The following is a 70861-nucleotide window of genomic DNA, read 5'->3' as shown; positions in this document are numbered from 1 at the left end:
ACTGTATAGTTGTATCAGCTATTCTTTTTGCCATAATTTTTTTGTTGGGGTTACTAGGATTGTTATTACTTGCCTTTGGTTCTAAACCGTTCATCATAATTCAAGAGAGGATGTTATAGTATTTTAGTTTGAGGATTTTGTAGTTTCTATTACTTAAAGTTTAAGGGAGGGATTTGTTTACATAGACGTGTGCATGCACTGCCTTAAAGTTTTGTTGCTAAAGGTGGAATTAGTATAAAGAAATTTCATGGTAGATGTGCTTAACTTCAATGATGTTTGTCCGAGATTCCTTGGGATTCTGCCAGTATCCTATCTGATTGTTATATACCTTTTTTTTTCCTGTTCAATGTCAATATGTCCATCTTCTCATGCTTAATGTTTGACTGATGAAGTCTATGTGTGAATGCCTACACGAAGGTAAGAGTTTTTCTCTTTCGGTTATTCGGCTATTTATCAAGCCGAAGGGTATAAGTGGAAGTTTCATGGCAATGCATCCAAGAAAATACTCCAACAAAGTAAGCTTTTGTTCATTGGGTAGTTGGGTATTTGGCAGTACCAAGATGAATAACTCAAGTGGAATTTTTTTCAACCTAGAGTACATTGGCAAATGATATTTGTCCAAGTTTTTAACACTGGAGATGCATGTATCACATCCCTTAAATGAGGCTTGCATACTCTAAGTCTGCTCTGTATCTACTTGTACATGATGTTCAGTAATATGTTTTTGTGTTGTGATTTTTTCCTGTGACAAGTGTTGCGATTCTTAAGTGGGTGTTTGGATGACACCCTCATCTAATCCACTTCTGTACAAACTTGCTCTTTTAGAAACCAAGTTTTTAATAGTTTCAGAACCTTAGGGAGGGGAGCATGTTTTGTCAAAACCGGGTCTCAAACCCAATTTTCATGGAACCCAAACACTCAAAAAACTTATTGCCTCCAATAAGTGGTTTTGGCATGTTATTAAACACCTTGTGGAAGTTTTTAATGTCATTTTCAAGCTGCGTACCTATTTTCATTTTTTTTTTCTTGTCAATTGTAGCTGCCAGGGCATTGGAAGTGTTGAACTTCACTCCTTTGAATGGAAAATCTATCCGTATTATGTATTCGCACAGGGATCCCAGTATCCGTAAGAGTGGGGCTGCAAACATATTTATTAAGGTATTTACTCGTACCTTTCCCTTATTTTTCTTGGATAATAAACTGGCATGAGGCTTTTTGTTTTGGTTTAGATGCCTGTTAAAGCTAATTGAACTTGATCTTCACATTTGCGCAGAACTTGGATAAGGCGATTGATCACAAAGCACTGTATGATACATTCTCTGTATTTGGGAATATTCTGTCTTGCAAGGTTGCAACAGATGCATCTGGTCAATCAAAAGGATATGGATTTGTCCAGTTTGATTCTGAAGAGGCAGCTCAAGCCGCGATAGATAAGCTGAATGGGATGTTGTTAAATGATAAGCAAGTATTTGTTGGTCCCTTTGTTCGTAAGCAGGAGAGGGAAAATTCTAGTAGCAAGACTAAATTTAATAATGTATATGTGAAAAATCTCTCGGATAAAACTAGTGAAGATGACTTGAAGAATACTTTTGGTGAATATGGGGTCATCACAAGTGTTGTTGTAATGAGGGATGCAGATGGAAAATCCAAATGCTTTGGATTTGTAAATTTTGAAAATGCTGAGGATGCTGCCAAAGCCGTTGAGGCTCTTAATGGCAAGAAATTTGATGAGAAGGAGTGGTATGTTGGAAAAGCTCAAAAAAAGGCTGAACGAGAACTAGAGTTGAAAAGTAGGTTTGAACAGAATATGAAGGACGCAACTGATAAATATCAGGGTGTAAATTTATACCTGAAAAATCTTGATGATAGTATAGGCGATGAGAAACTTCGGGAATTGTTCTCTGAGTTTGGTACAATCACTTCATGCAAGGTATTTGCACTCTGATAAATCTTTCTGAATAATGTTTGTTCTATATTTGTTTTCTTCTAGATCAACCTCTCTCATCCTCTGGGGGGTACCATTGAGGCACTGTTTTAAGTTCTGCATCTGCAACTTCCTTCACAGGTTATGAGGGATCCAAATGGAATCAGCCGTGGGTCTGGATTTGTAGCATTCTCAACTGCTGAGGAAGCATCTCGAGCCGTAAGCTTGTTTTGTTAACTTGCCTTGTATAATATTTTTTACGCTGGTGACATGTATTATTTTATCCTTTAGCTGATGGAGATGAATGGCAAGATTGTTGTCAGCAAACCTCTTTATGTTGCTCTTGCACAGCGTAAGGAAGATAGGAGGGCAAGGCTGCAGGTAAACGTTCAGGTTGCCAATAACCTTATTTCTGTTTTGTCTTGTATTTATGAGTTCTGATTTTTCAAAAAGTGAATGATCAGCAAAGATCTGTGAAATGAATTATAAGGAGCTGACAGCTGACACCTATTTGGACTTGCTTTAGAAATACTTGTGCCTGGTACAGTTGGCTGTTCATTATGCATGTAAGCAACCAACAGCCACATGAACATTTTCTCAATTTCTAATCGATTGTATAATTTCTCAATTTCTAATCGATTGTTCAATCAAACTTATAAGGTTGGCCACACGAATGTTCATTGTTCTTTTGGTGTTTCCTATACCATTCTGGTAAAGTTGTATGTCTTGGTTGCCTTCACGCCCCTCTGTTATTTGATGGAGATGCAAACAGAATTGTTGGCTTTTTTTTCATAATGTATTATTCCTCGGTGGTCATGCTATTTTGTTCGTTGCTGTCATGTTCTACTGCTATTGTTTGGCATTATTTAAGTATCTTGGGCTATAAATCTTTTTTCATGATTTTTTTGGCACTCTTCTTTGTTTATGACTTAGGTTTTCCATGTCCGATGAAACTTGTCAATTTCTCAAATTCACTGTATTGTTGCCAAAAAAAATATGTGTTTTCTGGCTCTTCTCCAATTAAATTTCATGGGAAGAGAAACTTGAATTTTTGATAGATCTTATTGTGGGCTATTTTTGTAATAATTTCCCATTTTATGTTCATTATATTATATTGAATGTTGACTGCATGCTTGGGGTTATAGACTGGTTATGAATGAATGATTTTGTTTAGGCGCAGTTTGCACAAATGAGGCCTGTTGCCTTGACGCCATCAGTGAACCCACGTGTGCCAATCTATCCTCCTGGCGGTCCGGGTCTAGGGCAACAAATATTCTATGGACAGGGGCCTCCTGCCATTATTCCGCCACAGGTAATTCGAGTACTTTTGGTAAATAATGATTGGGATTTTTTTCTTGATTTGCATGGGATGGGACATACTATGACCACTTTTGGTGTGCTTTGGATTTTCTCTTGAAGTTTGCATTTATGTGCTTTGTTTTTCATGCATTCTGGAGTATCCTGTGTGTGCGCACATGTTTCTTGAGGGAGGATTATAGGTACTTGTACGGTTGAAATGCTTGAAATATTTATACTACTAAAATTTTTGTTCTATTGGTCTTGGAAAGAGACAGGCAGCAAATGGGTGTTGCTGCCAAAGTAGTCTGCCTTCTCAATTGTATTAATTTTGGTATCCAGTGTTACGGAGGTAGTTGCGTGCTATGTTCTTAGAGGTATAACTCAGGTGAGGCGTTGGTATTATGGTTTGTGGCGCATCAAAGTGTTAGCTTCATTGGCTAGAAAGTTAGAATGTATAATATAAAATTATAAATACAATAACGTAGAGATCTTTATTTAATACTGGGAGTGCATAAATCTGATAACCAGAAAACTGTAATAACAACTGTGTGTGCCTTTTAATACAGTCAAAGACAACACAACATGTGATTTGATAACCAGAATACTGTAAGAACTACTGACAACTAGGCTTTTAAGTTTTATCCTTTAATACAATCAAAGACAATACAACACCTGACTTGTATGACACTTTTAACAGTCAGAGTATACAACACAGAATAGCGTTCCTTGAAAACTAGAAATGTGTAATGAAATAAAAAGGTTATGGCATGATAGGTCGTTCATTTTCTTCAAACAAGTGAAGAAATTAGAAAATTTTTAAGATAAAGAGAGGCACAAGAAAGAATGCACGCTGAAAAAAGTTTTTGCTCAAATTTTCATAAATTAAAAATAATTGTTTTCATAATTTCCGGAGTTACTTGTAACTGAGGTGAAGTATTTTTGAAGTGGTTAAGATTAAAAAAGTCGAACCAAGAAATGCCAGGACGTCACTAGAAACTTGAAAGTATGCCTGAACTCTTTCCAGGTGATGTTTATTTGCATGGGGAGTTTCTTATGGAAAAGTCTGTAACATAAACATTTAACTGGATGTGGTTGCGTTTTTTTGCATGTTTTCTTTCTTTCGTAAAAGTTTCTGTAACATAAACATTTAGCTGGATCTGGTTGCATTGTTGTTCATCAGGAGTTTAGTAGGGTCTTTGCTTTGGGGGGTGGGGTTGGTGGTGGAGAGAGAGAGAGAGATGTTGCTTGCTAAAGAGTATCGTGTGGTATATGTTTTGGGTTTTAATGAGTCTGGACTTGATGTTAAGTTGGGCAGCTGCTGAGCTATTTGCATGTTTGGTTATTAATCATAGTTGTGACCTCTTTTTATGGCTTTGGCAGCCTGGGTTTGGCTACCAGCAACAACTGGTTCCTGGTATGAGGCCTGGTGGAGCACCAATGCCGAACTTTTTTGTTCCATTGGTACAACAAGGGCAGCCAGGACAGCGGCCAGGTGGTAGACGTGGTGGCGGAGCACCTATGCAGCAAACACAGCAGCCAATGCCATTGATTCAGCAGCAGGTATGATGGTCCATGACAATTGTGCATGAACTTCTTGGCGTTTTCAGTACAGTAGGAATAAAGAATTTCCTCCGTGTATGTGCACACACACGCACATACCTTGTTGTGCAAGTCTGGAAAGTCTAGGTGTAGATGATTTTCAAACTTGTTTTATTTTCTCATGTAGTGAATGAAATAGATCTTCCTTGTCTCAAGGAATTCCTTTGAAATCAACATAAGACTTTCTATTTGTTTTTGTTGACTATCGTTCTCACAGATGCTGCCGAGAGGAAGAGTGTACCGTTATCCTCCTGGGCGGAACATGCAGGAGGTTCCCATGCCTGGCATGCTCTCTGTTCCATATGACATGGGTGGTATGCCGTTGCGGGAGTCTGGCATCCCACAGCCTATCCCTATTTCTGCGTTGGCTTCTGCACTTGCAAACGCTTCACCTGAGCAGCAACGGACGGTATGATTGATTGCTCATTCTCTTTCCGTATGGCTGTTGAGTTGTGTCTAGTTTGAGTTTTGAACAAAAAGTTGGTTTATGCGGCTGTGCGCTTCCAGAGCACCTGCTTTGGTAGGGGTTCCATTTTTGGTTCAAGTGTCTGGATGATTTGCAGATGCTGGGCGAAAGCCTCTACCCGCTTGTGGAGCAGCTGGAACGTGATCATGCTGCCAAAGTGACGGGTATGCTCCTTGAGATGGACCAGACTGAGGTGTTACACTTGCTGGAATCTCCTGATGCACTGAGATCCAAAGTTGCTGAGGCAATGGAAGTCCTGAGGAGTGTTGCTCAGCAGCAGCAACAGCAACAGCAGGGAAATCCTCCATCTGATCAGTTGGCTGGGTTGTCCTTGAACGACTCCCTTGTTTCCTGATCCTCTCTGGTGGCCGGGGCTTGTCTCTTTAATGGCGGTGTTGCTCTCTTGCTGTGATGAACATTTGATAGTTTTCGGACTTGGGATGCTGCTTTAAGCAGACATTTGTTAGCGAGTTAGGACGTTTTTGAATTTGGTTTTTTTCTTTTTGTGATTTGGATTACTTAATTGTTATTGTGCTGTGGACGTTTCTTGAGCTTGAGATTTCAGGGTTTTTGTGTTTGCCCTTCTATTTTTGCCTTATTGCTTGTCGTTGATTCTCTCCAGCTCGAATCTGAAACGTTCTCAAAGGACGAGCCGACGGAGTTGGTAAAAAGGCTTGGAAGTCTTTCTCATTCTGCCGAATAAACCTAAACATGTGGAACGCTTAAATTGAGTGTTGCCTGACACTGAAGGCGTGTTTAGGACGTTCAAACTGATTGTCTCAGCCGGTTCTAAGTACTGTCAATGATACGGCGCGTGTCTATTCCAACCTTTTCAAGTTCGTTGACGTTGAAAATCACGTTGTGTGTAATGATGGTTTATAATTTTTATTATTTGCGTTGGATGGTATAAAGGGCTAGTGAGCCAGCAGCGTCTGTAGAATCATGGCCCTGGGATTGTCCAGTCCACACGAACCGCTGTGTTATTGTAGTTGCTGGAGATTTCAGATATTTCCCTGCGCTTTTGATGATGCCACGGAAAGCTGGTGTCCATTCACCATTGGGTGTCTCAAGGTAGCGGCACCTTTTTCAGGTAAGAGGTCACCCATCAATTTATTAAAAAAACAAAATAGTACGTACAAGACAAAAAGGGCATCCCAATAATAAGACTAGGGATCTAATCAACAGTGGCTACGACTATTGAATGGATCCCAAATTCCATTCCTTCCTTGTACGGCAGGTAGTATGTGTAACTTGCTGATCCGAAACTACGATTCTGTCCAATGTCTTCGTCAGATTACTTGTTGCTGATGGTAATCTGCACTATCGCTTTCGTCACAGACCCTTTGAAAAAGCTCTGGTTAGAGGCCTGCTCCAATGCATCTTTGATTTTCCCCCTCTATTTGGCATGATTGGAGACAAGAATAGTTCGCTTAAACATGCTGGCCTCTAGTAGCACCTGTTTGACTGCTGAAGGACGGCCCTGGAGCATTCTGTTCCCAATGTTTTGCTCTCCCACATCCACCCATCTAACATTCGCAAAGATGATTTGGCCTTCCGCCATCTTCACCATCCCTGCCACTCCTATCCTGTGCTGCTTTTTGAAGACGACAACTTGGAAGCGGCATGAGTGGCTTAGATTCCTCCCTCCCTCTTCCCAAGGAATCCCTGTCACTGCCCACAGACGGATCCCTCTCCTGCTCTCTAATTTCCACAATCTGGCCTGGCCTGGATGGTGGTCCAAGCAGCAACTCCAAGCATAGTCTGTGGCGGTACCTCCTTCATTCGATGCAAATGTGCCTCAATGATCAACTGATTAATGTTCACCGCTTCCACTGCTTTTGGTTTGAGCCCGTCTCCTGGATACCTTTTTTCCTTATTGAACTTTTGAAATATGGTTCTTTGTGTGGGTTGGAGTTCCTTTATATTGTCTAGACTGCATGGAAAGCAGCATTTGGTCGAACGTGTACTGGGTACAAAGCAACAGAAGGCAGTGACGTTACTTTTTTGTGAACGCATGGTTTAGCTCGGTGTTGACAACTTACTAACACAAGTTATCCGTACTAGATGAGTTTGGATCTTTTTTTATAGGCAACCGCAAATGCTTTTCGAATGATAATAATTATAAAACCAATAAACCATATATGAGTTCTTAAACGATTAAACCTTATGGACGAATCTATGGCAGTAAGGTACGATTAGGGATGGTAGACGCTTCCATGTGGTCTGATCCAGCCTTTGTTGAAGTTGACTTAATCAGATTCTATGTAATTGAGTGTGCATTTTGACTCTACTGTTTAGAAGTAAACTTGGCTACGACAAGCATACGCACAACAACATTTATATGCAATTTGATCAGTTGGCCATTGCGTCTCGAAATCTGGTACTAAGCTTACCCCTTGGCCCGCTAAGGTATATGGCTTCATCGTGACTCTCGGTTGACACTTCTAACACTCGAAAAAAAAAAAAACCGACCGCTTACCAACCCTTACCTCAAACTATTGCGCCAATCCCTTTGAGAGTAGTTGGACCTAAATTGCTTTACTAAACGGATTTAGAATTGAACCGGCATTCAGATATATTCGACCCGTTTAGGTTCTGTTCGACTTGTTGAACCTTTCTATTGATTGACAAGTGATCCGAGCTGTCTACAGTCTTTTGTACGAGAAGTCATAAAAGAAAGAAAGGAAGAAAGTAGTGGTGATCATCAGTACCACATGTTTTTATCAAAAAAATGCTTGAACGAGAAGCAAGCTGCCAAGCACCATAAATATTAGTTGGGAAAAAAAGACAAGCCCAAATTTCCCTTGACAAGAAGCTTTATTTTCTCAATCCTATGGAGACAAAAGTATCAAAAACCTTGGTCGGCGCATATATAAATAACTTAAGCGGCGAAATTTGAAACAACGTCCTTCATGATTCTTTGACAAGTTGAATGAAGAGCCTTTAAAAGAAAAAACTAAACCCAGATGAAAGAACTTGTCTAGAAGCAAACACCTGGCCCCATAAAACTCCAAGGTTTCAACTTTTTCAAGAAAGCGGGCGGATTCTCGGTGTCAAACTTTTTGGAAGTCGAGCAGTTTGAGTTTCCAAGAAACTTCATGGCGGTGGGAACGAAGGGCTCGCCTTTTGCCAGCTCGGGTCTCCCGTGTTCAAACCCTCCAAACAGTGCCGGGTCGAACTCACCAGCCCCCACCTCGCACCAACTTGGTTCGTCTTCTTCCCCAACCCCCCAACTTTGACCGTTGACCTTTCTTCGGCAAGCGAAATTGACGAATCTTGCCCTCGGCAGCGCGGAGACTTTGGCCCCATCGACGTCACGCCGCTCTCGTCATTGAATAATATATTGAGGGGCATAAATGTCTTTTAGGATGCCACCTTTTCCATGCTTTCTCGAAAGAAAGATCAACAGCGGGGAACTATATAAGTCTATGTTGCGCCCCTTCCTGTTCATCGCGGAGACTTTCTGATCTTCCTTCTTTCTAGATTGTGAGAGAGAGTGTGAGAGGGTAGAGATGGCGTCTGTGATTCTGTCGGACTCCCTCGTTAGGGCTCGTTTTTGTGTTCCTTCTTCTTCTGCTTCATCTTCTTCTTCTTCTTCTTCTTCATCATCATCTTCTTCTTCGTTGCTTTCCTCTGCGTCTTCTGCTCTTTCTCTGCCGTCTTCTTTCCCGAGGAGGTTCCTGAGATACCGGGAGCTCACTAGATCGGCGATTTCGGTGCCTCGCGAGTCGTTTGAGCGTGTGCCCGTCACGATCGCTTCCAGGATTCCTTCAGTCGTCGTCCGGAGTAACTCCTTGATGACCAATCCGGCTGCGGTAAGTCGAATTTTTAGCGGTTTGTAGTATCCCTAGTTCTTCGGGGTTCTTTTTTTTCTCTTGATTCCTGCATAATTATGTTATTTAGTTTGATGCGGTGGGCATGCTGTGGGGGTAGGTGTAGCGTGTCTTTTTTCGCTGTATTGGTGCGTTTGGCTGCTTCTCTCTTATCTCTTGGGTAATGATACGTGCTGGGGTTTGGCGTTGATGGGATCCGATGCCAGTAAGTGATTATTGCTGATTATTCAGCATGAGCAAGGAGGATATTCTGTCTCTTCATTGCTTGCTTTAGTTGTGCAACTAAGTGAAGTGCTTAAATTAATATGATTCCTGTCGGAAAGACTTTGGAGGCTGAAGTAAATTGACCATGTCGCGCTGAGTGAATCTTTAGCCGATGGGTGCTACTTTCTGCACCATCGTTGCTTGAAAATGTAATCTATTTCTTTCTCAGGTTTCTCATGAACGGATTCCAATGTACAGTGCGGCAGAAGTTTTTGGGCAGTTGTCCTCATAATGGGCATGGTGTGGAAAGTTACATTGCGAACCTAACGCGCTAGAAAATATATGCTTTCTGAGCAGGTGAATGCACGTAGTTGCTTTCACGGGAACTGAATGATTAAACTATGGGCTTTTAAATTGGTCTTATCGCCTGTGGCACGGTTTCTGAATGAGGCAGAGAAAGGACTTCTAGATCGGTCTTCTGTTCTTGTGTCTTGGTTGTTCTTATGCAAACGGAACAGCTGGCTAAGAGGTGTTAATTGCCTTGTGTCGTTCTGATCATGTTTTCCTGCTCTATTTTGGTGGTTATTCTGATTACTATCATGCTTCATTAATTGCCTTTACGATTTCTTGTCCTCCAGTTTTTTGTTAAGACACTATGAAAACTAAGTTCCTTATGAAGCAAGAACTAATTATCAATTGGCATTTCCAAATGCAAAAAATCACATTTTGCTTTGGAAATTTGTTGAAGAGAAAAAGGATAAACAAGTCACTGTATGTACTCCTGAAAGCCTACAAATTGAATTGGAGAACAAGGAGATGGTTTGATGAAAAAGTCCCAGCGTGACAAACATGTGTGGAAAGACATGGTATTTTTGTTCATCTATAAAAACCACTCTCAAGTCTCAGGCTCTCAAGTATCAAAAGGAACAAATTTGAATCAAGGTATTTTGCTGATGACAGGGAACATTCAACTAACGGATGTTCTATAGGTATCTAATGAATTGGATATGGATCAGATGTAGGATGTATGTAAGCAGAAGTTGGCTAATTGAATTTGGCAATATTGATCCTTATAATCTTCAAGAGATATAATACATAACATTACGTAAAGGTTTTGGTGGCAGTTGAAAAACTGAAAATTTTGATGGGCATGTTAAATAGGTTCAAAAGGTTGATGGACATTTTAAAATGTCCCTTAATTTTTGTCGTGAAAGATTAAAATAGTTGTGCATACTGCATATATGAACTTACGATCAGAATTATGTGGATCTACAAACTTCACTGAGCATTTGAACATTGATCTTGCAAATGCAAGTTCTTGTAATTCAGATGTCATGGTTGTTGCCAGAAATGTGAAAACTATGTATGGTGAGTTTCTTCCTGTCTACTGCCTTTTCGCTTATTCTGGTCACTGTTTTCATTCAACTACAAAAGATTGTGCCATGGCTTGTTCACAAATTACGTTGTGTCTCTGCATCAATTTCATAATGCCTATGAACTACTGTTAGGATTCATTCATTTCAAGTGTGATCTTTAATTAATTCGTTTTGTTATTTGTGGGTGGGTGTTGTCATGTATAAGCCTTAGTCTTGGTGAATCTGTTTATTGAAATAGACTACTTCGAGATGGACTTCACTGTGGCCTTATCTTTTATATTTTGGCATATCAAGTGCCAGACTTTGGTTATTTTAACTTTGTAGAGGGTTCTTTGTTTGAATGAGCTTAGCTTACCATTTAGCATTCTCATTTCTCTGTTTCCTGTGAAATTGGCAGCCAAAGAATGGGGTTTATACTGTTGGCGAGTTTATGACTAAGCGAGACAATCTTCATGTAGTTAAACCTACTACTACTGTTGATGAAGGTAAGGCTCTATACATGAATGTATTCTTGACTTTGGAGTAATTGCTATTCTGTAATTTAATTTATTGTGGTGTCGACAGCCCTGGAAATTATTGTGGAGAACAGGGTTACCGGCTTCCCTGTGATTGATGACGATTGGAAATTGGTGAGGTTCCTTTTTGGCTCTTAATCTGTTTAGTATATGACTAATGGTTTATGGAAGTAACTTACTCTTCCAGATGTTTGAGACATTTCAAGTTGCATGCTATTTAAGATAAGATGACCCAAAATTTTAGTTTGCAAGCATAATTGCATCTGAGAGACCAAAGAACAATTTTCTTGTATATCTAACTCTTTTTAGATAGAAATTTTAACTGGTTGCATGTAATAGAAAATACGTGCAGCGTACTATCCAGAAATATAGGTGCATGATTTGATGCTTGTTTCACAAAAGTTCTTTGAGGTTATGGAAGCTCATGCATATCTTAGGCATGAACTTTGGCAAAGGGTTGTCCTCTTTTCTTATTTCATGCCTTCCCTTTGGTATCATCTCGTTCATATTGTGCTTGATGTATCTATGAACTAGTCTAACTGTGTTATTGAAACTAAATCACATTTAATGATCATGAAGAAGCACTGGCGGTGAAAAGAAACGTGTTTATCTTTTATGTCGTGCATTTGTTTGAGGCATGTTCTAGACCCATGTGGTTATGTGATCCACTTATATATACTTGTCACATTGTTATTCAATTTTCTGAACTTTTGTTCATTAACCAAGTTCGTTTATCAATTTAACAATTGCAATGGAACTAATTGCAGGTTGGAGTGGTGTCAGATTATGACCTGTTGGCTTTGGACTCTATATCAGGTTTCTTTTTGATATTTTAAGTCCTTTAACATATAAGTTTAGTTATATGCTGTTTGTGGGTCTTGGCTTTTGAACGTTGAGTTTGACCAATTGAAATTGCCCCAATTTTTCTTCCTGATGAGCTGTTCCTGTGCCCGGTTGGCATATATAGTGACATGCCCTATCTATTAATTTTAACCTAATATCTTTGTTATTGCTATAACAAAAGATACTGGAAATGCTTTTTGTAACAAAAATATGTCCTTTGTAATGATCTCTAGAACTTTGCTTACTGAACATTGATTTGCTATATGACAATGTAAGTAGGACCAGACAAGTTGAACATACACTTGAATACACAAAATTCATTGTGAACAAGTTAAATGTCATGAGTATCAGGCGACATATTCTATTGGATATCTTCCATCTTTTGGCTTTTTGCTATTGAGCAGTTCATAGCTTGAGCACTTTTTATGATTGAAAATGTCTCATAAAACTTCTTTTTTTATACTTTACATGGGCCAATCTCTCTCTTCCTTTGGATAGCAAATTGCTCGCATGTTGTCTCGTTCATTGTCTATTGTTAATGCCTTTAGCTTAAACTTTAAACAGAACATTATAGGATAAAATGAAAATATCCTTCTATTGTTTAGACAGTGAAAGGAATAAATTTCCATATGCTAACTACTCTTTCTTGTGATAACAGGAGGTTGTGGAAAGTCCGAGAACAATTTATTTCCTGAAGTCGGTAGGAGTTGGAAAGTATGTTCACACATTCAAGTTCTGCCTACTGCTTATTGCCTATTTCTATCTCATACATCTTAAATGTCAAGCACAGTCATTTACTTAAAATATCTAATTTCGGTTGGGGTTCTGGTTGAGCACTCAGTTATCTGTGTTCATATATTTGTTGCTTCTTTCTGTTCACGATCTATTTTGGCATTTGAAGATCTCAACAGGTGGTAGGATTTGTGGAAAGGCCGAAATAATGTGCAAAGAGGCTGAATATGTCCTGTTCAACTCTCAATAAATTATTTGAATGGATTGGTGTGCTGAAGAGGATTGGGCTAGATATGTTGTTCCCAATGAATGACACTAACGAACCTGATGTCAACTTCAGCCGCCATAATGTTTCCATTAAATACAGGCCGTGAAATGCTAAACATATGTGTGTATATTTGGCGCTATGAATCCAAAGTAATCATACATGATGTGGGTCAATATTGATCTCAAATTTTCAGTGAACTTAAGAATTACAGAGAAGTGGGTGGATGAGTGGCACTTTGAATTTGTCTCAATCTCCTCGTGGTTTCCTTCAGTCACTCCATGTTGTACATTGAGTTCTCTTATTTGATCTTGTTGGCTGGTTCAGATGGTGAGAAATAGAAAGTCAAATACGTATGTTCCAAAATTGGCACTTAACCTGACGCTCCTGAACCCCTGTTTCACGGTTATTAGTGAAAGTTTTGCCTGTATGAGTGTCTGCATATACATGTAGTTCATTTCTGGAATCAGGGTCAGAAGGTCGGCCCATAGTTAGAACTTCCTGCTTATTAAATGTGGATATTTCTAGCCATCTTTGTATTGGATACAGAAACTACTTTTGCCCAGTCCTATGCAATTCAAGTTCAACACCACAGACTAGTGTAGTTTGTAATTTTGCTTAGAGTTGTACTCCTAAATTATTTTCGTTTTTTCATGGCAGACATTTCATGAAGTGCAAAAACTATTGTGCAAAACCAATGGCAAGGTCATCGGTGAGCTCATGACTCCTGCACCACTTGTTGTTCGGGAAACAACAAATTTGGAAGATGCTGCAAGGTATTTGCATCTTGCTTTTCCATTTCTTTGGTTTGATCTGCGTGATTTGGCCACGGATTTGTGTTCCTTGTGAGGGTGCTGGGCCTGGTTGGTTTAGATTTGTTAGTCTTCCATGGTTAAGACATGTTCTACTGGATACCAGGTTACTGCTCGAAACAAAGTATCGGCGCTTACCTGTGGTGGATGGTGCTGGCAAACTGGTAAGAACTGCTAGCTGTGTGCTTCCAGACATGCTTCTGATCTTCATGCTATTCATGTTTCATGACAATCTTCGCTTGTCGACCAGGTGGGGATAATTACCAGGGGAAATGTGGTTAGAGCTGCCCTGCAAATAAAGCGTGCGAATGCGAACGTCAACTAAAGGAAAGAGCAGAGGGAGAAGAAGATCATTACAACAACCGGTTCCCATAGCAATTAACCGGCTCCTAGTGTCATCACATTTGATTCTTCAAGACACGTGGCGGGGAGTAGGTCCCCGGTTTTTTCTGGATCCGTTATACCTGATGCTGCTGTGGCGTTCTTTTGTATAATCTCAGATTCTTTTCGTAGTCATGTCTCAAATAGAGGTCCATCCAATCCAACCAGGAAATTATTCTTTCGTGGGAGTTGAGCCTTTTGGGTCTGTAATTTCCCACGGCCAGTTTATGAAAATTTTTATGTGGTAATACATATTTAGAGTGATACATTCGTCCCTCCATGTTTTTCCCTCTTCCTCCTCGCGAACTAATTCTGGTTAAGCTCAGGTCTTCTCTTTCCGAACCATATATTTACATAATCCCGATGAGTTGAGGGACGTTTATCGTTTAGTAGGTTGGTCGATCTCGAGCCAAGCTTAAACAATGTTAATCGACTTGTAAAGAGGAAAAAATAAATAAAATAAGAGAAGGGGGAACCTTAACCCGGATGAGGTTAACCTTTGTTTTATTGACAACCGTTTAGCGGTGAAAACAATGATTTTAGTGAATCTAACATGACATTGACAAATGAGTTTAGAGAGAAATACAGATGCTTTCCTCTTTCATTGTCTATCGTTAATGCACATTGAAGTAGAAGCAGAGTGGCACTTACCACTTTCGGGGGAAAAAAAAAAAAAAAAAAAAACAAACAAACAAACAAACAAACAAAATGTGTGTATATATATATATAACACGAAGGCGCGTGGGTGTAGGTCCGCCCCTAGGCTTGGGCCCCAAGCGGATCGTGTACTGCCTAAAAAAAGCAGATAACGGATCCACCTAAAAAGAGCTGTTCTACACTAAAACGTACAGGAATCTGGATCTGGGCATGCCATGCCAACTGCCAATTGGTTGAGAACCGTGTAGTCATCGAGATTTGCATCCCAACACTGGCTGCTCGAGGTTTTAGTCAGGTCGGGTCAACAAACCGAAAACCCCAACCCATCATAAGTTCTTTTCTTTTCTTTTATGGCGATTAGAGATACTTGTACACACACATACGTAGATTAGATGCACGTATGTTCCAAAAACGCCATGTGTTTTCTTCTCAAGCGTCTTGTACAGGTCTAAATTTCAAAAATTTTAATGTTTAATAAAGATTTTAGATCTTTTATTATTTGGAAGGTGTGTCAGTTACGACATAAATATGTGATCTTCATATCCTTAACAGTAAATTTCAAGCTTCCTCATTAAAGTTCCATGGATTTGAGGCAAATCTTAAATTTATTAGGATCAAGTAAGTTCGAGTTGAAAGAAGCTATCGACGGTAATCAAACGGCTGCCAAGAATATAACAAGTGCTTTCGATCAAATGAGATGTACGCGATTGCTAGGCTGACGCCATTTCAAGAACAACTGGCCATGAACTTACCTACAAGATCCGAGTCGGAGACATGCTAAGGCTATTGTAACTTGGCTCGTTTAAGCTTGTCGAGGTCAGTTTTTTTTTAAGCTAAGCTCGAAAATTGCCTGGCTGAGCTCAAGCGACGCTCAAATAAAATATATTACTTTAATGTACGAAAGCCATGGCGCCGACAGGCAGATTGGAACCCGTGCCTTCTTTACAGCAAAAGGATCCACTGCACCTGTCACAGGAACACCGGCTTTTAAGTAACTGTCACAGGGTTCTGTATCATTCGATTGTAGCTCTATTAGAGGAAATAATTTTTCGTTTTGGGGGGTAATGTAAATAATATTAAAAAAAACAAATTAATAATTTTTCATTTTAGTGGTGCCTTTGTATAAGTTTCTCCGTAAGCTTTTATAGGACCCGAACTCTGTAAGGGAAGGGAACTAGGGAAGGCCCTTTACTTCAACAGCAAAAAGGCTTTTATCACAAAAGGTGACAGTGAAAATGATACGGTGTGCGAAAGACGCAGGGTCGTCGACATGCGGAAGACCTGTCTCTTTATGGAAACCAGATTACATTGCCCCCTCTTTCTATGGGAAGTAATTTCCATGTGAACTTCTCGCTGCTTTTTGGGAAGGTAGCTTTCTGATGAGTTGTCCTGTTGAGATCATCTTTCTGCTCGCATTGCCAGACGTAGCCAAGAGATGAAGCATGGGATTCAGAAGAGTCATTCTCATATAATTTGCCTAATCTAAGAAATAATTGCAGAAATGAAGTTCTAATTTATATTCCGAATTTAACAATAATGATGGGATCTTTGTCTTTGGCAACTTATGAGCTGAGTCACTTTCGCAAGACGAATGTACTAATTTTATGAGATTTCAAAACCTTTTGGTTGCACCAACCTCTTCATTCAAGAACTATGCAGTTATGTACACAGCTCCTTTGACCGAGTCAGTAGTGAAGCTACATATAATGAGCAACAATTTTCTTTTTTTGCCTTTTATATAGATATCTTACAATTATTTACTTATGTGCTCCACAAAAAATGAAAATTTTTACTATAATATATTTTAACTAAAAAATTTCTGACTCCACCGAGCTCTTATCCAGTCCATTTGCTACGTGCTAAAGAGGGTATTTTTTTTTTCCTTAATGCATACTTCAAACAAAATGGTCCGTTGGCAAGAAAATAGCTGTTTGAATTCCGCTTTTCAGGTTTGAATGGCTCCCACAATTCTCGGCCGCTCGCTTATTTTCCAAGCGCGAAAGCACCTAGTTATGCACCGTGTTTGAGCGATCCAAAAGTTAAAGTCAATCATGTACAACGGTTCGGTCGTATTAGACTTTTTTTTTTTTTTTTTTTTTTGGAAAAAGAAGGTATTGAAGCGCCTGCTGCGGTCTATATATTTGCACTCCGAAAATTTAATAAACAATAAAAAGTAAAAATGTCTTTGAAAGTACAGTATCCAAACATTGATTGTTACTCTAAAACTTTCTGTACATGAATATTTGATGCACTTCTTTTGACTCGGGAACGCGTGAAAATTTTAAGCCAAACAAGCTCAGGCCTTGCTGGCTCTTATGATTGATCCTGCTGCTGAAGTTAATCCTTCTTGTTAAGTTGTCTAAGAGAAGTTCTCAGAAGAAACCCGTTCAATTGAAATCGGTGGAAGCAGTAAAACTACCATTCCATTAGATGCTGTGCTTTGGGAATGATAAAAAGATCACTAAAAACTGATATTGCTCGATCGCTTCAACTCCAACCATGGTCGTTGCCACTTGAGTTCCACCCTTTGCTCAGAAAACACCGATCCAATGGCTCCCTACAGGAAAGCAGGCTTAAATCGACTGACGGGAAGATGCGTAACCAATCTCACGTCAAGTTAACCAGGAAGTCAATGATCGGTGTACTTCACGTCAATGGCGTTTGAAGAAACTTGTCCCCACGATCAGTCACACACAGCGTGACCAACTATAAAAGCTTTCGGTGGAAAGGAAAAGGCCCTTAAAAACATGTATTGTTTTAAGGGGCGCATATCATAATCTTGGAGTGAAAGATATCCAAAACATGAAATATATCGATGTGAAAATAAATAATATTCAACAAAGCCAAATCAAGAAAGAGGTCCCGGATCCAGATCAGGTGGCTAGTCCAGTTGTGAGACTGAGTCCAAGAAGGATCTTCGGATCGTACCAATCTGCCGGCAGCCAATGGTAGCTCGCCCAAGTCGTCAAAATTCAGGACCTTTAAATGGTTCGGGTCCTGACTCAAGTGGTCCTGTCAGGAGGGGGCGGTCGGACCATAATTTAACTGGCTTTGGCAGGGTAGTAGGCCCCACCGATCGGAAGAGGTGACGCTCTAGGCGGGCCACGCAGCGTCCACGTTCGCTTGTGTCAGTCGGGTTGGATCTCGCCAAAACTCTTAAGGTCAGTCCAGATCCGGTCCGTCCAAATCAGTCCCAATCACCAATCCCATACGACGTGATTGACAGAACTCAGAAGTGTCTCGAATGCCTGAGAAGTGAGAACCCCCCAGTCAGTCAGCCGACCGCGTCCCGGGTTGGCCACAAAACTTCAGCTACATCATATCGGCTTCTTGAACAACCGATCCGAGTCGATACCGGAATCGAGGATGTAGCGACTGACGATAATGACCGGACCAAACTCGAGAACCGCGACGTTATGTATCGGTTTCCGGTCTAACATGCCATCCCGTCCCGGGTGCCGACAGCGCCATCTTTCTCGAGTCCACACCCGATCGGAACGGAGGGGCTTCCATGCGCAGAAGGAGGTTCAACGGTCAAGGACAAGGCGGGGCTTTCCTTCAAATTTCCGATGGGACCCTCCACCTCGCCGGAGTTCCAGGATCCCCTCGCTCGTCCTTGACCGACTGCACTGCATTCCCCGGGGCGGCACTTCCCGTCCCACTTTCAGAAAGTCAGGCAAAGACGAGAGTGCCCCTGGTTAGCGGTGCATGCCAGGAAAGACCCACCCCGGGCTTTGACGTTTGATCGTCGGGCGCCGGGCCCCCCCTCCGGACGAGCCCATGACGCCAGCCCTAGAGAATGAGAACGTGTCAACGTGGTTAGCTATCACGTCCCGTCGTTTTCCTTTCTGGCTTTCCTTTTTTTTTTTTTCTTTTTTCTTTTGGAGGGTTTATTTATTCCTTGGCTTTGTATTGTATTGAAGTTTCCGTTTTCAAAGGGAAGGAGCGGAAGCCCGAAAGGAAAACGAAAACGAGAACGAGAACGAAAACGGGCGTGGCATCCCACAAGAACCCCCCGACATTCAAAATTTCACGAATATATCCCCGTTCAAGCCAAATGACCTTTTCCCTTCAGTGGTGGACCGGAAATATCCACGAGGACACCACAGGAAACGGAAGGGAAGGGAAAGCAGATCTGACGAGGGTATTATGGTCTTTTCTGTCATGTATCGAACAGTGTGGACCCCAGCGCTCAGTCCAACAACCACCAGACCCATCGGTCGAAAGCTTTATAAGGCTCGAGGAGTTATCACGGGCGCCGCGTATCAGGATGATAAGCCCACGGGCTTATCATCCCCCTGTTCTGTAGCCCTCGCTTTCGTTTGGTATTTAGTTTTTGTTTGTTAGCTTATCCTCTCCCTCCCTCTCTCTCTTCCTCTGATTTCTCACGTTCTGCTCCTTAGCAGAAGCAGAAGGCTCTCTCTCACCCTCTCTCTTTCTCTTTCTCTCTCTCTCTCTCTCCCCCTTTCTCTCTGTCTGTGGATCGATCTGCAGATCACCTTATCAACATCTCAGCCAGAAGGAGGAGGAGGAGGAAGAGGAGCCGGGTATTCTTCTTCTTCTTCTTGTTCATCTGCTTCTTTTTTTTCTTGTTGAGTTCGTTATTTTTCTTTTCAGTTTTCGGAAAAGCTTTATCGGAAGAAACTGTTCTTTCTGCTCTTTCCTGTTCCTTTTTTTCTCGCTTGCGGATGAGATATTTCGTAGTTTTATCTGCTTTCAGGTGAATCCGGCCGATCTGCAAGGGGTTCCCGGCAGGAGGAAGGAATTAGGGTTTCTTCAGATCGCCGGAGATGTCGTCTCTCAGTAGAGAACTCGTGTTCCTTATATTGCAGTTCCTAGACGAGGAGAAATTTAAGGAGACGGTTCACAAGTGAGCTTTTTTTTTTTTTCCTTTTGATTTCGCTTCTTGTTCGTGCCCCGTGTCTATGATTGCGGTTTTTTTTTTGTTTTTTATGGTGAGATTGTGGTTATTTTTACTCAGATTAGAGCAAGAGTCGGGGTTTTTCTTCAATATGAAGTATTTCGAGGATGCCGTTCATAATGGCGAATGGGAAGAGGCAGAGAAGTACCTCTCGGGCTTTACAAAGGTCGACGATAATCGCTACTCGATGAAGATCTTCTTCGAGATAAGGAAGCAGAAGTACCTCGAGGCCTTGGATAGGTAAAATTCTTTCCTTTCACTTTAGAACCAAAACATTTTCCCATATTATTCCGGTTTTGTTCTTTCCCTGTCTCTTTCCCCAGTTTTTCTTCATGAAACGTTTCGTCTCACATTTCTAATGATTTGGTGGTTCTATGTTTTAGGCAAGATCGAGGAAAAGCTGTTGAAATCCTCGTGAAGGATTTGAAAGTTTTCTCCTCGTTCAACGAAGAATTGTTCAAGGAGATAACGCAGCTCTTGACTCTCGACAATTTCAGGTTAGCCGTTTGTTTGGTCATTTTTTTGTTTGTTTAAATTTATTTTGTTGTAAAAAAGTTTTTGTAATTCTTTGCTCTTTTTGGTTCTGACTTTGCTTTTTCTGTTGCTGGGCACAGAGAGAATGAGCAGCTTTCGAAATACGGGGATACAAAATCGGCAAGGAACATAATGCTTTCTGAGCTCAAGAAGTTGATTGAAGCCAATCCCCTGTTCCGAGACAAATTGCAGTTCCCTTCCCTCAAGGCCTCGCGGTTAAGAACCCTTATTAACCAGAGGTCAACTCTTGCTATCGCTAATATTGTTTTACTTGAGTTTGCAACCTTGTATTGGTAAACCGTACCCTTAGCTTGCTAGTGGAGGTTAAATTTCTCCATGTTTCTTATGCAGTCTTAACTGGCAGCATCAGCTCTGCAAAAACCCAAGGCCGAATCCTGACATAAAGACACTTTTTGTGGATCATAGTTGCGGGCAACCAAATGGTGCACGTGCACCATCACCTGCAACTAATTCGCTGATGGGAGCCATTCCTAAACCGGGCGGATTCCCAACATTGGGTGCTCATGTAGTAAGATAACCTGCGTATTGTCTCTTCTTCGACGAGTTATCAATAGTTGTTGAATTGAATGTCAAAACATTGGGATGTGTGCATGTACTGCAGCCTTTCCAAGCAGCACCTGGACATCTTCCACCTTCACTCACAGGCTGGATGTCAAATCCTCCTGTTAACCATGCTGCAGCTTCCAGTGCATCAATTGGCCTGGGCGGTCCTGCTAATGCAGGTATTATATAACTTGAATTCATGTATGGAGCAGGCAGCTTGCTGGACATCTCGTTGTGATTGACATTTTGTCATGTTGTCATAGCCTTTTTTGTTTACTTATTGAACCTTGCAATTGACGTTTCCATTTTAGCTGCTTTGCTAAAGCATCCGAGAACTCCACCAACAAATAATCCTTCAGTAGATTATCCATCAGCTGATTCTGAACATATGCTGAAAAGGGCAAGGACAATGGGACTATCTGATGAGGTATATATACATCCTAGTCTTTCAAGTTCCAGGTCCACTCTGCGATCCTATTTTTGGGTATTGTGTTACTTTCTTTAAATAAAAGCCGTTCTGTTTAGATTTCAACATATGTTGCCCTTCAATCTTTGCAGGTGAATCTGCCAGTAAATATTTTGCCTGTTACATATCCCAGTCAGGCACATACTCAAAACTTTTATTCTTCAGATGATTTACCCAAGACTGTTGCTCGTAGTCTGAGCCAAGGGTCCTGTGTCATGAGCATGGATTTCCACCCCATCCAACAGACAGTTCTACTTGGTTAGTTTTCATCATGTTTGAAATTTTAATTGTAATCTGTATGCGTATATTGTTCATTGTTTAGCTGCCAAGTGGACAGCAGTTATTTCACATTATGGTGCTGAAATGATTGATGATGATGGAGAAAAAACTTGAAGATTTTGGTTGCATATGAACTCATTTTCCTACCAACTTGGCATTACAGTGCCATTTTTTAGAGAATTTGGGCTCCGATAGTTTCCATCTTTGAGGCTCATTCTTCTCTGAATGTGGGGGCAGAGGATTTCCCGAAAGATTCTTGCATTCCAAACCAAATAATAAGGATTCTGCTGTCTTGCAGATCCCTAATCATGCAACTTTGCTATTTTCTGTGTCTATTTGATAAAACTGGATCTTCTCTTGTGATCCTGTAGTTGGAACAAATGGTGGTGACATTGCGGTGTGGGAGGTAGGGTCAAGAGAAAGGCTGGCACATAGGACTTTTAAGATTTGGGAGGTAGGAGCATGCTCCATGCCTCTACAGGTATATTTGTTTCCTACTCTTCATTGTTTTGTAAGTGGAAATTGCTAAGGGCTTGATACTGTGACCATCGTTCGCTGGTTGGATTTCCTTTTCTCTTTCCTTTTACTGCATCTAACACTAGGATACACCTAGTGATTTTACAACCTTCCTTATGAACCTTAGGGTGGATGGCCTCCTCGCGAAAAGGTTTTATTGTTCATGTGATTATCATGTCGTGCAGGCAGCTCTTGTCAAGGATCCAGCTATATCTGTTACCCGTGTGGTGTGGAGTCCAGATGGCTCTTTATTTGGTACATGATGATGACCCTTTCTTCTACTTGTGATTCTTGCTGAAGTTTTGTCCTAAACCCATTTTGTGTTTCCATGCCTGACTTGCTTCCTGTTTTAGGTGTTGCATATTCCAAGTATATCGTTCACATATATTCATATCATGGGGGTGATGATATTCTACGGAATCATTTGGAGGTTTGTAAATTGATTTGTTCCATTTTTCTTGCATGTGAAAGGTGGAAATAATCTTACAAAACCATAGGATTCCCATGGCCATTTCTATAGTGTCTATAGTTTTTTTTTCACATGTAGAGATGAGCATCTAGATAAAGAACATTTTGCTTATAAGTGAGTTGCATAACTATTCTGGATTCTAGAAATGGATTAACATGGTGTAAGGTGCTGTTGACATGTTCCACTTGTGTGCTGCTAACTTTGATGGCATCTCTTTTTTTTCCAATTAATTCTATCAACATCTATGCATGGAAATGGTTCACTGCTGAAACCACTTTACTTTTCCCTTCTCAGATAGATGCTCATGTTGGCAGTGTTAATGACATTGCTTTTGCTCACCCTAACAAGCAGTTGAGTATCATCACCTGTGGAGATGACAAGACTATCAAGGTTGGTTGAATATATGAGTGTTTGATATTACCTAAAGGTGGTTGCTAATCTCTTGTTTGGGTAGGTGTGGGATGCGGTTACTGGTGCTAAACAATATACCTTTGAGGGTCATGAAGCTCCTGTTTATTCAGTCTGTCCCCATCACAAGGACAGTGTCCAGGTCTGTCCATTCCACATAATTGAAGTTATTTGGCATCCTTGGGATCACACTTACCTCCTGAGTCGAATTTCTTTTCTTCTGCATTGTAAACTCAGATATATCCCTTGTCGGCTTATACCTGCAGTTTATATTCTCCACGGCACTCGATGGGAAGATCAAAGCATGGTTGTATGATAACATGGGTTCTAGAATTGACTATGATGCACCTGGTCACTGGTGTACCACAATGGCCTACAGTGCTGATGGGACAAGGTTTTGAATTTTGAATTTAGGCATGGTCACTTTTGCAGGAAATTAGGCCGATTTCATTATAAGACATGTTTGGTGTGGCACATCTAATCTTTGTGGCAATCTTGCAGATTGTTTTCATGTGGGACTAGTAAAGAAGGAGATTCCTACATTGTTGAATGGAATGAAGCTGAAGGAGCAGTAAAGAGGACTTATCAAGGGTTTCGGAAGCGATCTATGGGAGTTGTTCAATTTGATACTACAAAAAATCGATTTTTGGCTGCTGGGGATGAGTTCTTGATTAAATTTTGGGACATGGACAATGTCAACCTCCTAACAACCACTGATGCAGATGGAGGACTGCCGGTATGTGTTGGAATAGGCTGTCCTGGTTTTGTTACTTGCATATTGGTATCTGGCTTCAGATTGTAAGGATGCTGGCATTTATCTTATGCAGGCCAGTCCTCGCATGAGATTTAACAAAGAAGGAATACTTTTAGCTGTGTCAACTGCTGATAATGGTTTCAAGATATTAGCAAATGCTGATGGGCTTCGGCTGCTGCATACTCTTGAGAGTCGTTCCTTTGATGCATCTAGAGTTGTTTCAGAGGCTACAAAGGTTCTTATAAATGTTATTTCCTGTTGTTTCTATCTGTCCAATTTAGAGCAATTTAAACAAGCTCTCATTATTCTGCAGCCAGCCGCAATTACTTCACTGGGGCCTGTTAATGCTACTGGAGGAACTAGTAGTGGAATTGTGGAGCGTTCTGCTCCAGTCGTTGCCACTGCTCCTTTGGTAAATTTCCCACTACCATGTCCTTATATCCTACTTGGATTTGCAAATTCTGCAATTAGTGTTAGAATTCTAAATATCAGCATTTTTTGATTTAATTCTATTAGAGGTAGATTGGGTCACATACACACTAGTTTGTGTACATCTGTGCTTTGAAATGTTAAATTTTGGCGAACCTTGAAAGTTTTAGCACCTTGTATGCTATAAGTTATTTACCTCGAGTTTTATGTACTCCCTTTCATTGGTTTTCTATTTTTCCTAGTTTACAGTGTCAATGTTCCACAAACTAGCAGTTTATGGTTGTATTATGTGTTTCCCCTTTTCATTTGTTTTTCTGTTTGTATCCTCAGAATGGAGAAAATCGAAACACAGGGGATATTAAACCCAGAATAACTGATGAATCGGTGGATAAGTCAAAAGTTTGGAAGCTCACTGAAATCGCTGAACCACTACAATGTTGCTCTCTACGATTACCCGATAATCTGTCAGCTGTGAAGGTAAACATCTCATCATCTTTGAACTGACACAAAAATTAATGGAAGTGCACGTACCTTTATTAATCAATGGACATTTAGGAAGGTGATTTCTGAAGAATTACAATGAAATTCATGCTGGTGGTACCAAATCACTGGAGTGGCATTTCATATGTAATTATAATATTTAGTGGTCCATTTTATTTTTTACATGTTTGCCTTCCTTAAATTACTAGGTGATCATCACTTTGTTAGATATAACTCATGATATCTACTGAAGTATGATCTAAAGGTTTTAGTGATAGTATTTTATAGAATATTTTCATGGCTTCAAAAAATTTTAGAATCTAGTTTTTGTAAGTTGGATTTAATGGTACTGTTTGATTGCTTAGTACAGCTATCTGCAACAAAGGTTTCCAAATTGGCATCTCTTAACTCTTAACTACGTTTTTTTTTTTCTTTGTAAATGATAGGGATTGTACTTGTTTGACAATTACAAATGTAAATTTTTAGAATATCTGTTCTCTGCCAGGTTTCCAGATTGATTTACACCAACTCAGGGGTTGCAATTTTAGCACTGGCATCCAATGCTGTTCACAAGCTTTGGAAATGGCAGCGTGGTGAACGAAATCCATTTGCAAAGGTAAAGGCTGATGATGGTGATGGTGTATATGCCCTTTTCTGCTGCAGTTCACCCACTGTTCTTGTTTTGTAGGCGACTGCTAATGTACCACCTCAGTTATGGCAACCATCAAGTGGAATACTAATGACTAATGACACAAGTGACGCAGACCCTGAGGAAGCTGTTTCCTGTTTTGCGCTATCAAAGAATGATTCCTACGTCATGTCAGCATCAGGTGGAAAAATATCTCTTTTTAATATGATGACATTTAAGGTAAGTTTGCCTTTCGTATAGGAAAAAGCATGTGGACATAATAATACATTATGGTTTTACGCTGTTGATACGTAATGAAGAGCATGTTCATCATTGCAGACAATGGCAACATTTATGCCTCCACCACCAGCGGCAACATTTCTTGCTTTCCATCCACAAGATAACAACATAATTGCAATAGGCATGGATGATTCAACTATTCAGATCTACAATGTCCGTGTGGATGAGGTATTGTTCTTGAACAATCTAATGTTGGACATTTTGAGCATATAATTGCATGTATTCAGGAATTTCATGATCATAGTTGTGATAATTTTTCAGGTGAAAAGCAAGCTTAAAGGTCATCAAAAGAGGATCACTGGCCTTGCCTTCTCAAATTCTCTTAATGTACTTGTATCATCTGGCGCTGATTTTCAGGTATATATCCGATGGTCAATAAATCTGATCCAATTGGAGAACATTATAGGTTTCCTGCTATGCCACATCACTTTTTCCACCTCCTATATGATTGCATTTTTCTGGTGCTTGTTAATTTTTTTCTCCCTTAATTATTATTGATGACAATGCACTATGTTGCAGTTGTGTGTATGGAGCACTGACGGATGGGATAAGCTTGCCAGTAAGTTCTTGCAGATTCCAAGTGGTCGTGTTCCTTCACCCCTTGGTGAGACCCGTGTGCAATTTCATCAAGACCAGAAACACTTCCTTGCTGTGCACGAGACACAAATAGCAATATACGAAGCCTCCAAACTGGAGTGCGTCAAACAGGTGCAGTTTAAACATCTAGCTTCTGTGTCCCCATCATGTTGGAGGTCTACTTCATGACACGTATGAATCAGTTTCAACTTTCACGTTGTCAGGTTCTGAGATATAAAAGCCGCAGATTCTGGCATGTAACTGCTTTTTGATCATCTAGTCCCTAAGAACAAGAACTTAAACTTTTAGTGGAGATGGATTTCTGCTGCCATCACTAGGAGTGGTAGAATGGGGGAACTTGATTTCCATGTGCAGACCCCAATATCATGACTACAATTTTTAGCATACTAAGAGGTCATCATTCCCTTGGCACAGTGTATGTTTCCTTGTGTAATATAGCTCTGGTTCTTGAGATAGAATTTTTTTTCTCACAAGAATTACAATTCTAATGTTTGGGAACATCAATTTCCTCAAGGACAAAGAAGGGAAAGTGACTTGAAAATGCTTATTGCATGTCATATTATGAAAATTAAAATTTTGCATACTGAGTTCATTTTGTTCTTGGTCTTTTTTCTATTTCAACTTTTTTTATTTGATTACTAGGGACATATTTTGATTTGCTATATATTTTCAGACTAGACTTATATTGAATGTTATATATTCCTTCCTATGATGTATTTCCTTGTTCCAGTGCATGTTATATTACTTATATAGTGTTCGATCTTGAACCCCTGAACGTGACCTTGTGTTGTGTGAACTGAGGTTTTTGTTTGCTTGCAGTGGGTACCACGAGAAGGTGCTCCAATCACTCATGCAACATATTCATGTGATAGCCAATTGATATATACTAGCTTTGTGGATGGAAGTGTGGGTGTTTTCTGTGCATCTACGTTGAGATTAAGGTGTCGGATATGTCCAACGGCATACTTGCCTTCTAATATAAGGTGATTTTTTGTGCATTAATTTTGTCTTTAGAGCAGATTGATTATAAAGGTTGTGCATGTTCCTTCTACATGATGTGCATTACCTTGTGCAAGATATGCAAGGGGCACTTGACACGAAGCTGGAGATAAAGCTTGACTTGGAAGATGTCAAGGGCAGGATCCTACTGTTTCATGTGCTTTCGATTTGCAGGGAAGCATTCGTGCATTACTTTGTACAAGTTATGCAAGGGACACTTGAACTTCCGCTTTGTGTCAAGTGCTGCTTACATAACTTGTACAAGGTAATTTTATGTCCATATTGGAGGAACATGCATAAACTTTATAATCAATCTCCCTCAATCTCAGAACCCTTGTTATTAGTATTACCAATTTGTGTTTAATCAATCAATCACTGTAATGCTTATTTCTTAACTGTGTCTCTCATTGTGCAGCTCAAATGTGTACCCATTAGTCATTGCTGCCCATCCCTCTGAACCGAATCAGTTTGCACTAGGACTAACAGATGGCGGTGTTCATGTCCTTGAACCGCTAGAATCTGAAGGAAAATGGGGTACAATGCCACCTCCTGACAGTGGCCCTGGATCGACAATCACGAGCAGCATGGTATCAGGTCCCACAATCTCTGAGCAGCCAGCAAGGTAATAGAAGTTATCCAAGTTTTTCTCGTGGTTGCACCTTGAAGCTGCAGTTGTTTTTCCTATTTATTGAGTGAGCCGCAAGCTATGGCTGTTTCTGGAGATATGGCAACCTGCAGCTGTTTGACAGCACATGACATACATCAACCTGGTTGTTACCAAAGCATGGTTAACATAGGCAAGGGTAGCTTCATGGTCTTAACTTTGTTAGTTTTGGAAGTCTTGTCCAGCGCAGTCTGAGAAGATGAGGCTTGTGCTGGTTAACCATCCATGTTCCATGCAAAGGTGATGAAAAATAAGAGGAGAAAAAGAAAGATTAACGTGTGGATCTGGAGTGTATTCCTTGTAACAATTGTTTTATTTAATATTTAACACATTCATCACAACCTTTTTCTTCTCCATGTTGTCTCGGGTTTCAATTTTTTTTATAGACAATAGGCACCAAGAGTAATCTGATATTTCTTCCTGAACTTGTGTCATTTACTTTAATCTCATTTACTTGGAAGTTCCTCTAAATTCTTGCATGTCTTTCCCGAGCGACTTCTGCAATGGAGAGGAATGCAATCTCTAGTTGTTGAATTCTCAATGTCCTTCAGTTTCAATATCTTCCATGAGCCTAGTTAACTTGGTTTTCTACTTTAAACTTACAAAAACTTGAACCGATAGATGTTGGTACGCATAATTGTCGGGATATTCTAGTTAGTGCAATATTTTGGAATTTTTTGAAGAAGACCAAGTGTTTCAAGTTTTGAGAAAATCTTGGCAAACCAAAAAAATGGAAGCGGAGAGAGTTGAATATCTTTAATAAAAACAATGTTCTCTTTTGTAGCGTGTACTGGGAAGTGTTGACTCAGCTTTGGAGGAACTGAACTGAACTCAAGTTGGGATATCTGTTCCTAGGCACATTTGTGGATTTGTACGTTGGCATGCAAGAACCTGAACCGCTTGGTAGGGGCCAGATCATAAACTCTAGATTCAATTTATGCTTCGACAGGTTTGCGTCCATCATTAATATGGACGTTCTGGGGTTTCATATTCTGGAAAAGCTGACTGATTGATTCTAAAATCCTTTCAGAACGTGATCCACACGTTGGCCATCATGATGCCTTTTGCTTATGCTTTTGCACTGGTGAAAACGGTCGTATGTCTAGATTTGCAAAAGGAGCACATTTTCAAAGTGCTGTTGCACCGGGCTGCGCACGATCTAAGCGATCTCAATTTATATCCTACATTAGGTATCCACAGATTAATTGAGATTTTATCATTTAACTTTAAAACTAATCGGCGCTTCTACTTTCCTTCCAGAAAAATAAATTGTGAATCGATGTATTTCATTACACCTTAATTAAATTAAACGTGGCTTATGTATATAGATTTCAACTGATTTTCGTCGCCTGAGATTTGAAAAAAAAAGAAAACTTTGTGCTATATGTCAAACAAGAGACTACTAATAAGTAGGCCCGCTGTCACCAGAATAATTCAATTGACTAGTTTTTTTGTCCGATTTATTTTCTTAAACGTTTTAAGTTTTTTTTTTAAATTTATATATGTTTTTTTTATTTACATAATTTTTCTAATATTACTGACCGAGTAGGCTGTAGCTGTCATGCACGTTGGCAATCATGATTTGATTTATTCAGCAACTTTGTTCATATTTAAGAAATTATGCCACTTTAAGTGAGCAACTTTCAGATTCTGTCCTTGCACTTTTGTGGGTACCACTAAAAACAAAACAAAAAAAAGAAAAAAAATCTTTTCCAACTTCATATACTTTCCTTGCAAGCAAGCAAGCGGCTCTTAGAATAAAAAGTTCCCATTTCGGAAGGTTCTCAACCCCTGCCTCGGCCACATTGTTTGATATTTCCTCGCAACCAATAGCCGAAAGGTTTGACCCTTGGAGCTTTCATATCATCATCCTGCAACTTGTAAAAGGTTTACTTTCATAAGCCAAGAAATTTTGGTCAATTCGCATTAAAAATTTGATTTTGTGAGGCAACAACTTTTAGTCCATTGGTTTTATATTATTATGGAATCTGACTTGTGCATGAAAAGAAAAAATGGGCAGGTCAACTTTATAAGTTTTGCTGGCAATACCATATCAGAGTAGCCGGTATTTTACCAGAAAATACACTACGAGTTTCAATGACTCTATGCGGGGGAGATCGATAGCTTTTTGAAACTTAATTTCTCTCTAAAAAAGTTTGTCGTTTCTAAAGTAGGACGAAATTTTTCTGTGGGATGCGTCGGTGTGTCAGGCCCTACTATTTTATCACATCACTGGACAAACTTCTTTGACTGCTGATCATGAATTAGTTACTCATGAACATTTAAAAAACAAAAAAAGTCTGACGCGTTTATCTGCGGATAACAACAAAAAGGTTAATCAAAACTAAGATCGCTTGTTTGTAGTAAAGATAAAAAAATAATATATGTTCCCTTGGAGTTTAAAATTTAAATGGTGCATCAAATCATCATCCACCAACCTTTTTCTCTTTTTAAGAACAGTTAAGGTGCTTATTAAATGAAGATTTAGATGCGATGGACTGATGAAGAGTCATGACAAGCCAGACAAATCATTAAAAATTAGTGGGATCAGAAAAAAAGGAGAGGCCTGAGCCAGGAGAGATACAACATTAATGAACATTCGCACCCCCACCCCCAGGCTAGGAAGTTGAACTGAGAAGATCAACAATATTAATATTAACAGTTCAGCACCAGAATCAATAAGGAGGGTGATTATCCCGAGACGTTCTTTCAGAAAATGACTTTTTTGTAAAAACCAGGTTTTGTGATAAACTAATTTTTTTAATCACTTTTTAAAACCTGTTTTGTTTGGAGGGGACATTTTGTAAAAATTACAAACTCAATTTCAACAAATACATGGCATTTAAGGGTGTCACCGCACCTGGGCACTGTAAGGGGTCGCTTATCTATAGGAACTTGCTACTGTTTTATGAATTCACATTAAAATTGGGACAGGTTCATAAAACATTATATTGTAATGTTTCTGGAACCTGCTTAAATTTTTGGATAAATTTATAGAATAGTTACAGACTCTTATTATTACCAAACAACCTCGAAACTTGTTACTATTTAGGCAGATTCGTAGAACATAATATTATAGTGTCTCATGAACGTGAGAAATTTAGTAACACAGTTTGCTTTTGCCGAATAGCCCTTTCAGTTTTTTTCATCTGAAAACTCACCAAGACAAGCGGTAAAACTAAAGACACATACATGTAGTCAAATCGTTTCTGTTATTACTTCAAAAGGTTGAGTGTTTCTGCGTAATTCTCATGGTGAAAAAAGGAAACATTATTCAAGGATTGCAGAAGCTCTCCGTGCAAATCATGCTAATGCTCGCCTGATTTCCACTTTTTAAAAAGAAAAAAATTATCGATTGCCGTTTTTACTGGTGGAAAACTGAAAAGCCAAGAGAAGAGAAGCTCCCTGCCGCACAGAAGGAACAAAGAAAGCGCCATCTGACAGCCTGATGCAAGGCTTCATAAAAAGTACAAAAAGTTGCGGGAGAAGCCATGCTAGGAAGAAGACAAGAGCCAGTAAAGAAGGTTCGACCATTTTCAGTCGTAAATCATACAGGCATCTTGGGGATCAAGATGCAGCCAATGAGATCCAATTCAATCAAGTGTCTAGCTTATCAAGCACTGGCATTTCAGGCAGAAGCGAATTGGTGGCTTTTTTGGCGTTGCTGCTCTTGCTCCCTCGCTAGAACACTCATCTAGTTCCAGTTAACTTGGAAAACATACGCACCAAGATTTCATATTGCCAACACTCATCAGACGCAACAACATTTCATATTGCCAAAAGCCATCAAACACAAAAGCAAAAAAGAGTTTCAAACATAGCATTACAGCTGTTGCTTAGTGGGAAGACATTTATCCCACTTCTCTAAGGGTAACTGGGCAGATGAGCTGACATTCTCCTGCAATATCAACTCTCAAATTACCTAGAACACATTTATGCGGCAGTTGGGTGCCCTCCATATTCACTCTCATTAGCTGAAAAACCTCAAAAACAAACTGCAAAGTATGATGCTAGAAGCATCGCAAACGAGAACAACGAAGACCATGCTGAACAACTCCACCGAATCGCTTGCTGACTTGGGTGTCTTCCCCTGTTCTAGTTGGGGAGATGAGGCTGCCTTAAGAAGGCCAGTCATCTAGATCTAGGAATGTCTCATCAGATGCTGTGATTTCTTCGGGGATCTGAAGTACAAGGTTGGTGCTGCTTCCAAGTGATGGCGCCCTCTCTTGGGTGCTGCCTGCCACCCCCATCATTGAATTAGAGAGTTGTTCTTCCGCAGCGGAAGAGATCAGCAAATGCATCTGCAGACGGAACCATGACCACTCCATTAGGTTATACAGATATATGGATGAAATTAAAAGCAACGGCATATGACAGGGATTTCATAGTTCATGCTCGTAGACGGGATTGGACTTAAAAAGACTTTCAAATTGGTCTTGAATTCAGTAAGTAAACTTTGTTGCGTCTATGGTAGGGGTCTGTTCAATCCCCAGCTTGGACATGAGGGAGAAGAAGAAAAGATAGAGGATGTCTTTACATATGCGGTTCAAATATCTGTAAAAATGATTGAGATATGAAAACTTGTGTGAAAGTATGATATTGGTTCTTAAGTTTTCATCGTTGAAATTACACACACACATACATGTATATAAACCAAAGTTGAACCAATTAATTTAACTCCTTACATATGTATTCGGATGACCATATATGCATAGCATTTTAGTAAAAATTCACAAGATACATCCTGATAATTGGGAAAGACCGAACTAGGTTTTCAAGTTTTCCAGCTTCGTCCTCTTCTCTTAGCAGACTATTTCTGCAAATTGAAATAGAGACCGTTGAATTGATTAGCAGACTCTGTCAAGTTTTGCGACAAGTGTACACATGCTCTTGATCACATATTATTTTGGACATAAATAAAATGGCGGGAATAATTTCTGAAACACAATTACAGAAAAATTGGATGTGATCTTTCCTGCTCACAACTAATTGCACGCACCAATATGATCGTTCCAAGTTGGAGGACCTAAAGGTCAACATTTAGAACAAACTTTTTGCAATGAATTTATTAGATTTTAAGAGAAGGTTTAAGAATCAACAGTTTGAACTTTCTGATTTAGAAAATCCTACAGATTGAAAGATAATAAGTTTTATAGAGACTAATAGGGCTTTGAAATTGAAAGCCTGCATTCAGTGTCATAAAGGTCACCTGTAGATTTTGTTAAAATGTTACCTATCATGTGATTGAGGATAAGAACATCTTTTTTCCATATTAACCAACTTAGGTTAGCTTTCAATATTGCGTTACTACGAAGGTTATGGACACAAGTGCAGACGTGTTCAAACATTCAAGAACAAGACCATCGTGTTGAAAATCTTAAAAACCAATCGACCAATTCAAGAAACCGATGAGGAAGGGATCGTTGTAGAAAAAGAAAAACTTCCACATAACAAGAAAGACACCACACCAGCTCATCAGAAAACAATGAGAACCAAACAGAGGCAAGCAAGAGAGAAAGCAGGAGTACCTCTTCATCTACAAGCAAACTCTTCTCATTTTGAGGAAACGGCGGATTGCTAAAGTTGTCTCCCCTATTTCACAACAAGCAAAGAACCCAGTTGACCGGTTAAGTTCTATACTGTCCTCACTATCTATCAAGTCTATCACATGCTAGGACAAGTACATGGAAGTCTGGAACACATACAGAAGCATTACAGAAACAAAAGAGTGAGAAGATGACAATCAAGCTTTCTTACTGATATGTCGGCATTGGCGTCAAAGTCGAGTTCCAGTTTTGGGTTCCATTGCAGGGAGTGATGGCAGGCTCCACAAATTGCCCTCCCCTGTGGCCACAAACGTTCCGTCATTCTGAATTACTGTGACGGCTAGAAGTAGCAGACACTCATATTTCCACAGGAACTTCAAAGCTGGTAGAAAGAGAAGATGGCAGGTGGATTACTTACAGGCCGGCTGCTGCTTGCACGGGATTTACTGGTTGGGATGTACCCACTTCAGTTTGAATACTCGAGCTCCCATAATCTGAAGATGAAACTCAGACATCACTGCTATGAAATAAGAGTGAACATGTGGTAATTTCATCGCTGTAGGAGATGTAAAATGAGGATGTCATATGATTGCCTTTTGATATTTTTTAAGGGCAGACAGATTGAAGTATGGATATACCGTGTAAGATTCTAGAGATCCGAACAACCTCAAAAGATTGAACATAATAATTTGTGGCATTTGCAAAGAAAGAGTTTATATTTCTAATCCAGGTCACCAAATTTGCCACTAAAACGGGAGGACAGTGGACCAAGCAAATGAATGGATGTGGGATGTTCGAGTAGATGGATTTGAGTGGAGAACTTGACAAACCATGAATAGAGATCTCTTCCTGCCTCTTTGTGGCCGATTGTTTCTGCTGCCGTCGATAATTCTGTTCAAGCCAATGAAAGAAGAAGAAGAAGAAACAAATGTACATATTTTTTAAATCAACGTACTGGGACAAAATAATCTAGCAGCGAAAAAGTTGAGACAAATTAAAATGGCCGAGAAATCATTTGTATACCTGCAAGTGGCTCTTCACGTGACGGATCGTAAGGCCCTGAACGCCCATTTCTGCTACTATGTTTTTCGGTGTTGCATCTTCAATTCAAATCAGCCATGAGAACTCGCTGTAATATGACAGTTGATACACGTCCATGCATGCCGTCGAAATTGTGCACACTCCCCACACACACACAGACTGAAAAATGAGAGAGAGAGAGAGAGATAGAGACTAACAGTTGCATCCTCCGAGCCGGTTGGTAGCCTCTACAAACATTTGATGAACTATTCGTCCACCTTATACGAGGCTTAGGATGAAGGGGCAGTCGTTTGCCATGATTTCTCGGAAAACCTTTTTCTTCGTCGCTTTCTTCACAGTCATCCGAGCTTTCATGGCTGCCCTTGGAACCACTGTTGTCTACATTGCTGAACTCCATCTTGAGGCCACCCCCTTCCTGCTCCCTCCACCTCTCCCTCCCTCCATCAATTTATACTGTTGAGAGGCACCTCGTGGAAAAAATGAACAGCACGTATCAAATCTCCACTAAGTGCTTCGGACTTACTGTAAAAGTTTTGTTTCAGTGCTCCATGAAATCCTTCTCAATATGGGAGATGTCAGACAACCATACCATTAATTGAAAAGAGAATTAATTTTCTACTACTACGTCTATTTCAGTGTTACCATAGTTGGCCCTGGGTTTCACATAAATTAATTTTTTATATTCATATAATAATATATATTACTGAACAAAAAAAATACTAAAATATACCAAAGTACAAAAACTAACACTGCTGATCTCCCATTCCCCGTAACTCATTAGCTGCGTCCATGTTCACATAGTTACTCAGATAATACGGCTTTTTCTGCTTATAAGTGAAAAGTTCTACATCATGCATTGTACAATTTACCCTGAATCTGTCATTTTCGGTTTTTCAAGGAGAGAATTTTGCATTACTTGGGTGTTCGACAGACGTGGAACCTAGGTCTTTCCTATATACGTCAGTCTTTTGAACAACAATAGCAACCCCTATGAAGCATATCATTAAGCTGGAGTGAAAGCAGATCCTTGTGCACATATAATACCCATGATTTGCTACTTTTAATACTTTAGCGTCACAATTACACGTTACGACATATGAAAAGACAGACAGAACTGGCAGAAAAACATGAAGCACATATAATCTATAAACCACCACGACACAAATCTGTACATATCTGCTTCCATTTGCTTCAGTTACAAAAAGGAGTTTGAAACTTGACGTCACTGACTTACTGTAATTGTTTCAGTGCTCCATGAAAGCCTTCTCAATATGGGAGATGGCAGACAACCACATACCATTAATTAAAATTGAAAAGAGAATTAATTTTCAACTGACTGTCTATTTCAGTGTTATCATAGCTGGCCCTGGGTTTCAAGCAACAGATAAGGAGCATGGTGCAATTGGGCGGCAAGGTGACTCACACTCAAGAGATTGAAGGTACAAATTCCATTGTCGCTGTCACACTTTGGTGTCTTACTATATCATAGGAGCTATATCATATGAGTACAAGTACATGTGTGGGTATGGGCACAAAAAACATTCAAAAATTTGGGTATAGGGACACGGCTGTCCATATATATATATATATATATATATATATATATATATATATATATATATATATATGATAAGATCTAAGTAAATAAACACATAAATTAATTTTTTATATTCATATAATAATATATATTACTGAACAAAAAAATTACTAAAATATACCAAAGTACAAAAACTAACACTGCTGATCTCCCATTCCCCGTAACTCATTAGCTGCGTCCATGTTCACATAGTTACTCAGATAATACGGCTTTTTCTGCTTATAAGTGAAATGTTCTACATCATGCATTGTACAATTTACCCTGAATCTGTCATTTTCGGTTTTTCAAGGAGAGAATTTTGCATTAAACAATTTCTCCATTGAGGTTTCCAAAACAGCAATCATGAAAGTTGAAATAATGTGACCAACTTGTCATGAAAAGTCTTCATTGAAACTATCAAATATCAAGCGGAGATACACAGGCACTTTATCTACAAATTAACTCTCACGCAGAGATGGTCCTTGCAAAAGAATTTTGGGAACAAACAGTCTGCAGTGTATAGAAGAAACTTAGAACAGATAACAAAATGATCTAAAGGTGAACTTTTTAAGCAAAGAACCACTCCCTTAGATAAAGGGGGAAGTCTATTAGTTTCTTCAACTTATCTTCAACACAAACACAATTAAAAGGGTAGAAATATCTTCCACAATTAAAAAGGGAGAAATATCTTCCCTACCCTAACTTTTGTGCTATGTCACATAGGTGGGGGGTGCGGGTGCTAAGCGGCACATCCAAAAAAAATTTAGGTGCGGGAGTGTGGTGAGAGTATTTATTATTATTTTATTATTATTATAATATATATATGTATATACAATAAGAATTAAGAAATTAAGAGTATACACTATATTCTATACACTCTACACTACACACTTTATGGGTAAACTATATATGAATATTATATATTATATACTTATAAGTTATAATGTATTGCACAAATGAATGCAACATATAAGCATTAACATGCTTACGAAGTACAAACATTAAACAAGTAAACAAAAAACAACAAAAACAGGACACAACACAGAAATTGAAAAAAAAATGCTAACAAGAAATAGCAGTCGTTGCAGCAAAACACAAAACTTAGAAAGTGAAAAAACTAACAGTCAAATAGGAACATTTACTGATTTAAGCATAAAACATAAAAAATATAAGCACTTGTGCTGTGAGTTGTTAGTTGAATCAGTGACACAACAAAGTGAAATACAAACTCAAGGGTGCAATGAGGATGTGCATATGGCAGAATCAAGCGAGAGACAGATAGAAAAACAACTGTTTTGCCGGAGATAGGGTTGAGAAAGATGCAGACAACAATACTACTGAAATAGGGCAGAGAAGTCTTCAGTTCCACTCGAAGACCCATCGCACGTCGCTGCCGGCCGTCGTTCAACCCCCTCAAGGAAATGACCTTCCATTCCGCTGGATGCTTCAACAAAACCAGCAAAACTCACGCAAGGGAGGAGCACATGGGAGGAGAGGAAGAGGGTATACGATCGTGCCCCAAACCTTCTTTTTAACGTTCAAAACTTTTAAAATAAAAGCTTGACACGGTTTGACCGCATCAAAACTCGAGTCAAACGCAAGTCGGGTGCATGTCAAAATGGATGACCGACTCTTGTTGACTTGTGTTGGGTGCGAATCCGGGCGGCACCCCTGTCCGCACCCGCACCCGAGTACTGTGGACACAGGTGCAGTAGTCATTTTGCAGCGTCCGTGTGACTTAGCTTTTGTGTGCATGCTCAGACATATATGAAGGCAAATGCGTGCACACACATGGTCACTGCCCAAGAGGTCAGTCCAAATTAATCCCTAGTCCCTAACACATTTGCCACCACCAAATCTAATTGTTCTCTTAGTTCTGCATTTTCTTAAAAGATGATAACAACAGATAACCACCAAAGAAAAAAAACCATGTTCTGGTTTATGTTAGATATGGTGTTTGTATAACCACCAAAACAAAGTTTGGTCGAAAGCATCCACCCTTGATCTGTCAACACGACTACACACATGAATCCAGACTCAAGGCCTTACTGATTCAATCAACAAAAAAAGCATAAGGTCATCTTGAATTAGTGAACCCTAAGTCAACTTAAACCATCTCAACTCATTCTGCATCTCCAGTGGCAGTGTGATAGTAATGATTCTGCTGGTTTCATGACAAGATGTTGGTATAAAACCATTTTCAATTTCTTACTACAATAGGAAGACTAAGCCACAAGGTCACCATTACTTTTAAGAAACAATTAAAATAGGCGGATCAAAGGAATTCATTTTGAAATGATTCCATGAGCCTTTAGTGCCAGCAACACAGGATCAAGACTCAACAGATTCTTTTTTTCTTCAAAGTCATCTTCACTTAATTTATAGGGGAAAAAGACGTAGGATAGAAAGAGTATCTACAATCACAAGGCCGTCCACACATAGGTCCACCATTGAAGAGAAAAATATACAAGAGATACATGTTCTGAGGTTACAGCAGCAGAAAGGCTCTATGCTTGTCCCAAGTATTTTTACCATGAAAAACAACAAACAGGAGTACATTAACACAAATTGCTCTAGGACATTCATTCAATACGCTATAATGCTGAGGCAGTAGAGCAGCTGCAGAAGGTGTGTTTCTCCAACAATTTGTTTTTCTAAAGAATACATAAAAATAAAACTTGACAGTTCAACACTGAGCCACAAGCGTATTTATCTGGATAATGTGATATAGGCTCCATATTGTCCAAAAGGCAAGACCTTATAAGCATTGGATTGACTGTAACCTATGTCACATAGGTACGGGTACGGGTGCGGGTACGGGTATGGATCATTTTCAAAAAACTTGAGTATGATGGTACGGCCGTACACACACGGACATATATATATGTATAAATAAATAAATAAATAAATAAATAAATAAATAAATAAATATATATATATATATATATATATATATATATATATATATCAAAAAATTTCAAACAAAATAACATATTCACACATATATATCAAAAAAGCTCATATATATATGCATAAAAAAATTGCAACTGACTTAAAAGAACATGATATAGATCATATCATGTCGAACATCTGCATCAATGCTGCTGAGGCACCTGCAGCTAAGCTGGCTCAGGTTCTTCAGGTTATTTAAGTATCACATTTGTCATTTTTATGAACGTTACTACTTAAAGTTATATGTTTCTTGTCATATCATTTATTTTTTTCAATTGGCATTACTGGTAGTGACATTCACACGGATTCCAAATGCAATAACATAAAAAACATCAAATAGAACAATGCACAATATTTTGGCTTGATATAGAGAAAGCATAGCGTAAGGCACCCAATCTAATTTATGAGCAGTAAACAAGTATGCTCCTTAAAGTTATAGCATGGTAGCTTACAGCAAAAAGATGCTTCAAGTTGACTGAAACATAAGCAAACAGATCTAGTAGCAATAAAAATGCATGATAGTTACATTATTGAAGATCTATTCGTCGGCATACTCCAACCTTTGGCTGGCAATACATTATTGTGGTATTGAAACCTGGTAAAATTTCTTCGTCATTCTTTTGCTGCTGTTTTGTTACATCTTGGAGACTTTGAAGGCTCGTCATTTATTTGATGGTTTGTAACTTTGTGTTTGAGAGTTCAATGATCTTGCAGTAAACTGAGCACATAGTAAGTTATTGGTTTGTCTTTTTATTTCCCATTATGTTTGGTTTTGTCCTTTTTGTACCATAATGTTTTAACTTTCTTTTCTGAAACTAGCAATTTGCTTTGAGTTCCATTTTATTTGCCAAGTTGACTTTCCTACTGGATGTCTGTTTTAATCAACTTGTAGCAATCATTCAAATTGCTCAGCTTTTAGAAAGGGGGCCTGTAATGCTTCCTACACTGCTTGTTCCCGCAACTGAAAGAGAAAAATCCTAGCAAGGAAATGTCATATCAGAATATGCGTGAGGGAGTTACAGGTCTGGAGGGTTCTGAAAAAGCAAGTTTAAACTGTATCTGGTTTGCATAAATGCCCAGATGAGGTTGTAGTTGTGCAATATATGAGTACATTACAACCTGCTACATGAAGTTGCCCTCTTTCAAGGTCCTATATAAACAACGACAACCATAATTTTTTTTTTTTTTGGAGTCTGATTTTACAGTAATATTATGTGGATGATAAAGGACTCTTTTACTTTGACCTTTGTCCAATTTTTAACTAATGGAATCTACATGTTCTTCTTAGCTTGGGTTGTCTGACGTTGGCTTTCTGTATTTTTCCCATATTTTATGGACTTTGTTGATTGTCCATGTATAGTTTCCATGTAACAGCTTTCTCTGGGCCTTCTTTTGGCAGTCATGGAGAGCCTGATTAAATTTAAGAGCCTTCGTTGCAGTTTCTAGGTTGGAAAGATGGAAGATATTTTCCTTGTGGGAGGAACTTTTTTTTTTTTTCTTCTATTCTTTCTGTCATCCATCTAAGGAATTCCTAGAAGAAGGGTTGCAGTGTGATTTCCAACCCTCTTTTTAAAAATCATACTGACATTTTCAAGTTAATATTAGGTTCTTTTACTAGATGATCTGTCTGACTTCTGATTATTGATGTGTTCCTATGAAAATTTCATATCCTTAGGCGTTGCATATCCAAATCTGTACTTCTACAATGGAGGTGTGCGTGAATTTCTTGGGGCTTTAAAGCAGCATGTCTTTCTTGCTAGGTTTGTTCTCGTTTGCTTTGATATCTTCCATGTCTAAGCTTTTTCCTTGATAATGCTTAACTAACACCATATTTTATGTGCCAATGAAGATTATATTTCTAATACTGATGCTTTAAATAATATGATCTCTTGTGCCTTTTATATTTGACATCTGGGTGACAGTAATTTGATGACTTGGTGGCACCATGGACATTCCTAGATTAAAACTCTTAATAATTAAAGTTGTTCATTTCACAAAAGGAATCTATATCGAAAGGAGGTCTTCCTCTTATGACTTTGTGCACCAGAGGGTAGACATTACCATGCTTGAAGATGTATTGGTATATACTCTAGGGAACCTAAAGCCCTGGAGGTGCTTCTAGTCTATTCATCTCCGGGTGGATAAATAGTTGACACCTCTTCCCTCCTGAAAGTTTGATTTGAAAGTCTAGATGAACTGTTTAGAGTCTTAGGCTAGTGTACAAGTCTGTTAAGGGGAAGTTGTTGTCCTAATTCCTAAACCTGAACAAGAAAAAAATCACTTTTTTTCTCTTGATTGTTTCCCTTTTCTGTACTTTGTTCAAGTATATGTGCAGTGAAATTGGAACTGTAGATTGGTGACATAACTTCTGTATGCGAAAAAGCTGAACGTCTAGGTTAGGTGATACCTGGATCATTATTACGTACAATGAAGTAAGAACTACCTTTGAGTCTTGGGTTGCAGATAAGACAGGTGGCTTTTGTGTCTGAACAATGATCTGAGCTGGAAAGCCCACATTTCCAGCCTTCTTCTGGCATATGTAAGAGTGAGGCTATGTGTCACGCCGGGTTTATTTTGTGCAAACATGCAGCGTGGAACTTTAGCCATCTATGTCTACTTTTTTGAGTTTGAAGAAGGCTGTCCTGAAGTTGATGAATTCTTTAAGAGGATCGTGGTTATGTTTGCCTTTTTGACAGATTATTCATTTGGCAAATAATTGCCTGTTTTTTTCAAAATTACAATAATCTTGTATGCCTGTCTTTCAGAGTTTCATTGGATAACTAATATGTGAAACTGGTTTTTGCAGGTCTGCAGATGATGCAAATGTTTTCCTTGTAAATGATTTTCAGGACCCTCTTCAGGTAGGGAACTTTGCATTCTGAAACTTGTAAATTGGAGTACTGTGGTCTTTTCCTTGTAATGTTAGTTTATTTGCATTGAGTAAACTGCTTTTTGGTGTTACAAATGAAACTGAACTATCAGTGACGTGCCGTTTATATTGTTTCTCAAATTTTGGACGGCTTAAACTGTCATTGCAGCGAAGCCTTTCTTCTTTGGAACTCCCAAGGATTGTTACAGTTACAAAGGGAGCATCTGCACTTAACTTGGTTAATTCAGTTGAACATGCAAACGAGACCACCAGTCGGGGCAGCAATGAAGGGAATGTCTTTACCTCAGAAGACACTCGAGTCCTACATCAAAAGGATCGTGATCCTGCTCGTGATCTTTCTATTCAAGTTTTGGAGAAATTTTCTCTCGTCACAAAGTTTGCACGTGACACAACATCTCATCTGTTTCGTGAAAGCCAATTTCTTTGGTGGTGATTATCAAAGGCCACTGTTGAACCAGCCTACTCCTGTTACCACTTCTGTTGCACCCAGTGGCACAGGAAATCTTGCTGAGGATCCTAAGGTTTATGGTGATCTTACATTGAATTCAGAGCCATCTGATGTAAGCATGTGATATCCCATCGCTATGAACTTAATATATTTTTACTTATCCTTGCCTTGTTTATAGGTCCCGTTCATTTGTTGAGAAAAAGTTGTTATGACAAAAGCCAATCTGTGGCCATGAATTTTTAGTGATAATAAATAACAAAGTGGATTCCTGCCATTTTTGTGATAATTAATTTATTCAATGCAACCAAAAGTATTTTGTTGAAAAGAAATGAAACCTAGAAATGAATTCACATTGTAATTTGTAAGCTCCACAGACTAGTTACAGTCTATGTAACAAAGGGGGCGTACCGTCCTGTACCGGTACGACACCGGTACCGATACCGGTATGGGCCTGGGTACGGCCTTGGTACGCGTTGACCGTACTGGGTACGGTCAACGTACCGGAGACCGTATCCGTCCAAAATTGGACACGGTCAACATTGACCGGGTCCAATTTTATCTATTTTTTTAAACGTTTATTTCATTTAATGTTAAAAATCATTTTGACAAAAAAAAAAAACTTAAAACGAAATGTCGAAACCCTTGCCGCCTTGCGAACATAGGCGATGGCAGGGGAGGTGAATGCAGGCGACTTTGTTTTTTTCATTTTTTGTTTTCATTTTCATCGGCTCCACCGACTGTGACTGTGACCGGCGACGGAGACAGTGTGCAAAAAACCCATCGCCTGAAAACGCATCACCTCTCCCTCTGGCTCGCCCTTTCTCTACCCGAGAGGGTTTCAACTTTCAAACACCGACTGTGACTGTGAATCTGTGATATATCGTGATCCCTGTTAACTGCATCTTCCTAGTTATTTTTGTGCCTGTCAATAATGTAACTATCATGCATTTTTATTGCTACTAGATCTGTTTGCTTATGTTTCAGTCACCTTGAAGCATCTTTTTGCTGTAAGCTACCATTTTTGCTGTAAGCTACCATGCTATAACTTTAAGGAGCATACGTGTGCACTGCTCATAAATTAGATTGTGTGCCTTACGCTATGCTTTCTCTATATCAAGCCAAAATATTGTGCATTGTTCTATTTGATGTTTTTTATGTTATTGCATTTGGAATCCGTGTGAATGTCACTACCAGTAATGCCAAATGAAAAAAATAAATGACATGACAAGGAACATATAACTTTAAGTAGTAACGTTCATAAAAATGACAAATGTGATACTTAAATAACCTGAAGAACCTTAGCCAGCTTAGCTGCAGGTGCCTCAGCGGCATTGATACAGATGTTCGACATGATATGATCTATATCATGTTCTTTAAGTCAGTTGCAATTTTTTATGTATATATATATATATATATATATATATATATATATATATGTCCATGTGTACAGCCGTATCCCATACCCAAGTTTTTTGAAAATGATCTGTACTCGTACTCATACCGGTATCCATACCCGTACCTATGTGACATAGAATTCCACATCTAACGAACTAACGAAATCAATGGTTTGGGTGTGGGTAGAAGCTATGTCACATGGGTACATAAAGGCGTACCCATGCCATATGGGTACGGTACCAGTGTGCCTCGGGATACATCCCCAGTATGGTCAATGTACCCAGGACCATATCAGTCCTTTTTTGAACTCAGTCAATGTTGACCAAGTCCATTTCTATCGAAAATTTAAGGTTTTCTTTGTTTTTTTTTTTGAATTTTTAGTATGTTACTTCCATTCTTTGTTCATTAGTTTCTTCTTCATAGTCTATAAATTTTGAACCATGAACGTGTTGTTTTGCTTGTTTGAATTCTTATTTTTTGTTACTTATATACAGTCGTACCCCCATACTCAAATTTTTTAAAAATGGTTCACACCCATATCAATGTGACATAGGGTAAAAGTAATGTTGTAAATGTTGATTCCTGAACCGAACCAGCAGTGCTGCCGATTCAGTCAATCAGCTGTGATTTGGCCAAAAGTATTAACAATCATTTTGTGTGTGTGTGTAATTAGAAATGCAAGAAAACGTAAAATATTTTGAAAGTAGTTAAAAGCTGACACATGCAACCTCGAATCAGCCACCAAATCAAATAGATTGTCACTGATTCGAGACAAATTGGCCAATTATGATAACATTGAGTAAAAGACAAGGCCAAACTTGAAACGTTAGTTGGCCTAAAAGAAATACGGTCAAGCTTACAATCAATTTGCTCAAACTGGACTTTTGTATATTTCTGTACAACGTCTGAATTTGATAAATATTCAAATGCAAATGCACGTAAAGCTATGTCAGATGGACAAGCCTAAAAGGCAGAAGCACCTGTGTGAGCAAAGCAGACATAAGCCCGGATGTGGACACAGCCAAAGCCTTGTTGGAAGAACTTGATGCACCATGCACCCTTTCCAGTTCATTTTGACACGAAGCTCTAATAATTTTTTGGTTTTACTTTTTATTTGGTCATTATATTATGCTTTTGCTTAACAATTTAACAGCTGTACATGGTTTTAGAGAAAGAGAGAGCCCTTCAGACATTTTACTTAATTAGTAAGTCATCTCATTATTTGCCTCTTTGAAAACTTCAATCTCTTTTGCATGCTCATTTACTCCGAATAGTGCAAGTCTCACTCTTTGATAGGTCCTCCAAAAGAGAGAGATACCTTTATGCATTTTTACTTAATAACGATCCCATTAATCTTTTGTTAAACTTAAAACTCTTTCCATTACTTTTTTGTCATTCATAGAAAAAAAAAATGCTACCTTCTCTTTCCAACCAACAATTCAATGGCTCACCCAATGCTATTCACTTTTGTAAAAGCTCATTTAAATTCAATTTAATGGCCCAAAAGAAGAGTACATACACCAAAGGCACCCAATGGCTATCATTAGCCATGTTCCTGCACCCAAGTTTTTTTTAATTGTGTTCCACCTTACCATCATACACCACCTATGTGATATAGATGTGAAGGTTGATCAGATCCAGAAAAATAGCCTTACCCATTACTATCTCAATCAGACTTCCACAAGGAAATGCCCGATTCCTTCACTTAAAGATCATAACTAACCAAGCTGTGGTACATCTTGTGCGAAATGGCACAAGCCCTTGGCCTGCATTCATGACAGAGCTCCTTCACATATAATAAGCTCTGCAAGCTGAACAGAAACAAATGATGTGTTCAGCAGCTCATGAAGTAGTTAAGAATTAACTTATTTGTAGTTTGTACCAAAAAATGCAGTTTTGACAAAAACAGCTAAGGTGCTTGGCTTGCACAGGACATGAAGTCCAAACCCTATAGGCCTCCAGGTTTATTGCAATGTTTTTTGTTCTTCCACCAAAGTGAACCAATTTGAGCATTAGCTCAGTAGTTCATCAAGCTGCTTCCAGTTTGTAATGATCTTTTTTCTTTTTTCCTTATAGACAAGAAAGCTTGTTGAGCTCATTTTTTATATGCCCTCCCACTCAACCCACAAATTGAACACCTAACCTGAGTTCCATTTTTCTCATTCATCTTGGCTAGCCATGCAGAATAGCACTAGTTCTAACTGATGTCAGAAAGTCAGTCCAATTTAATATGGACTATGAAACTGCAGATGGACCTCATAGGACTAGTTTGGACCTATGTCACAGTGGTACGTGGGATATGTATGCCCACGTACAAGTACCAGTATAGCGGTACGCTGGTACTGGTACGGCCGTCGTACATTTGGATCAGTTCTAGGTCAGAACTGATCCAAACCTTTTTTCATTTTTTCTTACATTTTAACCACATTTTTGTTAGTTTATTTATTTTGTGAGATTATATGTAAAAATGATGAAAGAAACTATTAAAAATTGTCTTAATACTGTGTTTTGTGAGTGTGTGTAAACATGCACACTTTTGTTTTCCGTACCCCCGTACCAAGATTTCTAAAATTGCCGTACCCATACCTGTAAGTGTACCTATGTGGCGGCATAGGTTTGGATTAATTAAGACTGGCACCAACGTTCCAGGAAAAATGTGATGCTCAAAGGACAAACAGATTAGATATACCTGTTTTCAAACTGATATTGAGCTCATGTATCTGGAAGAAACCAGATTAGACCAAAATTAAATGTGCATCAGGCCTTTGTCTTAACTTCAATTTAGCATTTCCATGTGTGTGTATTTAGCTGAATCCTACGTCTTCAAGAGGTAAAAGTTGGATTCCTGTAAGGATTAGCAACCAACAAAAACATATAAACCCAAGCAAGTAAACATTGTTTGTGTCTCATGATGACACCATCGTCGCTTTATTTATATTCTGTCATGATCAGCAAACACAAAAGCAGTAGATCATAGAACAACCTTCTATTCTTCAATTGAATTACACTCATCAAAATTGACAGTAGCCAGACCATTAAAAAGATCTCTTCTGACACACAAAGATACAGACATCATTTACGCCTAAAGTATAACAATCACATTGGATGTTACAAAAAATTAATGGAGAACCTAGATCATAAATTAAGTGGGAACAGATAGTCCACAACTTTCTTGAACATGTATACCTAAATAAGGAAGGGGAAAAAAAAACTCAAATTGCAAACCTGCCACTGGCCTTTAATTTTTTCATACTCTGACTTCTTCATGGCAGCAAGATATTCACGCTCAGCATATGTTGAATCATACTTATGGTATCCTAATAAAAGTTTCCAAACCTGCATGCAGTACATATTCTTAGTTTGATCTTAAAAACCATCAAATATGAAGCAAAAAGTTTATTTTGTCAAAAAAAAAAAAAAAAACACATTGATGTGACTTCAATTCCGAGACCTCTTTACGTAAATTCTTCTCCATTCCTCCATAAAAAATCCGTTTCCTTAAAGCTTTTGAATCTACTATCCGCCCTTCAGAGTCCAAGAATGTCATCCACTGTGATAACATTTGAAGAGTAAACATATACATTTATTAAAAAATGAACTAATGATCTCTAGCTTCTTAAACAAGCAAAACCGCAGAATGAACATTAATTATTTTTTAACAATGGAAAGATTAGGAAAGGATACCTAAAGTAGCTATTTTTTTCAACTCTTACTTAAATGAAGCAATATGATGAGAGGAACCAGAAATCCACAACTAAACAACAGAATATAAGGATGAAAAACGAGGCCTCCCATATTTTTTGTTAAAAGTATATCCCAAACAAAATATGAACATTTATAAACATGTCTTAACAGAAAATATGTCATAATTTAAATTGTTTTTATGTTTTTTTTCTTTCTAGTGAAATTTTGACCACGTTATAAGAGCTGTTCATTTTTATTATGATAAATGACTGATTGGCTTGAAAAATATTAAATTAATATGTGTTTTTCATTAAAGAATCTTTAAATTATATTAACATGTTGGACTGTTAAAAAAAAGTATCTAAATAATCAAGTTTGAGGTGTTTGATTTTTATCCCTAATCTAGTCTTCACAGTTCTATCAATTATTATTATTATCTGTATCACTATTCTATGTGCACCCTGACATAATACATGCCTTTCTTGTTGACTCAATAGAAAATTGTATGTTGATGGTCGAAATGTTGGTGATACATACATAGAAGGATGCCCATGTATGTTGCACCTCAACAAAAAAAGTTACTTGTTGCCTTATTCAACATAGCGATCGTCACTCGTGGCTACATGACAACTCCATACCATAATCTTATGACTAGTGCTGTGTTATAACATTCTTAATAAGGCCAACACTTTTTAACTTTCCATGCAGCTAAGAACCTTTTGTGACCAAATCCAAACACCAGTCCTCCTTTGTCTTGCTTTGGAACAATGGAACGCTTAAATTATTTCAAAGGGAATACGTCCACTCCTCAACCAAGAACGTCCTACAAACTATATAACAAACCAGTCTACTTCTGCATCAAGTTCAGCCCCCAGCCTAGTGAATCTCAACCTGCCCCTTATCAACTTTTGTTTTAACATATTTATTTATATATATATATATATATATATATATATATATCAAGACAACCAACCACTTAACGTGTTATTTATAAGTCTTAAAATTCTTTATAGTTTTAAACACATGACTAAACTTTTCAAAATGGGGCATTACAGTCCACCTTGTTTAAGGTACATATGTGTACATGTGTGGAACCCAGGTATGAGTGTTGAAGCGGTTCTGATACCACGATAAAAACTTGATCTACTCTTATATAAAGCTTGGGCCTCTAGTTGATGGATTTCAACATCAAAGGGCTAAAATAACTAACCACTTATTAACCCCTTTACTAAGTCCCCTAATATTGTTCCTATAGATATATATCATGAAACTTTTAAAAGTGAGGTGTTACAATTCACCCCATTTAGTTACATGCATCATCACTTGTAGGGCCTCAAGTCTGAGTGTTGAACTAATTATTCATTATTTTAATTTATAAAAAAGCTTAAGAAGAGAAACCTTTCCCAACTTTGATTTATTTCTGCTTATGTAGGGGGTCCTTCTTAACTAGTGAGCATTTTAGCCTTTTCAAGTCCAAACATATGATTATTGTGTTCGACCCCAAATGCGTAACTTTTTTTTTTTTTTTTTTATCTTGGATGGGTCAATTGACAGTAGAAAGGAGTCAAATCTTCATACAGGGTGACCCAAATAGCAAGTGTGACTTGAATAAGAAATATGTGATTCATGAAACAATAACAATTATGTTCCATCAACTAGAGGCCCAAGCTTTATATAAGAGTAGTTCAAATTTTTATTGTGGTATCAAAACCGCTTCAACACTCATACCTCGGTTCCAGACATATGTACCTTAAACAAGGTGGACTGTAATGCCCCATTTTGAAAAGTTTATTCATGTGTTTAAAATTATAAAGAATTTTAGGACTTATAAATAACACGTTAAGTGGTTGGTTGTATTGGTTATATATATATATATATATACTGTTATATAGTTTGTGGGACGTTCTTGGTTGAGGAGTGGACTTATTCCCTTTGAAATAATTTAAGCGTTCCATTGTTCCAAGGCAAGACAAAGGAGGACTGGTGTTTGGATTTGGTCACAAAAGGTTCTTAGCTGCATGGAAAGTTAAAAGTGTTGGCCTTATTAAGAATGTTATAACACAGCACTAGTCATAAGATTCTGGTATGGAGTTGTCATGTTAGCCACGAGTGACGATCGCTATGTTGAATAAGGCAACAGGTAACTTTTTTTGTTGAGGTGCAACATACTGGGCACCCTTCTATGTATCACCAACATTTCGACCATCAACATACAATTTTCTATTGAGTCAACAAAAAAGGCATGTATTATGTCAGGGTGCACATAGAATAGTGATACAGATAATAATAATAATTGATAGAACTGTGAAGACTAGATTAGGGATAAAAATCAAACACCTCAAACTTGATTATTTAGATACTTTTTTTTAACAGTCCAACATGTTAATATAATTTAAAGATTCTTTAATGAAAAACACATATTAATTTAATATTTTTCAAGCCAATCAGTCATTTATCATAATAAAAATGAACAGCTCTTATAACGTGGTCAAAATTTCACTAGAAAGAAAAAAAACATAAAAACAATTTAAATTATGACATATTTTATGTTAAGTCATGTTTATAAATGTTGATATTTTGTTTGGGATATACTTTTAACAAAAAATATGGGAGGCCTCGTTTTTCATCCCTTACGCAGGTGGTCTCTAACTAAGCAGTTTAGTTCCTTATATGCTGCTGTGGTGGCTCTTGCGTCACTTCGGTGATATGCCGTATATTTCCCTCGACCCGCGAAGCAACCCGCCGAAACCGCGTTATAGCGTATTCGTTCGCTAAACTGTTAGGTTGCTTCCCCGAGAAGAAACGATCACCAACTATCCGCCAATCGGGTCCCATTCCAATAATTCTTCTCGAAATCATCTAGCCGATCGGATTGGCTTCTTCGATTGACATGCAAGAGGCGGAATCGCACGATCTTTCTGACGATTCCGACTACGCAGCCTTGCAAGAACAGGTTAGGGTTCTTGCCGCTTTGGCTGCTTCGATCATCCTTTTTTTTTTTTGCTTTTCTATTTGTTGTTTCGGATTTCCGTCCAGAACTTGCTAGATCATTTCTATCGGAGAATTTGTGTAGTCGTTATGAAATAGTGGATGCGGATGTAGACGAGGAACCAGGAAGGTTCAAGAATTTTTGCGTGGTGAACATCGTTTTAGATAATTGGCTTGCAGTTATTTTAATTTTGGTCGTTGCACTATGTTCCTTGACTTTATTTTTCATTGTTGTCTTTCTTGATTTTAATTTTGTTGTCTTTAGAAAGTCGGAGCCCCAAATCTAACTTACGGACGCATAATCCTATCGAAGTCCAGTGATGTGTCATGTAGGTATTCCTTGTTATGAAGAGTTTCAGAAGTGTTATCCTTAATGTTCTTTTGGGATATGTTTGTCTGTATTCCAACGGAAATAATGCTTTTAGTGATCTAACCGGCGGAGCCTTGTCTGGTAACCTGTCTCCGTAGTTGGATGCTGCTTTCTCTGGAAAGTACCGCATTTCTTGGAACACTGAAAGCTAACATCTGGCCCTTTTTTCATATATTTCCTGGGCCTGGTGCTAAATTATGACTTAGTGCGCATCTAAATGTGGTCTCCTTAGATCAGCTCCTCTCAAAGTTGAAAATGCATGATCTCCAGTGGCAGGATGCCTAAATTGCCAAAACTCTAACATCTTGTTAGACGTCACTAAATTGAATTCTGCAGGTTAATTTGGTTTTGTAGTGTTCTAAGCCTTTGTTCGTTTAACATCCTCTAAAACTTCTTGGACTGAGAAATCCTCCTTCAACTGACATGTATCTTTTTAGTATTCCGAGGTTATTTTACTCATTATTTAGATGATTTATATTGCACATTTATGGAACAAAAATAATTGATATCATAAGCTTCGCTGCTAAGAGCTTGTTCCTTTGCATCTCATTTATTTATAGGTTTTTGACTGTGTTTTTTTCTACTTGGAATGATAGATTATTATTATTATTATTATTTTTGCCTGGGTTGTCCTTCTTTCCTTATTTTACTTCCTATAGCTGTTATACTGATGTCCCTTTCGATTGTTATACAAGATGTCTTTTGTTAACACCCCAATTCTTTAAATGCTGCACAACTGTGTGAAGAATTGATTAAAGTGCCTCCAATTTAAAATGATCTTAGCTGTACATCTTTGCATTTTTGACAACTTGAATTGTTTTAAGTTTGTTAGAACTGGAAAATCTGCATCTGCTTCCATTATTCAATTGTTTGGAGCAAATACACTTGATCCTTTCAATTACCTATTAATTTTCTCTTGCATGCAGCAGTCTTCCATGAATAACCAGCAGACAAATGATGATCTGGGTGACCCAAATGGAGCTGAAGTGGTTTATTTGAAGGATAATGTCACTATCCATCCAACCCAGTATGCATCTGATCGGATAAGTGGGCGATTACGTCTAATCAAGCGAGGTTCTTCCTTGTTCATGGTATTTCTATTTCTCTAGAAAGACAATTTAGCCTTGAAGTACATGTAACTTTATAATTGATTTTCTTTCCATTAGTATTAGCCAGTATCAGAAGGCTTGTTCTGATTTCTGTTAAAAGCTAAGTTGCATGCAACCTTTTTCCAGACATGGATTCCCTACAAGCTGAGCACCAGTGGTCTCCCTTCTATAAAGCAGGGCACCAGCACCAGGAAACTAGAGAAAGGTTATATATTTTGTAGTGTTATGCACATTTTCCTTTTCCTTTTTTTTCTATTTTTAATACTATAAAACTTGCATCTTATCTTATTGATTGCATGCCTGACAGATAGAAATCTTTATACTATCAAGGCAGTCCCACTAACAGATGTTAGATCTATTCGTCGGCATACTCCAACCTTTGGCTGGCAATACATTATTGTGGTATTGAAATCTGGTAAAATTTCTTCGTCATTCTTTCGCTGCTGTTTTGTGATATCTTGGAGACTTTGAAGGCTTGTCATTTATTTGATGATTTGTGTTTGAGAGTTCAATGATCTTGCAGTAAACTGAGCACATAGTAAGTTATTGGTTTGTTTTTCTTTTTTCCCCATTTTGTTTGGTTTTGTCATTTTTGTACCATAATGTTTAGCTTTCATTTGCAAAAAGTAGCAATTTGCTTTGAGTTCCATTTTTATTTGCCAAGTTGACTTTCCTACTGGATGTCTGTTTTAATCAACTTGTAGCAATCATTCAAATTGCTTAGCTTTTAGAAAGGGGGGCTGTAATGCTTCCTACACTGCTTGTTCCGACTTCCCGCAACTGAAAGAGAAAAATCCTAGCAAGGAAATGTCATATCAGAATATGCGTGAGGGAGTTACAGGTCTGGAGGGTTCTGAAAAAGCAAGTTTAAACTGTATCTGGTTTGCATAAATGCCCAGATGAGGTTGTAGTTGTGCAATATATGAGTACATTACAACCTGCTACATGAAGTTGCCCTCTTTCAAGGTCCTATATAAACAATGACAACCATAATTTTTTTTTTTTTTTGGAGTCTGATTTTACAGTAATATTATGTGGATGATAAAGGACTCTTTTACTTTGACCTTTGTCCAATTTTTAACTAATGGAATCTACATGTTCTTCTTAGCTTGGGTTGTCTGACGTTGGCTTTCTGTATTTTTCCCATATTTTATGGACTTTGTTGATTGTCCATGTATAGTTTCCATGTAACAGCTTTCTCTGGGCCTTCTTTTGGCAGTCATGGAGAGCCTGATTAAATTTAAGAGCCTTCGTTGCTGTTTCTAGGTTGGACAGATGGAAGATATTTTCCTTGTGGGAGGAACCTTTTTTTTTTTTCTTCTATTCTTTCTGTCATCCATCTAAGGAATTCCTAGAAGAAGGGTTGCAGTGTGATTTCCAACCCTCTTTTTAAAAATCATACTGACATTTTCAAGTTAATATTAGGTTCTTTTACTAGATGATCTGTCTGACTTCTGATTATTGAAGTGTTCCTATGAAAATTTCATATCCTCAGGCGTTGCATATCCAAATCTGTACTTCTACAATGGAGGTGTGCGTGAATTTCTTGGGGCTTTAAAGCAGCATGTCTTTCTTGCTAGGTTTGTTCTCGTTTGCTTTGATATCTTCCATGTCTAAGCTTTTTCCTTGATAATGCTTAACTAACACCATATTTTATGTGCCTATGAAGATTATATCTCTAATACTGATGCTTTAAATAATATGATCTCTTGTGCCTTTTATATTTGAAATCTGGGTGACAGTAATTTGATGACTTGGTGGCACCATGGACATGCCTGGATTAAAACCCTTAATAAGGAAAGCTTAAAGTTTTTCATTTCACAAACGGAATCTATATCGAAAGGAGGTCTTCCTCTTATTTCTTTGTGCCCCAAAGGGTAGACATTACCATGCTTGAAGATGTATTGGTATATACTCTAGAGAACCTAAAGCCCTGGAGGTGCTTCTAGTCTATTCATCTCTTGGTGGATAAATAGTTGACACCTCTTCCCTCCTGAAAGTTTGATTTGAAAGTCTAGATGACCTGTTTAGAGTCTTAGGCTTGTGTACAATTCTGTTAAGGGGAAGTTGTTGTCTAAATTCCTAAACCTGAACAAGAAAAAAAGTCACTTTTTTTCTCTTGATTGTTTCCCTTTTCTGTACTTAGTTCAAGCATATGTGCAGTGGAACTGTAGATTGGTGACATAACTTCTGTATGCAAAAAAACTGAACGTCTAGGTTAGGTGATACCTGGATCATTGCTTACAATGAAGTAAGAACTAGCTTTGAGTCTTGGGTTGCAAATAAGACAGATGGTTTTTGTGTCTGAACAATGATCTGAGCTGGTAAGCCCATATTTCCAGCCTTCTTCTGGCATATGTAAGAGTGAGGCTATGTGTCACACCGGGTTTATTTTGCGCAAACATGCAGCCTGGAACTTTAGCCATCTGTATCTACTTTTTTGAGTTTGAAGAAGGCTGTCCTGAAGTTGATGAATTCTTTAAGAGGATCATGGTTATGTTTGCCTTTTTGACAGATTATTCATTTGGCAAATAATTGCCTGTTTTTTTCAAAATTATGATAATCTTGTATGCCTGTCTTTCAGAGTTTCATTGGATAACTAATATGTGAAACTGGTTTTTGCAGGTCTGCAGATGATGCAAATGTTTTCCTTGTAAATGATTTTCAGGACCCTTTTCAGGTAGGGAACTTTTGCATTCTGGAACTTGTAAATTGGAGTACTGTGTTCTTTTCCTTGTAATGTTGGTTTATTTGCATTGAGTAAACTGCTTTTTGGTGTTACAAATGAAACTGAACCATCAGTGATGTGCCTTTTATATTGTTTCTCAAATTTTGGATGGCTTAAACTGTCATTGCAGCGAAGCCTTTCTTCTTTGGAACTCCCAAGGATTGTTACAGTTACAAAGGGAGCATCTGCACTTAACTTGGTTAATTCAGTTGAACATGCAAAGGAGACCACCAGTCTGGGCAGCAATGAAGGGAATGTCTTTACCTCAGAAGACACTCGAGTCCTACATCAAAAGAATCGTGATCCTGCTCGTGATCTTTCAATTCAAGTTTTGGAGAAATTTTCTCTCGTCACAAAGTTTGCACGTGACACAACGTCTCATTTGTTTCGTGAAAGTCAATTTCTTGATGGTGGTGATTATCAAAGACCACAGTTAAACCAGCCTACTCCTGTTACCACTTCTGTTGCACCCAGTGGCACAGGAAATCTTGCCGAGGATCCTAAGATTTATGGTGATCTTACATTGAATTCAGAGCCATCTGATGTAAGCATGTGATACTCTTCATTATATATCCCATGGCTACCACTTAATATATTTTTACTTATTCTTGCTTTGTTTATTGCTCCCTTCATTTGTTGAGAAAAAGTTGTTATGACAAAGCCAATTTGTTGGCCATGAATTTTTAGTGATAATAAATAACAAAGTGGATTCATGCCATTTTTGTGATAATTAATGTATTCAATGCAACCAAAAGTATTTTGCTGAAAATAAATGAAACCCAGAAATGAATTCACATTGTAATTTGTAAGCTCCACAGACTAGTTACAGTCAATCCAATGCTTATAAGGTCTTGCCTTTTTGACAATATGGAGCATATATCACATTATCCAGATAAATATGTTTGTGGCTCAGTGTTGAACTGTCAAGTTTTATTTCTATGCATTCTTTAGAAAAATAAATTGTTGGAGAACCACACCTTCTGCAACTGCTCTACTGCCTCAACATTATAGCGGATTGAATGAATGTCCTTGAGCAATTTGTGTTAATGTACTACTGTTTGTTGTTTTTCATGTTAAAAATACTTGGGACAAGCATAGAGCCTTTCTGCTGCTGTAACTTCAAAACATGTATCTCTTTGTATATTTTTAATTTTTCTCTTCAATGGTGGACCTATGTGTGGACGGCCTTGTGATTGTAGATACTCTTTCTATCCTATGTCTTTTTCCCCTATAAATTAAGTGAAGATGACTTTGAAGAAAAAAAGAATCTGTTGAGTCTTGATCCTGTGTTGCTGGCACTAAAGGCTCATGGAGTAATTTCAAAATGAATTCCCTTGATCCACCTATTTTAATTGTTTCTTAAAAGTAATGGTGACCGTGTGGCTTAGTCTTCCTATTGCAGTAAGAAATTGAAAATGGTTTTATACCAACATCTTGTCATGAAACCAGCAGAATCAATACTATCACACTGCCATTGGAGATGTAGAATGAGTTGAACTGGTTTAAATTGACTTAGGGTTGACTAATTTAAGATCATCTTATGCTTTTTTTGATGATTGAATCAGTAAGGCCTTGAGTCTGGATTCCTGTGTGTAGACGTGTTGACAGATCAAGGGTGGATGCTTCGACCAAACTTTGTTTTGGTGGTTATACAAACACCCTATCTAACATAAACCAGAATATGGCCTTTTCTCTTTGGTGGTTATCTGTTGTTATCATCTTTTAAGAAAATGCATAGCTAAGAGGAACAATTAGATTTGGTGGTGGCAAATGTGTCAGGGACTCGGGATCAATTTGGACTGACCTCTTGGGTAGTGACCATGTGTGTGCATGCATCTGCCTTCATTTATGTCTGAGCATGCACACAGAAGCTAAGTCACACGGACTCTGCAAAATGGCTGCTGCACCCGTGTCCACACCACTCGGGTGTGCGTGCGGACACAGGTGTTGCCTGGATTCGCACCCAGCACAAGTCAACAAGAGTCAGATGCGGCTGACCGCACCTGATCGTTTTCGTCCATTTTGGACATGCACCCGACTTGCATTTGACTCGAGTTGGGTGCGGTCAAACCATGTCAAGCCTATTGTTGCCTTTTTCGCTATTTTTTATTTTAAATTTTTTGAACGTTAAAAGGAAGGTTTTGGGGCACGATCGTATACCTTCTTCCTCTCCTCCCATGTGCTCCTCCCTTGCGTTGGTTTTGCTGGTTTCGTTGATGCATCCAGCGGAATGGAAAGCCATTTCCTTTGACGGTGGGGGTTGAATGACGGCCGGCAGTGACGTGTGATGGGTCTTGAGTGGAACAGAAGACTTCTCTGCCCTATTTCAGTAGTATTGTCGTCTGTATCTTTCTCAACCCTATCTCCGGCAAAACAATTGTTTTTCTATCTGTCTCTGGCTTGATTCTGCCATCTGCACATCCTCATTGCACTCTTGAGTTTGTATTTCACTTTGTTGTGTCACCGGTTCAACTAACAACTCACAACACAAGTGCTTCTATTTTTATGCTTGAATCAGTAAATGTTCATATATTTGACTGTTAGTTTTTTCACTTTCTAAGTTTTGTGTTTTGCTGCAACGACTGCTATTTCTTGTTTAGCATTTTTTTTCCATTTCTGTGTTCTGTCCTGTTTTTGCTGTTTTTTGTTTACTTGTTTAATGTTTGTACTTTGTAAGCATGTTAATGCTTAATACTTTACATTCATATATGCAATACATTATAACTTATAAGTATATAATATATAATATTCATATATAATTTACCCATAAAGTGTGTAGTGTGGAGTGTATACTCTTAATTTCTTAATTCTTATTGTATATATATATATATATATATATATATATTATAATAATAAAAACAATAATAATAAATACTCTCACTGCACCGTTGCACCTAAATTTTTGGGGATGTGCCACTTCGGCACCTGCACCCCCACCTAGCGAAAATATTTCTCCCTTTTCAATTGTGGAAGATATTTCTACCCTTTTAATTGTGTTCAAGATAAGTTGAAGAAACTAATAGATTTCCCCCTTTATCTGAGCGATTGGTTCTTTGCTTAAAAAGTTCACCTTTATATCATTTTGTTTATCCGTTCTAAGTTTCTTCTATACATTTCCCAAAATTCTTTTGCAAGGACCATCTGTGCAAGAGAGCTAATTTGTAGATAAAGTGCCTTTGTATCTCCGCTTGATATTTGTTAGTTTCAATGAAGACTTTTCATGACAAGTTGGTCACATTATTTCAACTTTCATGATTGCTGTTTTGGAAACCTTATTGGACAAATTGTTTCTCAAGTTTGTGTTAACAGTAACACTGTTTAGAGATTCCAACGTCTTGCAATCAATGCATAAGTTTTTGTCATTTGAATAATTGGGATTTGGGACCAACTTTATAGTTGGTTCCTACCTAAGTCACACGGGTGCGCCAAGTCCAACAATGGTGGCACACCCGCACCCGCATCGGTGTGGGTGCTGGTGCTGCCTGACATGGCAGAAATGAGTTTTGGCCGTTTTGAAAATGTTTTAGCCGAGTTTTTATTGATATATCGATTCAAGGTAACCTTGATAAAACAAAGTTTAAAAATATTGACAAACCGAATTACTCATATAACAGATAACACACACACACACACACACACACACACACACACACACACACACACACACACACACATATATATATATATATATATATATATATATATATATATATATGTTTTGGAACTTGCCGCATCTCACACCGGCAACCGCACTGGCTCTAGCGCCCACATCCCGCACCCATGTGACATAACTTCCTGCCTAGGCCGTCTAAAGTCTTGGTTCGTGATCTATATGTGTCCCAACTAAAGAAATATGCTTTTCAATTTTTACCACTGAAACGGTAAATTTTTGTTTTTGTTTTTGGTGTATCGGAGTAGGGAATTTCAAAACTTTTCATTTTTCTCTTTATTACTTTTTTTTTTTTGCATTTTTTCTTGCCAATTAGGATTGTTTGGTGCCCACATAGGCCCTCTTGTCTACCTGTTTGATCCAGTGGCTCAAAGCGTTCTAGGAGAAGCGTCCAATTTTCCTGCTTGATGCATAATCTTTGATTGATTCTGTTCTCCTGAAGAAGCACCAAAAAGTTTAAATCTAAATAATGTGGCTGTAGGGAGATATTATAAAGCGATTCTGGTAAGGCAATGACGCAAGCTTCAATAACTATGTAGGCCTGAATCTGTGTGTTTTGTCAGGTTTAGCTTATACATCTTGAACTTTTTCTTTTTCTGTTCCATTTTCTTGTTTGAATAATTGTGTTCCATTTTCTTCAGTACTTGGCCATTTATGACGCTCAGATGATGCTTCTATATTTCTACTTTTATTTCTATTTTGTTTTCTAAGTGTTCCTATTTTTGTTGGATGTATGCGTGACTGAAGAACTTATACTGAGGTGTTGTGCACAATCTGCTGCCTGCATGTTTATCTGGTTTCATATAGTCTCTTATTACCTTTTTACTGCTAGTAGGTTGAAAAGTTACCTGATTGGGAAGGGTATATTCGGTATACTCTCTATATTCTACTATATGTATTTCACTATTTTCCAGTTGCACACATTATGTAGTATTGGCTGTCTAACTCCAAAACTTTTGGTATTTGACATTTCCTAATTTGCTCTTTGTGATTCGCAGATTAATGAATTATCACTAGTTTGGGGTAAGCCTAGGCTGCCTCCTCTGGGATCTGAAGAGGTAGAACTTGTGAAATATATGTATTTAAAGAATTATTGCAAGTAGATCCAGCAAATTTTTGCCATATTCTGTAATTTATTGAATTGATGTTGCAACATTTGACCTGATGGAGAATCTTGTTTGTGTAGAGTGGAAGTCCTTATGCGTTTGATACATGAGGATGAGATTATATTAATTTCTTTTCTTAGTTAATGATCTCTTAGGGTGAGATCTGAGGTTGAACTGAGATCCCTTTTGTGTGGGACCCACAGAGGTAAACAAATAGTTGATTTCACCACTACGTAGAAACAAGGAGTTCAACAACACACCGCGTCCCCCCCCCCCCCCCACCCCCCCAAAAAAAAAAAAAAAAGTTAATCTTGGATCTCAGATCTGAGGTAAAAAAAGATGCCTCCTTAATATCATACCAAGTAGTTATGCATTTGTAATCAAGCCCTAGATTGTTGTATGTCCCGGATAAAATATTTGTAGGATGTAGTTTCTCTTGCAGCCCTTTAGCCTATAAATTATGTTGAGAACCATGGATTATCTTGTGAAAGGGCACAGAGAAAACAAAGTGCTTGGCACTCAGGATGGGAACTTGGTAAAACTGTCACAGGATTGTTCTTGTTGTTATGATATTTCAGTGTTCGAACTGTGAAGTAATGTTTAAAACCCAGTGATTCAGGACTCAACTTGTCCATTCCCAATTCGTGAATTGGCTGGTCAACTCAATGACTAAGGAGGTCAACTCAGGGACTTGAGTCAGGTTGGGTTAATTATTGTTTTTGAATGAAAACAATATGTAACTTGTCATTTAAACATAAAAGTTGTAGAGCAACCTGACAACTTGTACAATTCAGAAATAAGTTTAACATCAAGTAGTATCCAAGTTATATTTACTCATTTAATAACAATAACCTGGACAATTAAGCTACTCTGCTACTCTATAGTTGCATACTTCTTCATAACTGAGTGTCAAGTATCAATATATCAATAAAAAATAAGTCAACAAAAAAAAAAATTAAAATCAATATGATTAACATTTACAAGTTACGACTATCCAACAGTTAACAAACTCAACATGTATGTGTACATTATCTAAAACTAAAAATCCAAAAGAGCCGAATATTCTAAAAATTGAAAGAAATAAACACCCACACCTGAAGTCAAGCCTAATCAGCTTTGACTTTTATTAAGTAAGTAAACAGTAATTTTAAATTTCTTATGTTCCAATCAATTAGAAACATTGTGTACAAAATGCAAAGTTTAGCACCAGATTATGCTGAGTCCAATCCGAGTTCAAGACATAAATTGAGTCCCCCCACTGCAGTGACCTGGTAAGGGTTGAGTCAAAAAGTCAATGAGTTGCCTAAATGAGTTTTGAAACACTGGTTTGAAGCTGCATGGCACAAAGAGTCTATTATGAAATTCCATCTCTTTTAGGGAGTAGGAAAAAAAGGTTCCTCTTTGCTGGGTCTAAAGGCTGCCCATTGGGAGTGTGAAATAAGAAGACATTCAGGTTGAGACCATATAGTACCAACTCAATGATTTTATTCTTTTTTTTCTTAAAAAAAGAAACAATTCTTGTAAGAGTGATAAAATGTCAGTATGACAACAGTATTCTAATTGATGTTCAAACTTTTGCTTAAGTGACTCTTCTTAAGGTAATCGGTAGTAGATGTCTTTACTAACATATATACACCATGCACAACAGACAGGAGAGAAAACAAGGTTGACTTAGTAATACATGTGCAAACCATTAAAACAAGTCTTCTGACAGGATATTAGGAATATAGACAAGTACATGTTCTGGTGGATAATTTGGATCTCAAAACTAGAGTTCTTCTAAAAGAATTTTTGGCATTATGAAATCTCTCTTTTCAAACTTGTTTTTTTTCTTGCTAATGTTTTTTCTCCTTGTAGTGGTGCATTATCCAGGTATCTTATATTCTGTTGTTTAGTTGTGGATTTCTGGTTCCCCTCATCATATTGCCCCATTTAAGAGTTGAAAAAAAAAAGCTACTTTAGGTATCATTTTCAATGTTTCCATTGTTAAAAAATAATTAACGTTCATTCTGTGGTTTTGCTTGTTTAAGAATCTAGAGATCATTAGTTCACTTTTTCTAAATGTATATGTTTACTCTTCAAATGTTATCACAGTGGATGACATTCTTGGACTCTGAAGGGCGGATAGTGGATTCAAAAGCTTTAAGGAAACGGATTTTTTATGGAGGAATGGAGAAGAATTTACGTAAAGAGGTCTCAGAATTGAAGTCACATCAATGTGTTCTTTTTTTGACAAAATAAATTTTTGCTTCATATTTGATGGTTTCTAAGATCAAACTAAGAATATGTACTGCATGCAGGTTTGGAAACTTTTATTAGGATACCATGAGTATGATTCAACATATGCTGAGCGTGAATATCTTGCTGCCATGAAGAAGTCAGAGTATGAAAAAATTAAAGGCCAGTGGCAGGTTTGCGATTTGAGTTTTTTTCCCCCTTTCTTATTTAGGTATACATGTTCAAGAAAGTTGTGGGCTATCTGTTCCCACTTAATTTATGATCTAGGTTCTCCATTAATTTTTTTGTACCATCCAATGTGATTGTTATACTTTAAGCGTAAATGATGTCTGTATCTTTGTGTGTCAGAAGAGATCTTTTTATTGTCTGGCTACTGTCAATTTTGATGAGTGTAATTCAATTGAAAAATAGAAGGTTGTTCTATGATCTACTGCTTTTGTGTTTGCTGATCATGACAGAATATAAATAAAGCCACGATGGTGTCATCATGAGGCACAAACAATGTTTACTTGCTTGGGTTTATAAGTTTTTGTTGGGTGCTAATCCTTACAGGAATCCAACTTTTACCTCTCGAATACGTAGGATTCAGCTTATATGTAGGCCTATTAAGCCCCAAATACACATGGAAATGCTAAACTGAAGGCCTGATGCACATTTAATTTTGGTCTAATCTGGTTTCTTCCAGATACATAAGGCTCAACATCAGTTTGAAAATAGGTATATCTAATCTGTTTGTCCTTTAAGCATCACATTTCTCCTGGAACGTTGGTGCCACAGTCTCAATTAGTCCAAACCTATGCCACATAGGTACACGTACAGGTATGGGGAAGGGGGTATGGGTACGGCAATTTTAGAAATCTTGGTACGGGGGTACGGAAAACAAAAGTGTGCATGTTTATACACACACACACACACACAACATATTATTAAGACAATTTTTAATAGTTTCTTTCATCATTTTTACATATAATCTCATAAAATAAACAAACTAACAAAATTGTGGTTAAAATGTAAGAAAAAATGAAAAAAAGGTTTGGATCAGTTCTGACCTAGAACTGATCCAAACGTACGACGTACCAGTACCAGAGTACCGCCATACTGGTACTTGTACGTGGGCATATCCCACGTACCACTGTGACATAGGTTCAAACTAGTCCTATGAGGTCCATCTGTAGTTTCATAGTCCGTATTAAATTGGACTGACATTCTGACGTCAGTTAGAACTAGTGCTATTCTGCATGGCTAGCCAAGATGAATGAGAAAATGGAACTCAGCTTAGGTGTTCAATTTGTGGGTTGAGTGGTAGGGCATATCAAAAATGAGCTCAACAAGCTTTCTTGTCTATAAGGAAAAAAAGATCATTACAAACTGGAAGCAGCTTGATGAACTACTGAGCTAATGCTCAAATTGGTTCACATTGGTGGAAGAACGAAAAGCATTGCAGGGTTTGGACTTCATGTCCTGTGCAAGCCAAGCACCTTAGCTGTTTTTGTCAAAACTGGATTTTTTGGTACAAACTACAAATAAGTTAATTCTTAACTACTTCATGAGCTGCTGAACACATCATTTGTTTCTATTCAGCTTGCGGAGCTTATTATATGTGAAGGAGCTCTGTCATGAATGCAGGCCAAGGGCTTGTGCCATTTCGCACAAGATGTACCACAGCTTGGTTAGTTATGACCTTTTAGTGAAGTAATCGGGCATTTCCTCGTGGAAGTCTGATTGAGGTAGTAATGGGTAAAGCTATTTTTCTGGATCTGATCAACCTTTACTTCTATATCACATAGGTGGTGTATGATGGTAAGGTGGAAAGCAATTAAAAAAAAATTGGGTGCAGGAACATGGCTGATGATAGCCAGAGGGTGCCCTTGGTGTATGTACTCTACTTTTTTGGCCATTAAATTGAATTTAAATGAGTTTTTACAAAAGTGAATAGCATTGGGTGAGCCATTGAATTGTTGGTTGGAAAGAGAAGGTAGCATTTTTTTTCTATGAATGACAACAAAGTAATGGAAAGACGTTTAAGTTTAACAAAGGATTAATGGGATCATTATTAAGTAAAAATGCATAAAGGTATCTCTCTCTCTTGGAGGACCTATCAAAGAGTGAGACTTGCACTATTCGGAGTAAATGAGCATGTAAAAGAGATTGAAGTTTTCAAAGAGGCAAATAATGAGATGACTTACTAATTAAGTAAACTGTCTCAAGGGCTCTCTCTCTCTCTCTAAAACCATGTACAGCTGTTAAATTGTTAAGCAAAAGCATAATATAATGACCAAATAAAAAGTAAAACCAAAAAATTATTAGAGGTTTGTGTCAAAATGAACTGGAAAGGGCGCATGATGCATCAAGTTCTTCCAACAAGGCTTTGACTGTGTCCACATCCGGGCCTATTCTGCTTTGCTGACACAGGTGCTTTTGCCTTTTAGGCTTGTCCATCTGACATAGTTTTACGTGCATTTGCATTTGAATATTTATCAAATTCAGGTGTTGTACAGAAATATACAAAAATCCAGTTTGAAGCAAATTGATTGTAAGCTTGAGCGTATTTCTTTTAGGCCAACTAAAACGTTTCAATTTTAGCCTTGTTTTTTACTCAATGTTATCATAATTGGCCAATTTGTCTCGAATCAGTGACAACTGACAACCTATTTGATTTGGTGGCTGATTGAGGGTGCATGTGTCAGCTTTTAACTACTTTCAAAATATTTTACGTTTTCTTGCATTTCTAATTTATATATATATATATATATATATATATATATATAGATTGACTGAATCGGCAGCACTGCTGATTCGGTTCAGGAATCAACATTTACAACATTACTTCTATCCTATGTCACATAGGTATGGGTATGAACCATTTTCAAAAAACTTGAGTATGGGGGTACGACTTTATATACGTAACAAAAAATAAGAATTCAAACAAGCAAAATAACATGTTCATGGTTCAAGATTTATAGACTATGAAGAAGAAACTAATGAACAAAGAATGGAAGTAACAAACATGCTAAAAAGGAAAAAAGAAAACCTTAATTTTTGGACAAAAATGGACTTGGTCGACATTGACTGAGTTCAAAAAAGGACTGATATGGTCCTGGGTACATTGACCATACTGGGGATGTATCCCTTGGCACACCGGTACCATACCCATATGGCATGGGTACGCCTTTACGTACCCATGTGACGTAGCTTCTACGCACACCCAAACCATTGACTTCGTTAGTTCGTTAGCTATGGATGCATGCCATGGACTTCAAAGTGTTCATAGTAGGTTGTACATTTTATGCTGGTGATAATTGATGCCTTGTTGGCCTATATGTATCCCCATTTCATTTTCAAAATTTCCTTATCAGTTACAACATGGGTCTGCTGGTTAGTCAACTGACCTCAACCCCAAACCATTTGTTTGAGCTTTGCTTGAACATTGCAAGTGCCAAGCTGTGCTTGTGCCTGAGGCTGTTTGAGCTTGGCAAGGCCTAATTTTTTTAAAAATAGTTTACTGTCGTCTTCTTGACACATGAAAGGAGAGGGGGACGTGAACCAATGGATGCTCTTCTGTAAGGATAGTAAAAACTTCTATATCAAGGAGTTGTCATGTCTTCTTATAAATAATCACATATAGCAAAAGGAAACTTAATGCAACAGTAGATAAGCTTACACTGGGACAGACTGAGCTTGTCAAATTTATAATCAGATATAAGCGTGTCGTTTATAAAGAAACCAATCAACCAAAGCTTGAGCATTTTTGGTTTTTTTGACTGTCATCTTTATTTTCCAGTATCTTTCAGATCTGTAAGTTGACTCGTTTTTGTGTTGGAGTTATGTAGGTTCTTGTACATTCTTAAAAACTTCTTACCTTAAATCTTTATATGCATCAAATTACACTATCTTTAAGTAAACGTAGCATGAGAAAATTATGTGATGCTGGAAAGTTATCTTTTGATGTATTGCCTTTTTATATGTAGAGTATATCTCCTGCACAAGCAAAAAGATTCACCAAGTATAGGGAACGCAAAAGCCTTATTGAGAAGGATGTGGTAAGTAGCACGACTTTCAAGTAATATGCATCTTTTGCAACATATGTGCTGCTGTTTGTTCTACAAGTGCTGATTCATGTCTGTTTTGAACCTTTTACAGGTACGAACCGATAGAACAAGCTCATTTTATGATGGAGATGATAATCCAAATGTCTCTCTATTAAGGGATATCTTGTTGACCTACTCATTCTATAATTTCGATCTTGGTTACTGTCAGGTAATGGCATCTTTGTAGTAAACCTGATTTAAATATTTGATGTACTTGCTTATACTTTTCTCCAGAACTGTCATACTACGAGGAAGAAAATGTACTCCTTGGCATGGTGGTTTTGATTTTACTAGTTTGATAAACTCATGGAACTAGGTGCTTGGCTATTTGAACTTTAAATGTCTGTTAGTAGCCACATACAGGAGTTTATCAAGAACTAGATATCAATCTGATGCTTTTCACTAAATCTAAGGCAGCATTTGTCCACTGGCATTAAGCGATCGCCACAGAAGCTACTGGTATAATAGCTTGTGCTTGTGCTAGGCACAATTGCTTTCCATTCTTCCACTTGATGGACCTATTATGTTGAATATATCCATCTAGACATGTAATGAAAATAGATCATCAAAATATCAGCCAGGCTCATGGTTTTAAAATGCATAAAGATAAAAGGAAATTGATGCAAATGGATGAAGGCTCATTATGTGTCTGTCTATTCTTAGAGAATAAGTTATGCTGTGGTATAATGTTATATCAATCTTTGCATGATTTCTTCCCTGAAAGCTAGTTCTATGTGTTGATCTTATTGCTTCAAAATTGAAAATGGAGTATCTTATTGGTTTGAGTTATATGTCTTTTGAACATCTTCTTGGGGTTGAAGTGTTATCTGGTTGGGTATGAGAGGCCAACTTTAGACTTGCCCAAGAATCTATCAAAAAACATAGTTGCAGACTGCCAAAATAACATTTTTTGGAGTTGCCATCAGTATGTCCTAGCAGCTGAACAAGTCATGCAGGCATTCATGGCCTTAATTTTCAGGCCAGAATTGCACTTCAGCCATTCTCCTTAATGGATATCAAATCAAACATGCGTGTATGGCCATGTTCTCCTCTTTTCTTCATGTTGAGTTCTATATTCACTGACGTTATGTTACTTTAATGGTTATGATTGTTAACACATCAAAGAATGAGGTTTCTGTCATGCTGTTCCAGTGTCCTGAAGGAACAGGTAGGTTGGAGATTGGATATGGGCACTTGTCCCCCCTTACTGTATCATTTACCATGCAAACTCTAATAAGATCTCCTGACTACACAAATAGTTGGACTTGGAATTACATGTAATTTTTAAACTTATTTAAAGTAATCAGGTATTTGGAGATTGTTGCAGCTGTCAGAAGCAGGCCTAGTTTTGGCAATGCATTACCTGGATCTGGAGAGGCAGCTTTCTCTCTCACACTCCACACCCTAACCCCACCCCACCCCCAAACAACAGTTCTAAATCATCATATATGAACTACGAAGTTAAGTAGCAATTGATATGATAACGAGATTTGTAAAAGGAAAGGACACCAGTGAATAACATGCAGCCATGTGGCATCATGGTTTTTTCCTCATTAAGCTGGTTTTATAGTTTATAGTTATACACCCAATACACAACAGACTAATGCCCATCTTTTTATACAATATCTTGAAAAACGTACATTGCTTTGACAAATTCAATTTCTCAGTTGACTTTTTTTCTGGTTCAAGTGGTAAATGGTAATAAATTTGGTCATTCACGATCCCCTGAGAACAGAAAAGCACTTGAATTTGGTCACCTCACCTCTTTAAGTTCTTTACCATGTATCTGTTTATGATGGCAGGGTATGAGTGATTTCTTATCTCCGATACTGTACATTATGGAAGACGAATCAGAATCATTTTGGTGCTTTGTTGCCTTGATGGATCGTTTAGGTCCAAATTTCAACCGTGATCAGAATGGAATGCATTCTCAACTTTTGGCACTCTCAAAGGTAACACAGTTTAGAATATTCTCAAATGTTCAAAATAGGCTCCTCGAGAAGTTAAGGAACACTCAGAATGTCATAAATGCGAGGCATTGACCAAAGCTGAGTTGGACAAGCATCATTGGCTGTTGACATCTTCAAGAAGATCTTTGACACTGAATAGTTCAGACTTTGGATTGATATGCCTTAAAACTTTAGATGACACAGTGAGTAGAGGTCCTCACTCTAATCCTTGAGGAAGGACAAATTGAGATCAAATTAAAATAAATTGAACAACACAAAGTAAAAGGTATGGCAAAGGAAAATTAGGGCAAACAGAAATTTAATCACTTTAATTGACTTTCCAAAGAATGAACATGCCCTTTAAATAGGCTGCCAAACTGATGAGGTTGGATATTGGATGCAAATGAGGTGTAGCAATAATACATAAAAGGGTTCTAAATGACAAAGTGGATCAAAATGTCAAAGTGAACCCAGAAACAGATCCAAGCTTAATAGAATGTTGCTGCATCAGAATACCCCTGCTGTATGTATTTAGGTGATTAGGTCCACCAAGTATACCTTAGATGAGAATATGCTTAGGTGAAATGTAGAAGCCAATGTTGTGGAAATTACAAGGTACAAGACATTGTCTTAATAAGATTGTTTAGGACTGGTCGGGAAGATAGTTAACCAATATATACTTTTTTAACTTATTATGAAGCTAATGCCAGTATATTTCAAGCATGTGATACCTAGTCAAGAAATTCATCTGTTCTCATGTTCAAAGTCATTAGTTCATGGTTGTACCAAAAAGTTATTTTTCCGCAAATCTCTTTTTATCTAAGATGATTGTCTGGATGCTTCCTTTGTTACTGAGACATCTCCATGAAATTGATTTTTTTTCCCCTTAAAATGAAAGGAAAGATCTAGATTGCTCTTTTTCTTTATAAATATTCCTTAGCTCTAGCTCCCTTGCAACTAGGTTTTCAGTTTGTAAATGAATGAGGTGTTTCCACTTCTATTCCTGACACATCTGGACTGCATGCGGAACACTTGTCTGTTTGCACATTATTTTTGGTTGATCTTGTTTGCTTTCTACTAGTGCATTTATTATTATCCTCTTGGGATCATGGTTTAGTCTTTCTTTATGTGAGTTTGTGCATCTGTGCGGGGAGTCTTTTCTTTAACTTTCTTCAACTGTTACAATCATGTTATGTAAATAAAGTAGTAAACTTGCGTGCATGTGTGTGGAGTATCTTTTCTTTAACTTTCCTTATCTGTTGCTTTTGTTTTTTCAGTAAAATTAACTTTTTTGATTCTTTGCGTAGCTGGTAGAGCTCCTAGATGGACCTTTACACAGTTACTTGAAGCAAGCGGATTGCTTAAACTACTTCTTTTGTTTCCGGTGGATCCTAATTCAGTTCAAAAGGTGAGCATCTCAAGAACCTAAAAATTGACAAAATGCAGAAAATTCTGTTTGCAATGTTTTATATTCCTTTGCCATATAATGGAAGCAGATATGTACAGATTTGAAGTGTCGTGGTGGTTTATAGATTATATGTGCTTTATGTTTTTCTGCCAGTTCTGTCTGTCTTTTCATATGTCATAACGTGTAATTGTGACGCTAAAGTATTAAAAGTAGCATATCATCGGTATTATATGTGCACAAGGATCTGCTTTCACTCCAATTCGATGATATGCTTCATAGGGGGTGCTATTGTTGTTCAAAAGACTGACGTATATAGGAGAGACTTATATACAATGCATGATGTAGAACTTTTCATTAGAAAGCAGAAAAAGCCGTATTATCTGAGTTCCTATGTGAACATGGACACAGCTAATTAGTTACGGGGAATGGGAGATCAGCAGTGTTAGTTTTTGTACTTTGGCATATTTTAGTATTTTTTTTTGTTCAGTAATATATATTATTATATGAATATAAAAAATTAATTTGATGTGTTTATTTATTTAGATCTTATAATATATATATATATATATATATATATATATATAAATGGACAACCATGTCCCTGTACCCAAGTTTTTGAAGTTTTTTGTGCCCATACCCACACCCGTACTTGTACCCATATGATATAGCTTAGCTCCTATAATTGCAGCATAGCACTGCCACTGGCCAGGACCTAGTTCACCAAGTGTCATTTGGTAGGCGGGAAACATGAGATCCACTTGTGCACATCCTATAATCTTCAGGTATCTTGTTTCTATGAGGCATTGCTGAGAACGATTTCAAATACATATTGCAGTAGTGTCACCATTTGTCAGTAATGCCATTCTATTTATTTTATTCTTGGTTGTTTGACCAATTTGGAGAAGTAAATCTATACGTGAATTGGTTCCTTTATCCATGAACTAATCTTCTTTTTCTCCGTGTTTCACACCAGGGAATTTGAGTATGAAGAAACAATGCGCTTGTGGGAGGTCTTGTGGACACATTACTTGTCTGAACACTTTCACTTGTACATATGTGTTGCCATTCTTAAAAGATACCGCAAGAAAATCGTAGATGAACAGATGGATTTTGACACGCTGCTGAAGTTCATCAATGAACTCAGTTGCCACATTAACCTTGAGAGAACTCTTAGAGATGCAGAAGCTTTATGTATTTGTGCTGGAGAAAATGGGGCCGCCTGTATTCCCCCGGGACACCACCTTCCTTGCCTGTTGAAAGTGGCCTATTTGATGCATCTTGCTGATGGTATGACGATTTGAATTTTCATGTAAAGTTCTTTCTATTTTTGGGTAATTTTTTTTATTCATGCTAACGTAATTGAGCAGCTATGCTGCTAGTGTCCATGTATATGTGCAAGTTGCTAGCACGCCTACAAACAAAACTGCGTGCTTTTCTAGTTATGGAAGTTATCCTTATTGTGGATGAAAATCTCCTTTAAACGGGTAGACACATTTCCTTACATTAAAATCTTTGCTAAATTGAGACGCTTTCTTATTCAAAAAATCATCTTTAGAACGACTTGTTTGAGGCACTGGATTGGGGATGTCGAAAACTCTCTCTGCTAGTGTTTCTATGTCGTGACCGTGTTATGGCTGAAATGGGAGCTCCCGGTAGGGGAGGGAAGATTTGATGCCTGAGACGGAAGGAGGGGTATGGACATTGAATTCAGGGAGGACTTTCCTCCATTGCGTGGCTGGAGAGCAGAAAGATCAGAATCTT

The 70861-nt window shown here is 38.1% G+C and overlaps 5 protein-coding genes across 10 annotated transcripts in view; 4 read left to right on the top strand and 1 right to left on the bottom strand.

Annotated features, from left to right (window-relative positions):
• Positions 1-5875, top strand: part of LOC116250153 (polyadenylate-binding protein 2-like) — a 7727-nt gene extending 1852 nt beyond the window's left edge. The window contains exons 2-9 of one of the 4 annotated variants that reach the window (XM_031623604.2): positions 1040-1158; positions 1274-1930; positions 2066-2143; positions 2216-2317; positions 3105-3236; positions 4604-4783; positions 5040-5231; positions 5386-5875. In XM_031623604.2, the coding sequence (XP_031479464.1) occupies positions 1040-1158; positions 1274-1930; positions 2066-2143; positions 2216-2317; positions 3105-3236; positions 4604-4783; positions 5040-5231; positions 5386-5643 (1718 nt within the window). In that variant the 3' untranslated portion in view covers positions 5644-5875. Of the gene's footprint in view, positions 1-1039; positions 1159-1273; positions 1931-2065; positions 2144-2215; positions 2318-3098; positions 3237-4603; positions 4784-5039; positions 5232-5385 lie in introns of all 4 variants that reach the window. The other 3 variants (XM_050076531.1, XM_031623607.2, XM_031623605.2) reach the window with 3 other exon arrangements.
• A 2854-nt stretch (positions 5876-8729) lies between these two features.
• Positions 8730-14515, top strand: LOC116251490 (CBS domain-containing protein CBSX1, chloroplastic-like). Its single transcript, XM_031625801.2, has 8 exons — positions 8730-9103; positions 11099-11186; positions 11266-11330; positions 11984-12032; positions 12718-12773; positions 13717-13832; positions 13975-14032; positions 14119-14515. Exons 1-8 carry the CDS (start codon positions 8801-8803, stop codon positions 14191-14193), a joined length of 810 nt encoding a protein of 269 aa, XP_031481661.1. The 5' UTR covers positions 8730-8800; the 3' UTR covers positions 14194-14515.
• Positions 14516-19201: 4686 nt separating this feature from the next.
• LOC116250200 (protein TPR3-like) lies at positions 19202-28929 on the top strand. 3 transcript variants are annotated; one of them, XM_031623688.2, is made up of 27 exons: positions 19202-19453; positions 19627-19776; positions 19888-20067; positions 20211-20324; positions 20442-20600; positions 20713-20887; positions 20984-21104; positions 21237-21352; positions 21484-21649; positions 22042-22151; positions 22372-22441; positions 22540-22616; positions 22950-23045; positions 23110-23205; positions 23330-23457; positions 23565-23799; positions 23891-24052; positions 24131-24229; positions 24577-24723; positions 25232-25342; positions 25415-25594; positions 25694-25822; positions 25916-26011; positions 26174-26362; positions 27071-27234; positions 27666-27872; positions 28699-28929. In XM_031623688.2, the coding sequence occupies exons 2-27, from the start codon at positions 19697-19699 to the stop codon at positions 28736-28738; spliced, it is 3447 nt and encodes a 1148-aa protein (XP_031479548.1). In that variant the 5' UTR covers positions 19202-19453; positions 19627-19696; the 3' UTR covers positions 28739-28929. The 3 variants fall into 3 exon arrangements, with proteins under 3 accessions (XP_031479548.1, XP_031479547.1, XP_031479549.1); XM_031623687.2 differs by having other exon boundaries at positions 19203-19453; positions 20713-20890; positions 28699-28928; XM_031623689.2 differs by lacking the exon at positions 28699-28929 and having other exon boundaries at positions 19204-19453; positions 20713-20890; positions 27666-28268.
• Positions 28930-32032: 3103 nt separating this feature from the next.
• LOC126409907 (uncharacterized) lies at positions 32033-34531 on the bottom strand. The gene is made up of 6 exons (XM_050076785.1): positions 34484-34531; positions 34291-34351; positions 33879-33954; positions 33672-33758; positions 33443-33506; positions 32033-32215 (listed from the first exon to the last, which is right to left on the bottom strand). The coding sequence occupies exons 1-6, from the start codon at positions 34529-34531 to the stop codon at positions 32033-32035; spliced, it is 519 nt and encodes a 172-aa protein (XP_049932742.1).
• A 15611-nt stretch (positions 34532-50142) lies between these two features.
• LOC116250693 (uncharacterized) lies at positions 50143-70570 on the top strand. Its single transcript, XM_031624517.2, is given in 16 exon segments — positions 50143-50399; positions 51731-51895; positions 52040-52118; positions 52221-52328; positions 53409-53493; positions 54539-54593; positions 54772-55185; positions 59310-59369; positions 61512-61610; positions 61718-61828; positions 65624-65695; positions 65796-65912; positions 67546-67695; positions 69000-69100; positions 70074-70333; positions 70336-70570. Coding segments are annotated over 16 exon segments (1989 nt in total). The 5' UTR covers positions 50143-50336; the 3' UTR covers positions 70386-70570.
• The last annotated feature ends 291 nt before the right edge of the window (positions 70571-70861 follow it).

This window comes from Nymphaea colorata, chromosome 3, assembly GCF_008831285.2.
Source record: "Nymphaea colorata isolate Beijing-Zhang1983 chromosome 3, ASM883128v2, whole genome shotgun sequence".
NCBI classification, from domain to species: domain Eukaryota; kingdom Viridiplantae; phylum Streptophyta; class Magnoliopsida; order Nymphaeales; family Nymphaeaceae; genus Nymphaea; species Nymphaea colorata.
The sequence above is the reverse complement of the archived record's forward strand: the minus strand, read 5'-3'. Positions and strand labels throughout refer to the sequence as shown.

Excerpts from the sequence above, each read along its gene's own strand:
- LOC126409907 (XM_050076785.1), bottom strand. The coding sequence starts at position 34,531 with ATGGGCGTTCAGGGCCTTACGATCCGTCACGTGAAGAGCCACTTGCAG. Across the intron at positions 34,352-34,483 it reads ACGTGAAGAGCCACTTGCAG|AATTATCGACGGCAGCAGAA; the intron begins GTATACAAATGA and ends TGGCTTGAACAG. Across the intron at positions 32,216-33,442 it reads GTTTGCTTGTAGATGAAGAG|ATGCATTTGCTGATCTCTTC; the intron begins GTACTCCTGCTT and ends TTCCGTCTGCAG.
- LOC116250200 (XM_031623687.2), top strand. The coding sequence starts at position 19,697 with ATGTCGTCTCTCAGTAGAGAACTCGTGTTCCTTATATTGCAGTTCCTA. Across the intron at positions 23,458-23,564 it reads TACAGTGCTGATGGGACAAG|ATTGTTTTCATGTGGGACTA; the intron begins GTTTTGAATTTT and ends GCAATCTTGCAG. Across the intron at positions 25,823-25,915 it reads ACAATGTCCGTGTGGATGAG|GTGAAAAGCAAGCTTAAAGG; the intron begins GTATTGTTCTTG and ends ATAATTTTTCAG.
- LOC116251490 (XM_031625801.2), top strand. The coding sequence starts at position 8,801 with ATGGCGTCTGTGATTCTGTCGGACTCCCTCGTTAGGGCTCGTTTTTGT. Across the intron at positions 9,104-11,098 it reads TGATGACCAATCCGGCTGCG|CCAAAGAATGGGGTTTATAC; the intron begins GTAAGTCGAATT and ends TGAAATTGGCAG. Across the intron at positions 11,331-11,983 it reads TTGATGACGATTGGAAATTG|GTTGGAGTGGTGTCAGATTA; the intron begins GTGAGGTTCCTT and ends AACTAATTGCAG.